The sequence below is a fragment of the Cornus florida genome, unplaced genomic scaffold, assembly GCF_030987335.1.
Source record: "Cornus florida cultivar Cherokee Brave unplaced genomic scaffold, ASM3098733v1 CherokeeBrave_3.0.0_Hap2_Chr02, whole genome shotgun sequence".
Taxonomy (NCBI): Eukaryota; Viridiplantae; Streptophyta; class Magnoliopsida; order Cornales; family Cornaceae; genus Cornus; species Cornus florida.
In genome coordinates, this window is record NW_026775572.1 from 5547011 (window position 1) to 5618379 (window position 71369).

The 71369-nt window shown below is 33.5% G+C and overlaps 8 protein-coding genes and 1 pseudogene across 18 annotated transcripts in view; 3 read left to right on the forward strand and 6 right to left on the reverse strand.

Moving 5' to 3' along the window:
- The window catches only part of LOC132293282 (alpha carbonic anhydrase 1, chloroplastic), a 5473-nt gene extending 3603 nt beyond the window's left edge, over window positions 1-1870 (reverse strand). Inside the window, exons 1-2 of the mRNA XM_059790699.1 lie at window positions 1707-1870; window positions 1192-1400 (exon numbers count right to left, since the gene is read on the reverse strand). Coding sequence (XP_059646682.1) covers window positions 1192-1400; window positions 1707-1788 — 291 coding nt within the window. The 5' untranslated portion in view covers window positions 1789-1870. The remainder of the gene's footprint in view (window positions 1-1191; window positions 1401-1706) is intronic.
- Window positions 1871-15137: 13267 nt separating this feature from the next.
- LOC132285092 (uncharacterized) lies at window positions 15138-15807 on the forward strand. The gene has a single exon (XM_059787261.1). The coding sequence runs from the start codon at window positions 15191-15193 to the stop codon at window positions 15689-15691; it is 501 nt and encodes a 166-aa protein (XP_059643244.1). The 5' UTR covers window positions 15138-15190; the 3' UTR covers window positions 15692-15807.
- A 3620-nt stretch (window positions 15808-19427) lies between these two features.
- LOC132293283 (1-(5-phosphoribosyl)-5-[(5-phosphoribosylamino)methylideneamino] imidazole-4-carboxamide isomerase, chloroplastic) lies at window positions 19428-26941 on the reverse strand. 7 transcript variants are annotated; one of them, XM_059790703.1, is made up of 10 exons: window positions 26854-26937; window positions 26601-26681; window positions 26186-26427; window positions 26024-26085; window positions 25132-25339; window positions 24136-24221; window positions 23000-23101; window positions 22489-22622; window positions 20274-20322; window positions 19428-19795 (listed from the first exon to the last, which is right to left on the reverse strand). In XM_059790703.1, the coding sequence occupies exons 3-10, from the start codon at window positions 26313-26315 to the stop codon at window positions 19619-19621; spliced, it is 948 nt and encodes a 315-aa protein (XP_059646686.1). In that variant the 5' UTR covers window positions 26316-26427; window positions 26601-26681; window positions 26854-26937; the 3' UTR covers window positions 19428-19618. The 7 variants fall into 7 exon arrangements, with proteins under 7 accessions (XP_059646686.1, XP_059646685.1, XP_059646683.1 ...); XM_059790702.1 differs by having other exon boundaries at window positions 26546-26681; XM_059790700.1 differs by having other exon boundaries at window positions 26543-26681.
- Window positions 26942-27975: 1034 nt separating this feature from the next.
- Window positions 27976-32285, reverse strand: LOC132293284 (glucosamine 6-phosphate N-acetyltransferase-like). Of its 3 annotated transcripts, none has more exons than XM_059790709.1 (4): window positions 31875-32285; window positions 31655-31727; window positions 30436-30526; window positions 27976-28641 (listed from the first exon to the last, which is right to left on the reverse strand). In XM_059790709.1, the coding sequence occupies exon 4, from the start codon at window positions 28614-28616 to the stop codon at window positions 28146-28148; it is 471 nt and encodes a 156-aa protein (XP_059646692.1). In that variant the 5' UTR covers window positions 28617-28641; window positions 30436-30526; window positions 31655-31727; window positions 31875-32285; the 3' UTR covers window positions 27976-28145. The 3 variants fall into 3 exon arrangements, with proteins under 3 accessions (XP_059646692.1, XP_059646690.1, XP_059646691.1); XM_059790707.1 differs by having other exon boundaries at window positions 31655-31735; XM_059790708.1 differs by having other exon boundaries at window positions 31655-31772.
- Window positions 32286-33173: 888 nt separating this feature from the next.
- On the forward strand, window positions 33174-41855 carry LOC132293286 (iron-sulfur assembly protein IscA-like 2, mitochondrial). Its single transcript, XM_059790710.1, has 4 exons — window positions 33174-33535; window positions 34591-34721; window positions 34856-34964; window positions 41565-41855. The coding sequence occupies exons 1-4, from the start codon at window positions 33359-33361 to the stop codon at window positions 41625-41627; spliced, it is 480 nt and encodes a 159-aa protein (XP_059646693.1). The 5' UTR covers window positions 33174-33358; the 3' UTR covers window positions 41628-41855.
- Window positions 41856-42638: 783 nt separating this feature from the next.
- On the reverse strand, window positions 42639-47127 carry LOC132293287 (large ribosomal subunit protein uL1-like). Its single transcript, XM_059790711.1, has 6 exons — window positions 47039-47127; window positions 46833-46886; window positions 45728-45947; window positions 45158-45323; window positions 44083-44288; window positions 42639-43001 (listed from the first exon to the last, which is right to left on the reverse strand). The coding sequence occupies exons 2-6, from the start codon at window positions 46835-46837 to the stop codon at window positions 42948-42950; spliced, it is 651 nt and encodes a 216-aa protein (XP_059646694.1). The 5' UTR covers window positions 46838-46886; window positions 47039-47127; the 3' UTR covers window positions 42639-42947.
- Window positions 47128-48215: 1088 nt separating this feature from the next.
- Window positions 48216-52873, reverse strand: LOC132293288 (cytochrome b-c1 complex subunit 9-like). Its single transcript, XM_059790713.1, has 3 exons — window positions 52662-52873; window positions 51615-51662; window positions 48216-48532 (listed from the first exon to the last, which is right to left on the reverse strand). Exons 1-3 carry the CDS (start codon window positions 52803-52805, stop codon window positions 48482-48484), a joined length of 243 nt encoding a protein of 80 aa, XP_059646696.1. The 5' UTR covers window positions 52806-52873; the 3' UTR covers window positions 48216-48481.
- An 8431-nt stretch (window positions 52874-61304) lies between these two features.
- LOC132285102 (uncharacterized) lies at window positions 61305-62787 on the reverse strand (annotated as a pseudogene).
- A 5965-nt stretch (window positions 62788-68752) lies between these two features.
- The window catches only part of LOC132293289 (protein CIA1), a 10425-nt gene continuing 7808 nt past the window's right edge, over window positions 68753-71369 (forward strand). Inside the window, exons 1-3 of one of the 3 annotated variants that reach the window (XM_059790714.1) lie at window positions 68753-69259; window positions 70783-70929; window positions 71219-71369. The exon at window positions 71219-71369 is cut by the window's right edge and continues 68 nt beyond it. In XM_059790714.1, coding sequence (XP_059646697.1) covers window positions 69065-69259; window positions 70783-70929; window positions 71219-71369 — 493 coding nt within the window. In that variant the 5' untranslated portion in view covers window positions 68753-69064. The remainder of the gene's footprint in view (window positions 69260-70782; window positions 70930-71218) is intronic. The other 2 variants (XM_059790716.1, XM_059790715.1) reach the window with 2 other exon arrangements.

Below are 71369 nucleotides of genomic sequence, written 5' to 3' on the forward strand. Positions count from 1 at the left end.
ATATATATATATATATATATATATATAGATTATGTTATAAATTTTTTTTTTTATATAGATTATGTTATAAAAAATAAAAAAATTGCCTAAGAAATTGTGTTATTAAATTTATGTTTAATTTTAACTCACCCCATTCTCAATTCCTAGATCCGCCCTTGTGCTGACCCGCTCTTGATTGCCAATTTACACTGACCTTTATGTATATACACAGGTCTTACAAGAGTACAATTGGAATTTGAAAATTTCTAAATTGCTCACAGTATTTTTCATTCGTTAAAGAAGGTAGGGCTACAATTTGAGCGGATTTGAGGTTCAACTTTAGCCCAATCTGACAAATAAAATATTCAACTCTAACCTAACCTTCAATCCTAACCATTTAACTTGAGCACAACTCATCATTTTCTTTATAATCTTAACTCAAATTTAGATTTTGCATTAGAAAGTCGGGTTAGTTTAATATGACCAATCTCCACATTGAAAGCTTAATGTGATTTTTAAGTTAGTTTAAAATTATATTACTGCAAAAATACAAAAATAATAAATAAATAAATTATTGCAAAATTTTAATAAATTAGAGACAAATTCTTAGAAAATTAATCTCCCAAAGCATACAATAAATTAAAATTTAAACAAAGGGAATTGAAAAGAAAAGAAAAAAAAGTGATCATAATTTAAATATTATATATAATGTATTTAAAATAAATATATATATGAAAATAATATTAAAATTCAAGTTTAGGTTACTAACATCTCAATCCAACCTTAACTCTAATTAAATTTGAGTTGAGATTTTTTAATTCAAATGCAACATTAATTGTAAAAATGATTAGTCAAACTTGCAAAAAATCGGCATTGGATTCGGGTTGGGTTCGGATTGTCCAACCTAGTTGCATCCCTAACGAAAGTGAAGGTATGTGTTGCATACATAAAAGTTTCAAGGGAGGGAAGTGTAAGTTGGTAACAAGTTAAAGGCCCTCCCTAGAAACAATGCTGGCTCTGTGGATGATTTAAGCATGCCTTAACAATCAAGAAATAAATAAATAAAAAAAGAAGTTGACATCCAATTGAGAAAAACAGAGATGATAATGAAAAAGAATTAGTTAAAACAAAATATAAAAATGTAAATGAAGATATAATAAATGGGAAGTAAAAGCAAATAACGGTAAGGTAGGGAAAGAGAGGAGGACAAACCCCAATGCTCAAGCCACTGTTGTGCATGGTAGCGTTAGTAGAACCATACTGTCTTAATAATGGCTTCAATGTCTGGTTAAGCACCACTTTTTCAGTAACAATGTCAATTGGTGACTGGTGTTTTCCACTTGAGCATGCATCGTATTCTGGGGATAATTTCCCCCAATTTCCTGGTCCTTGGGGCCCCGAGTAAGTAAATTGAACAAATCCTGAACCCGGAAACCACGGTGTTTAACCATTTTTTTAACCCAAGAAATAAAAAAATGAATATATATATATATATATATATATATATATATATATATATATATATATATATATATTGTGTGCCAAAACAAAGGAGCTTAAATCGATGACCTTTTTTTCAAAATGATGGATAATGGGACATATAATTGAAAAACAGAGTATGTACATCAAATATGAAAACAGTGTGTGTGTGTGGGGTGGGGGTGGTGTGGGGGCGGGTGAGAGATAGAGAGAGATCTAGAGGAAGGGAGACATATATATATATATACCTCCGCTATCGTGATCGGCATTGGTGTTGATGAGCAGTAATGCAATTGAGACAACATAGAACAGGACTGGAGGAGGAGACATTGTGTTCTGAAGTTGAATGAATTCTCTTCTCTCTCTCTCTCTCGCTTAATAAGAATGAACAACTACACATATATATATATATTGCCCAAACAAAGTCAATATATATGTGTGTGTGTGTGTTAGAAAACTGTACAATACCGGGAAATTGTATAAATAATATTACTTGGCTATGATGGTTTCCTTAAACGGCACCGCTTTTTGATGCTAAAATAATGGGTATCAGACTTTTGGAGCACCTTAATATAGTCCTGTATCTCTCCGTATTACCCTCTCTCACACACACAGGCTGTGTGTATTGTGTCATTTTCTATGTAATAAAAACAGCTTAATTCCTCCAAATTTGAGAGTCATGGCCTGTTATCAGTTGTAACTATGCATTTGTGGATCAAGTGGCAGAGTGGTCCAGTCCGTATTTGTTATTTTTTGCTTTCCCAAATATATATAGTTTATACTAACCAACTCTTAACTTTTAACAACAAAAATAACAAAAAAAAAATTCGTATCTTATACCAACATTATCCTTAAATAAAATTAAAAAAACACATTACATTATATGACATGACGTTTATTCCAGACAGGGTAAGTATTTGCAACTATATACCGTATAAGGTCATCGATTCCCAACGTATTTTCAGTTTTGGAGGTCACCAATGAATAGGATTAATTATTTGTGGACCAACGATCGATTTTAGTACTGGAGGCTTATTTGAGAGTGCATATTAAATCAATTCTTGAAATAAGGTGCTGACTATTTATCAAAATAAATTGTTGAAAACTGAACAGAGATTCCCAACTCCTCTATGATGACGATGAGAACCTATGAAAATATAGAAAAATGATATACTGCCATATTAGATGTTGATGTTTAAAAATTAGAGTTGATGTTTAAAAATTAGAGTTTTTAAGAAAGTATGTAATTAATGTATTATTCCTTTTTAAAATTATTAACTTGTTCTTTTTAATTTAAATATGTATACTTATCAAATTTAAATTTTTTTGAAAATATATAGAACAAGATGTAAAAATAAGGCTTAATTGCTCTAACTTTTTAAAGAGGACAACTAATTTGGAACTTCTAAAAATGAGATAGTGGATTAATAATATGGGACAAAAGTAGTAGCTAAATACAGTATAGAAGCCTAAATTACATTTAAGTAAAGTTATGAATCCTAAATAACACATTGGTCTATTTTAAGAGTTTGTTTTATTTATTTATTTATTTTTCCTTTGGTTGATGAATTAAGCAAAAGAATTACATGTGAATTAAAAATCATGGACGGATTTATTATTTAGAACTCCTAATTCTACCTAAATATAATTTTCTCAATAATTTATTATATGAACATCCAAAATTGAGTGAATAATTATTATTATTATAGTAACAATGACAATAACAATAGAGTAAATGTGGAAGGATTTAGTATTTTTATTTTATTTTAAATTTTAGTGGTGATAGACAAGTATGAATGTTTTTACTATACATTTTCCCCTTTTATGTATTTATATTTGGGAGACGATATTCATACTACATTTTTTTTACTTTTACACTCCACTTTTCTTTTTTTCTTTAATGTGAATGACAAAAAAGTCCATAAGTAAATTAATGCATCACTTCTTATTTTATTATACCATAACTACCCTTTACACTATAAACTCTCTTTTTTTACCTTCTTTACTTACTCTAAAATTATAGTTTAATGTGGCAATAAACCAATTATGCTCCTTAATATTATATGAAATATTAAATGCACTACCTAATTTTAGATAAAACTATCATTTTCTTCACCCTTTTTTCTTTCTATATCAGTTATTCCTTTTATTGAAAATTCCTCTTTCTATAAAATACTTTTCTTGAAAACTCTGTTGCAGTGAATGATTATTATTATTATTATTTTTTTAATCTTTTTCTGCTTTTTTCAATTAATTAACATTATATCTTGTTAATCTTTCAAAAAAAAAAAAAAATTATAACCCAAGGAATAAAAAATAAAAATAAAAAAAAAGGAAATTTTTTTTTGAAGGTGAATACTATGGATGTAGGTTTTGACATAATATGCATCTCTTTTTCTTTTCTTTTCTTTTTTTTTTTTTCATAAAATCCTTGTTTTTGAAATTTTATTGTCAAAATAGTTAGGGCATATTATGTCAATAAAATTTAAATACATTTCAAATTAATTCTTAAAAATCATGTGAAGAAAAAAATTGAAGTTAAACTCAAAACACACAATAAAAAAGGAAAAATAAAAGAAATAATTACCATCACCATTCACATCAATGGTGTTGAATGAGTTATGAAGTTTTAATAATTCTTACATTCTTTTAGTGCTAATCTTCCATTGTTATACACAAAGATTAATATTAAACCATAACTTAAAGAGATGGAGAGAGTGAGACAAATATATATTTCTATAATTGAAAGGGTAATTGTGGTATTTAAAAAAAATATTTATTTATAAAATTAAGAATAGAAGTGCCATTTCTTTTTAAAATGTAATCCAATTGTAAAAAAATAGAGTGCGTTTTCCCTTATATTTTAATAAGATAATATTTGAAATGAGAATTTTAAATTATGAAGAATTTTCGCTTCATTGTAGTTTTTCAAGTTCTAAAAAATAACCAAATAAATAAAAATTGATGGCGACAGAAGAAAAAGTGGGTCCATCGGTTTTGTGGAAGCCACAAAATGGTAATGGAGAATTCCATTATTGAAAAGCAGTGGGGACAAAAGGGTCAGATACCTTCTTATCATTTTTCTCAGAAACTCATGCACCATTTTCTGTTTGTCGTTATAAAGACAAATAGAACCTCCAATTAATTGCTATACTTCTATTATTAGTTTCATGCACCATATCTCATCAATCGGTCACCATTAATGGGCCGACTCGCTCCACGTGGCAGTCACCATTAACGATCACTGTGTTTTTTGCAGAGTCAGTTCCTTTTCCAGTATCTAATACCCCATAAGAAAAAGAATTGGTTCGCACTTTACATACTTTTTTGGAATGACTTTGGTTGTATGACCGACCCATCCACTAGCCTTGGATTACACAAATATAACAATAGCATGATACACCAAAATCATTATTCAATCCATAAAATAACATGGATTGTTGGTTTTTTATTTTTATTTTTATTTTTGCTAGAATTTTTCTCATTGTCTAATTTTTAGACGTTCAATCTCAAGTATAAGAGGAAGAGTGTTAATTATAAAACCTTTGTTATATTATTATGAATATGAATCATGAGATTACAGTGAAAACACGATTCATACAATCAGTTCTATTTTTATTTATTTATTTGCTACAATCAGTCCTAAATAGTTGTGGAGTTTAAAGAAAAATTAGTTCAAATTTTTGCAAACTTCACTTTGATAAAAAAATAATTGTTTCGTAGATGGTGTGGTCAACCCTTGATAGGTCACTGTAACCTCCCTCATAAACAAAACTCAGCAGCCACAAACTTAGCATGAAGTAATTGTAGCCTCGTGAATCTTCTCCAACATTCATGCATCGGATTATTGATGTGTTTGTGCAGTCCATCGCCTAAACTCTAGTGTAGAGTCATATCTGTGCACCAAAAAGTAGATCGTCATTAACCCTAGCTATAATACTAATAATAATATAAGTAATTGCAACCTTTTTGTATTAGTTTTATTATTTTTAGATAAGTTGGTTTTTTTAATATAATTTCTCACAAATAAAGTTCTAAAACTTGAATATCTTATCGAGGTTGTAGAACTTGAATCACAAATTTAATTTATATTATCAGTTCGTGAATTCTGATTGAAACTCTACTTCATTTATAATTCGTATAACTTTAAAATAAGGGGCATGTAGTTTGCCACAAGTTACGAAAATGGATTGGTACGGGACTCGTCCAATGCATGTGCCCCCACTTGCGTTAATTCTTCTCCTATATTTTCTTTTCTCTCTTTCAAATTGGTGAATCCTAATATAAAAAAAATTAATTAGAGAGTCAAATCTTAACTTTGAATTGGGCTGGTCACATAATCACATTTATGGAGAAACAAATATGAGACGCTATATCCTTTCATCTTAAGATGTCATTTAGTATATTTATGTCTTTTTAGTTTTTGACCAATCACAACTACCAATTGGGAGGCTTCATAATTGAGGCGATGGAAAGAAGAAAACGGAGCTTGTGAAAAGCTTCACGAATTGTTTCAACAATTTGTAAAACAAAATATTTTCTTCCAATTGTGTTGTTTCTTGTTTTAACTTTGGTTGTTTTTCTATTCCCAACGTATCAGAGTATTATCCTAATAATTACAATTGTCCATACACTTATTAATTTAACACACTCGTGGTGTATGAGGGATATTTCATAAGACTTGTTAAGGAGCGACAATTTGTATTTGCAGATTATAATCATGTCATATTAATTTAAGGATATTAAACTATACAGTTCAGACTCGTTTAATAATCATGTCAAGAACTCTCAACACTAACTGATCTATTTATTAAACAGATTTACACGTGTAACTTGTTTAATGACTTATTTACAAAAACAAAACATTATATTATTTAACTTATAAATAATCCTCAATGAAACAATAAATACTAAAAAATTATAAGTTTCAATGCAACCAAATTACTAAATATTCTCTGACTTACAAAAAAATTAAATTATAAGACATAAGTTTAGGTAGTAATTTTGGAACTCAAATAAATATTTATTTATGATATGTATAATTAAACGTGTATAAACGAGTTACACGGGTTGAACTCCTCAACCTAAACATAAAACGATTAACTAAATAGATTAATCGTGTCAACTTATTTATAATTCGAACCCGTTTAAGATTAATTCAAACTCGCTTAACTCGTATTGTGCTTGAATCATATTAGAGTCGTGGTGACGAATCATGTCAAATTTTACCATCTCTAAAGTCATCCGGATGAAAAATCATATTCGGAAAATCCCCTTTTTAGGTGATGGGAATCAGATGCCTTATCCCTATGTTCCAAAAGGAAACTTACCACTAACTTTGCAAAAGGTGAGAATGCAAAATGTGGTTGGAAACGAACGTACTTGATGAACACTAGGAACATCCAACACTCTGCCTTCCACAAAATATGGGAAAGAGCAGAAAGATACTATATATGTTGACATCTCTTTTCTTCTGAGCTCAGAGATATAAAGTTATATTCCTCATAAAAGGTAGGTCAACTTCATTGTTGGAGATATATCTTTATACAAAAAAAAAAAAAAAAAAAAATTAGAAAAATAAGACTTATTTGGATAATGGTCCAATGGATACACTTCAGTCACCACAATGTAAGGTGCACATACCATACTCTGCTAGTGCTAGAGGCTTCTTTCACAAGATAGGATCAACCAGATTTTTTTTTTTAAATAAATAAAAAATAATAATTATACAAGTTGAGGACTGAGGCAAAAATTCCAGTAGTTTTTTTTTTTTTTTTGGTGGGGGGATTTTACAATTTTTTCATTATGGGTTCGAATTCCTCACTATCCATTTTGAAAGAGAAGAGATCATGCCATTAGACTAATGGTTGATCGGTCCGTTATTCCTATAGTCGGTAATTTATAACAACACGAGTAAAGAGAGCTTCAACGGACCTCGAACAAATTGGCCACTCGGAACACGTTTTAATTATTTAAGTTGCCGTGATAGCTTCTTTTAGCAGAATAATAGTGACATTGAATTGTGCATGTAAAGATGGCCTTAATTAATTGCATTTGGATCAAGTTTTGACATTTCTCTTTATGAGCATGGCTTATTGGGCTTCGTCTGTTAAAGTGCCTAGTTATGTTGGATCGGATCCATACCTCCCACTAACTTGCAGTTCAAGTGGGCATTAGGCTATCAACCCAGGTCTCTCACTGCCCTGATTTGGTCCGATTTGAAAACGCTCCTTTTCTTTTTAAAATGAGTTAGAGAAATCGGGCTATTGATGGGCCCTCATGAGCACTTCTTTCAGTTTAGTTTAGGCTTCATTATTAGGACTGCACCAACCCAATCTCAATCCAAAATCGGGTTGAATTGGGCCAGCCCGAATTCTACCCAAAATGGATTAGGTCCATTATTCAATCAAATATTTTGAACGACGAGTTTCACGAATCCTTTTTTTTTTTTTGGGGGGGGGGGGGGGGGTTAAAGTAGTTGTTTGTTTGTTTGTCTAGAGAGAGAGAGAGAGAGTGTGTGAGCATATCTCACTTCAAAATTCATATCTACACCATTATCTCAGTCTGTCACTCCTGCATTAATACTCTCTCTCTCTCTCTCACACACACACACTCACAAATATGCATGCATACAAGTTATATAACTGTATCTCTCAAGCATATATCATGACTACTACTCACACCACATGGACCATTTGTTGTGACACTACCATATGTATATACTGGAATAGTGCATCTGAGTTGGGCAGAGTAGAAACACCTACATCTCGTACATGTCTCACACAGACATTTTATCATTTCATGGATGGATGGATGAGATCAATGCCAAACAAATTCGGAAGAACCAATCTGGACCACCCGATCAAGAAAAATCAGTGTATCATATGAAATAAGTATTAGTCAATGGATATAGCAATATTATTTCTTGAACGTACGTCTAGCTACTTAGGCTAGCTATTTCATACATAAACAATCCTCTCTGGTTTCGCTTTCTCCCTCCTTCACCTGTAAGAAGAAAAAAATGAAGGGAAAAAGAAAAGAAGAGAGAGAAAGAGAAAGAAGAGAGAGGAAAAAAATAAAAATAAATAAATAAATAAATTCTTAAGTTTTTTATTTTATTTTCGGTTTAGGGTTGGGTTCGGGTTGAGCCCTAGCCCAATCCAAATATGTCTGGATTTTGAAAAATTCAACCTAATTTGAGCCCGATTTGTGAATTTAAAAGTCCAAAATTTAAAATTTCTGGGCTGAGGTAGCCCGCCCAAGTTACACCCCTAGATAAAGTAAGACCACCCAAACAATATTTGGATACGGCCTGGACGTGTTGAATTATTGGGCCTTGAGCCTTTTATGTAAACCCACTCTACTTGCAAGATATGTAAATTAAAGTTGGGCTCGGACTGGACCTGTTGTAACATGATTATTTTGGACCATAGAAGCTCAAACTGGCTTGAAACCGATGCATTTGCTTGCCTATTAAGTTACGATTGGCCAGAAACACAGTCTTAGAGAAGAAATCATCAATCATCAATCATCAATTTTTCCGAATGAAGAGACAAGAAATCATCAATCATCACGAGGACTATTAAAAAAACCCTAGTCAAAAAAATTGGGCAGCCAAAGGAATTATGCTTGGCTGTACATTCCAACAACATGATGACAAGTGTCGCGGTGTGGTGAGCCATGTAGGCCGACCATGGTCCCCCTGATTGGCCCAATCTAGAAGCCACAAAGTTACAAAATTAAAGGGTGGGAGTGTTTGAGGAAAATCAAAATGCCTTTTACAAAGTGTGGGTGGCAAAAGGAGATTGAGACATTGAGAGAATGAGAAAGAAATAACTTGCCTGACTTCAGAGTATATAATAACATGGTTTGCTTTCCCATTTCGACTTCTTCAAATCCAAATGCTCTGCACTTGGACAACATCACTGCTTTATACAAAAGGGGATCTTACCTCTTTCAGACATTGATATTATATATATATATATATATATATGCGCGCATGGGAAACTTGGTGTTGGACCAAAGAGGAAAAAAAAAAAAAAAAAAAACCAAAAACAAAGAGTTTATAGAAAATTATGAAGCACTAACTAGGGACCATGAAGAGATCAGATAGTGCAATTAACTTCAGACTTTTGAGACACATCTATTAGTAGTTTTATTGACCCAATAGGCTATAGTCACTTCAGCGTTATTTCAAAAAGGCTAATCCAATGCATACGACACTCGTCACTCCAGGACCTAAGGAGAATTAGATCTAATGCATACGACACTCGTCACTTCATGACCTAAGGAGAATTAGATGCATGCAATCTTTCCTAAAAGAAACTGTTTCCTTTTTCGAACCGTAATCTATAGATAAAAGCATATATATATATATATAGTTAAAACCATATAGTTAATACCAAATTTCATAACTTTTACGAGTTATTTTTTTGTATCTATCACCATAGAAGACATATTACTGTATCCATATGTATAAAGCAGTGTCACAAACAAACCAAAGATTTGCCTCTCTGTATATTGAAATGAATTGGACATTCTTAATATTTTTACTAGTCTCTTTTTTTCAAGACTAGCAATAATAAAAAAGAATAAGATTGGAGATCAATGAACAATTTCAAAAAGACTTGATGATTAATTATGACAATGATATATGTTGTATGGCACTTCATGATCATGATTTCCCGGGAAAATGTACATGAAGCACGCCTCTCCCCAGCGTCAAGCCTCTCAAGTCTTGCAAGTATTCTCTTCCAAGACGTTGCCAAAAAAGCATGGATTTTGCTTTTGCTTGGAGAAATATTATATCAAATTTGCCAAAAGGCTTACAACATTTTCTTGCTATGATTACCCCACTATGCCATAAAGGTTAATATTAATAATGGATTTTTTTATTTTTTAATAGAGATATTCACAAACGCATTAAAATGAGCTGACATGAATACAGTATTCTAATGCCTAATGGATTGAGCATTTTTAGATTTACCATTCACAAATATCTTCAAAAAGTGCATCAAAGTTGCAAAAGAGAAGATATGAATCTCTTTATTTTAGCAGAAGTATCTTTATCCAAGAAAGTGCTTCAAGTAAAGACGCAGCAAGCTCATAAATTTTTTGCCATATGTATAGGTTTGAGTCCATTTAATTTCGATCTCAATTAGAACAAATCACGAAACCAAGCCTCTGTGACTGTCACTTTTCAAAACAAAACAAAACAAAATAAATAAATAAAAAAAGGCTATGTCACTATCTATATATTGCATTGGCATTTGCACCTTCCTTTGATTTGCTGGAAATTGTTATATGATGAATGATATAATGTCAGTTGGGTGATCATCCACATATACAAAAAGTGCAGCCAAAGAGAAAATCTACCTACCATCACTAAATTAGAGAGAGAAAGAGACTCCATTATGGGATGGCTGAAATTGTCCATAGTGATTCATATACGATGAATGCAAGTGGTGAAATATATGACGCATGGAGTCACTCTCTTCTTTTTTTTATTATTATTTTGGATGGTAAAATAAACAAACAACTTTTTGTCCATGTCCGAGCTTAAATTCTTTTTTTTTCTTTTCGAGTTTAAATATAGTATACCATTAGGTTAGAGACTTTTTGATCAAATTAATTTCATAATTAAAAGGAAGATCATTTTCTACCCCCACCGATACAAACTTATCAACATCCTCTGTATATCAAAATTTCGAAAAAAAAAATATCCTGTGTATATCAGACATGCGTGTTGATAACATCACATAGCACTAAACCAACCCTTTTCTGCAACCTCCATGATTCATGCCCTCTTATCTCTAGTGGGGTTCAGTCATATTCATGGCATCCTACAAATGTTTTCTCTATTGTCAAAAAAAAAATTAATGTTACTGCACTTCCATTGATCATCACATTCCATTAATTATATTCTTCCTTAAAACATCATATAGGATTTGTCTGTAAACCTATAAAGAGCTAACTAAATCCGCACTAATTACATAGCTGGACCATGCCATGCATGTCATGGACCACATGCAGTAACTAAATCACATTAGTTATGTCATTATTTTTGTTTAATGGAACATATTATGCCCTGATAGGGATCACCAAGGGCTGGTCTTGGCATAATGATAAGATTGCTTCACTGTGATCTCTAGAAATCGGGTTTGAAACAGAAAACAAGTCTTGTTCAAAATAGAAAAAAGTCTTATTGAAACTTTCAAAAGTTAGGTTCGAAATAGAAAACAGCCTCGATCTCAGCATGCCACAACAATATTTTGAATAGCATAATTAGCATTAGATTATATATATCCATAAGTTATGGAAGATACACTTTAATTTGGCAACTAAACAAATCCTGCAACACGAAGTCGGGTAAAACTCGAACCCTCACTCCCGAGCGTTGCCCTAATAAATTATTTGTACTCAATAAATATCGAATCTTAAACTTGATACTTTACAAATACCTTTAAAATAAACTACTTCCTTATTCAAACTATGTGATGTTCATATTTTATTATTCATAGAGATCTATTTCTTTGTTTCAACCACTATATCTTATTGTTGCGCCAAAACTCGTCCATTTAATTTGGCAACCAAGCACAATCAGAGAACGATAAGTTGGGACATGTTTTCCAAACCCTAATGGGCACGTTACGTTAGAGGAATCTGAACAAGCCATTGATGTTAACACTCCAAGGAACCCTGGAAATAGTCAATGATGCACACATGTACTAGTCAAACTATAAAACCCAATCTATTGTTCACACTGGTCAACCACTAACACTATGTGTGTGTGTATATATATATATATATATATAAATGGCTTTAGTAGTACTACTGGCCCTACGGATCTTAACTGATCTTTCACTGTATCCATGAAGTCTCGTTGGTGTCTGGTGACCACCCACCATATTTAAGCTAGCTATGGCATAGGTGTATCATGGTTGTGATCATCACACCTATATAATATTATTTGTCATAAAATTAATTTATTAATATATTGAAGGGGGTAACTATAAATGCTTTAAAGTTTTTATCTAATAAACGTGAAAATTATGTTTTATGCAAGCTAAAATATTGTGAAAACGTGTTTATTTATGTTTTTTATTATTTTGATTGCATCTTATTAACCATCTATCAAAGGCCATTTAGTTCAATAATATAACATTCATTTTTTAATAGGAGGACATTTAGCCCAATAATATTACGTTTATTGGAGGAGAGGAATTTGAGGTCAAGTGTTGAAAAAAATATATAGTGGTCGAACAAGTATTCTCTCCTTTTTTTTTTTTTTTTTTTTTTTTGAAAAGTAATGCATGATTATTCAATTAACTAAAATTGCATATATATAACCTCCGCGTCATCTATGGTGTTAATTTATGTATGCATACTACACAATATATACATACTACACAATATATACATACTACAATTGACTTAGAAGTTAGAACTTATCTTCATCTTATTTTATATATCATACATAGCGACATACGTTAGAAGACAATATTGGGTTCAATATTTGTGATTCTGTAACAGAATAAAATACATAGCAACATAATCACCGAAATTAACAAACAAGGGAATATACACATAAATGGAAGATATATATATATATATATTCAATTGAAATATAAGTCAAAAGAGTAAGGCTGTCAAAAATTCTCCTATGACAAAATCAATGCGTTTTAGTAAAAGGTTAATTTGAAATTTTATATATTTTAAAATTATTTCAATTTAGTGGTTAATAAAGAGACCATGTGACTGTTCCCATTTTATTGAAATTACAAATTAGGATAACTTCAAAAGTTTAGATTGAATTAGGATTCAAAGAAGAAAAAAAATCAAATAATCACTCTACTATGAAAATATAATAATAGTATGTTTTGTGATGTGTGTGTGGCAGGTATATAGTACTATTCAATCAAATATAAAAATTGGGGTGTTTTATGAATTTAGAATAAATCTATGATGTTTTATCATTTTTAAATAATGAGGGTTAAACACAGTAGGAACATCGCTGTGCAAACTTTTTCATTGTATTCCAAATTTATAGATTTATAAGACAATGAAATGAACATATAGAATGACATAACAAGAAAACAACTGACACTTGACGATATAAATAAGTTGCATAATTAATTTTAACAACTTAATCTCCGTCACACACATAATTAATTTATTATATGTGTTGGACCAAAATAAATTTTAAAATAATTGCTGATCACTAGTATGTGTAACATTTTATTCGACTACCTATCTATCACCTACATTTTTTTTTTGGGTAAGTATCTATCACCTACATTATTAAATAATTATAATTGATTCACCTATTGAATCAACATTTAGTCACAAACTTCTAAATAGATGGTGATTAGTATATGTTAGAATTGTGTTTGAATAGTTCTCCAAGATACACACTCACACGCAAAGTTACATAATTCGTTCAAACCATTGATGCTTCATGGCTCTGCGCACGAATTGGCGTTTTAAGAGTGAATTCGTCAAAAATTCTCTCATGTTTTTTAATTCGCGAATTCAACTTAAAAATTCGTCGATTTTTAATATTTAATTCGACAAATTGTGTAAGGAAAAATCGCATTTTTTGTTCAAGAATTCGATAACTTTGGAAAATAAATTCACGGTTTTAATGTAAATCTTGAGAAATTTCAGTTTTAACCCCAACTTAAACGAACCAAATAAGATTAATTATGTCAAAAAGTAACCAATTTAATTTAATTAAGTAAACTATATCCTTTATAAGTCAAATAATATAATAATAGAGTTTAAATTTAATAATACTTACCTTCAATATTTATTAGTAAAGAAATAAAAGAAGAAATAACTTTTCATATTCTAAATCTCTGATTTCTCTTTACTATTAAGTGTAGGGTTCTTTTCCTTCCTTACATTCTGCTTTTTGGATATTTCATATGTATTTTAAAGTTTAGTAGTAGAATTTGCAAACTGAAATATTGTTGTCTTTTCCTTTTGCTTTTGAACATTTCTATTTCAAAAACAATGATTGTCATCTTGACGGCTTAAAGCAAGTTAAATGTATAAAAAGGAATGAAATTCATTATTATTATTATTATTATTTACTTTATGCAGTTATATATGCTTGGAAGTAAATTTTTATTTTTATTTTTTTCTATTATGCCCTATTCACTGTTATATTTTTAATTTTATAAAGTAACTTGTTTGATTGTCAAGTTTAATTAATTTATACATTTTTATAAAGCAGGTTATATTTATTGTAATGAACTCATATTTGATTCATTATTTTGTATTTTTATTTACATAAAATTTATTTAAAACATATATTTACTATTATAAATTAATATTTTATAAATTTATAATGCGACGCTCCCATTCTAAATTTTTTTAAGATATGCTGCTCTCGCTTCCACTCTGTGACTCAATTCACACGCCTATATTTGTTTGACTAAGTATTACTAGCCAGTTTCAAAAGGTCATGCGAGTAGAGTAGATCAATGAGGAGATCATGACTCATGTCTTGCATTAACTTGTAAGCCCGCATTAACCACAAACAAAAAAAATCAAACAGTGTGGGGTCTAAAGTTCCATGAGGTCCTTTTGTAATATTGAAACATTCTAAGGGTACTATCCTGGCCATTTCATAATAAATACACCACATTTGTAAACCTCGCTAAGAATTAAAAAACCAGCACATCTTCTCTTCATACACTTGACATCTTTCTTCAGTCTTCACTAAGCTATGGGGAACTGCTTAGTTGTGGAAGAAAATATGATAAAGGTCATGAAAGCAGATGGGGAAGTGCTCGAATACGAAGCACCCATCAAAGTCCACCAAGTGTTGTCAGAATTCTCCGGCCATACCATATCTGACACACTTCCGGTTGTCCGGCGTCTCCGGCTAGACTCCGAACTTGTTGGTGGTCACTTGTACTACCTTCTGCCTGCACCACTGGAAGTTGACAATAAGAAGGTGTTGAGATTTTCAAATCCGGTGGTGGAAGCCGCCGGACAAGCAGGGACGGGAGGAGTTGTGAGGATAAAGATGGTGATCAGTAAGCAAGAGCTGGAGGCGATGTTGAGAAAAGGAGGAGCTTTGAGCAGTAATGACATGGTTTCTCAGCTTTTGAAGAAACAGAGTAGTACTAATGACATGGTTGATCATGATTTTGATGGTGATGATGGAAATGAAAACTGTAGAGGATGGAAGCCTGCTTTAGAAAGCATACCTGAAGTAAACTAGCTAGTAGTTCTTGTTTCTCTCTCTTTTTTTGTAGTTTGATATACAAATTAATATAGATATATATATATATATAGCATGCAAATCAATGATCAAAAGGGATACTTGTTTCAATCAAACAGTAAGGTTTTGCTTAATCACCCACCACTACCAGGCCTCTTGGCCGGCTTAGATTGTAAGACTTCCACCTCTCTAAAGGAGGCAGATAATTCAAGCTTAAGTGAGATTGCATGATTGTGTTAATTACTTAACAAATCAATATTATAGACACACATATATATGCATCTAATAGCTTTGAATAGTAGTATAATAATCGCATGGAAACTCGACGCTTGCTAGGTAAATAAAAAAAATTGTAAAAAATAAAAATAAAATAATGATAATAATAACCTGCTTGGTTAAGAATTATTGTATGAAAACTTAGTTAATTTTTTTAATTTTTAGAGTTCTATCTTTTAAAATATATATATATTTTTTAAATTTTTAATAATTATTTTCTAAATTATAAACCAACAAGTCCTTAACCTCTTATATTCAATTTATGTGACTTATAATGTATATATCTGAATGGTTGAATTAGTCCAGCCCATTCCTTTTAAGAACAAGGACACCTCTGTTATTCTTTTGGTGAAGAAAAGATTTATTGTTATAATATATATATATATATATATATATATATATATATATATATTACCTTCGTAATCATCAAAGTGATGGTAGTGGACATAGTGCTTTTACTGCTCGTACCGGCATTCTGACAATATTAAATGCCATCTCCCACCCACAGTGCAGAAAACACATTATCTCATAAACGTTTTGGGATTGATGATTATTTAACCAAAAAAAAAAGATTTACCCAAAAATAAAAAATAAAAATGACAAATTAAGTGAAATATTTAAAACTTTTGTGTGCTTGAGTTATGTTGTGATAATGGATTATTATTAATTTTTTTTTATCATAGGATTAAAATGAAACGGAGAACCAAACAATTTCTCATATGTTAGAATCATAATCGGCCTCTCAAATTTTTGTTTGGAAGAGGGAAATATTAAAATTCCGCCTTTGGCTTTTATCAATTTTTACTTTCGAACTGTATTTCTGACTTGAATGGTGCGTGTGTGTTACGAAGCCGATACAAATATTTTTAAAAAAAAAAAGAAAAAAAAAAATTAAGAACCCACACTTTTGTGTAACTATTGAAAAATTAGGCATGTTTCCAGTTGATCTCAAAGCACTTACTATCAATTATAACCAAACAGTAGGACTAATACTATAAATTACTCTAACGATAGAGATAAGATGAAAAATTTGTACACCTGGAGAAGAAGAAGGTAAAAAACAGAGAAAATATAAAAAGTAAAGAAATTTAAAATAATTTGACTCATTGGTGTGATTCGCTATAAATTTGATTCGGAATTTTAAGTATGTAATTTATATATAATCTTCTTTTAAATAATTAAATTTGTACATTATTATAACAAAAAGACATAAAATTCGTTCTCCTCTTTTCTCCAATTACACTACACTTATTTTTTTCTTTTAAAAAAAATAACAAGAAGGTCCTTCAATTCATTTATGCACTATACCTTATTCTATAATGCCATAACTATCTTTTATTCAAATTAAATTTTTTTTTTTACCTACTTTCTTTTCGGTGGTCCTCTCAAAAAGATAATTTATTCCACACTGATAATTTTATTTGTGATTGTCAAAAGAGATAATTTATTGGTGACTTTTTTTTTTTGGTGCAATCATAACAAATAATTTATTCAACAAAGTTGACATTTTTTTTTTCAGTCCTGTCAAAAGAGGTAACTTTTTTTTTTTGTGTGATTTTTTATGGTCCCATCAAAAGTAATAATTCATTCAATAAAATATATATATATTTATGGTATTATCAAAAAAGATAATTTATTCAATATATATATATATTGTTTTTAATCCGATTTTTTTGGTACTTTTTTTTTCTGTTGACAAAAGAGATAATTTCTTCAATAAATATATATTTTTTTGAGTCAAAAGAGATAATTATTTTAATTGTTACTTTTTTATTGGTCAGGTCAAAAGAAACAATTATTCAACATAATTTTTTTTTTTTTGGTTAAACATAAAAAAGTTTCTTTGTTCCTGGAAACAAAATATTATTTAATTTATTTTTTTTTTTATCTTGCCAAAAGAGACCTAAAATATTAAAAATTAAAGATAAGGAGAGAAAATCTGAAAAGATATTTGTGCCATTTAAAGTAATAATTTTTATCTGTAAAATTAAGATTATAATTATTATTTCGTTTAAGGTTATAGTGCAAACAAAGAAAAGTAAAATTCCCAAAATGTCTAGAGACTACGAGGTGTGACCCATCCAAAATTTAGAATTAAAAATTTGTAATAAGGTATGTTAATCTGTGGCCTAATCTATTTGCTTAAGTGGAGACTTTTCGCTTCTACCAAGTGTGATGTGGTCAGAGCTAATAAACAAGTCAAGACGTCAACAACCCTTGCTAGTCAGTCCGGTGGTTTACGTACAAGTTCTATTTCTATATATAGGACAAATAAATTTCATAATAAGTTGCCTTTTTTGAAGGAAGAAAAATTAGAAAGAAGGATAAAGGAGGAAGAAATTTTTTTTTCTTTATTTGAAAGAAGGAGAAAGAGAAAATGAAAACGACTTGGAGCCACTAAATTCCATCTTCCCAGAAGTGAGGTTAAAAAAAAAAAAAAAAAAAAAAAAAAAAGAAATTAAATGTCTTAATTTTTCCCAATGAAATTGTTAGCATGACGACAAAAAAAAACTCTAGAGATTCATTGTAGAAGGGAAGAGGATCCCCTCCGGTTGGAAGGATACTGTGATGCATTCGGTGTACCAAACGTTACGGCACCATTTTGGTGAGTCAACGTGCAGCCCCAACACAGTTTCATGCTGGTGTGTTGGTGAACGTACCGAATGCACCACATGATTAGAGGGGATCCAAGTCCCTTTAGAAGAAGCCCATAGTTGTTTCATTTGAAGCTATAAGGGTGATCACTTCCAATAATAGTCACTTTTCTAGTACTAAAAATAGATGTCTAAAGCTGTACGGTATCAGGAGTGACTCGAATTTCAAGATTGCATCCTAAATTTGTATGTATGCCCAAGCTTATGACGACATTCCCCAACGGAGAAAAATAAAAAAAAATTATAGCCCCTTTTTTGGATGTTGAGTGGGAGATGTATAGTTCCATTTTGTAATTCCACTAAGCAAGCATAACTAAGTAAATAAGTTGCCCACTTTGAGAGACCTCATTGACTTATCATGATTTTGTTGAATCTTGAATCTTGATGCTATTTTAGTCACCAGTTCACACTCTTCCCCATCCTTGCTTTCCTATCTTAGCCAACGCCAATCGTGCAAGCAATACAAACTGGCCACTTAATAAGCCACTCTCACCCATAATTTCTTTTTTTCTTTTTTCTTTTTTCTTTTTTCTATTTACCTTGACAATAAAATATTTTTAAGTTTGCAAAAATTATACCCCATAATTTATTGATTAATTGATTGGAAAGACATCACTATTGTAGCACGTCCGTACTCCACTACTAATAGTGCTAAAATGTCTATATTACCCCCGATATAATATAATAATTCGTTTCAAAGTGGGGACAAAAAAGTAGTTACAACCCCATCCGACCTCCTTCCGATTGACGCTCTCCGTGATATTCATTCACACACACACACATATATACATACACGCATACATACATATAGACTTTCTGTTGAAATTATTTTATCCACAAAAATAGAAAAAAAAAATTATGACACTGAGAGGAGTACTCAATTAAAAATAATTGGGGGGGGGGGGGCAAAAATAATAGTCAAGTACAATATCCATCTTAATCCTTTTTTATTTTTTTTTGGGTCCACGAAGTTACACAAAAGGGAAGTTTGTAGATGCTAAATTGCTAAGGCCTCCTGCCGGAAATGCCAAGCTACAACATCTTCATAAGCCAAGTTGCCCCCAAAAATATCTAGGGCGCTGCCTACAGTAACATCAACACGTCCCATCCCTGCAACTTTTATCTTCTCCAAATCAGCCATTACTGTGACACCACCAGCATATGTCACCGGAATCTGACAGCCAAATCACAATGAATTTACAATTTGATCAAATTAGTGTGTATGCATATATGGCCATATATCAATGCCTAGTGACGTTATTGATTCCGTCACATCACAATATACAATGATCTTCACAGATAGCTGCAAACAATTGGATTCCATCTCTAATGGACGCCAAATAAAACATAGTTTGCAGCCATATGCAGGATCACAACTTTCATTTAAACCAACAAAATCATCATATAAGAATCGGCATTTATTGTCAAAATAAACATAATCCATGGCAGTGGAAGTATTTCCAACTCCAAGGTGCCGATTCGGTGCTCCCAAACGCGAAATTAGTGTATTTAGTGCATAAACCAAATGAAGAATGGTTTGGTTGAACGCATGTAACAACCTGTGCAATCTTATTTGGAGAAAAAAGAAATGAAATATAAGAGGGAGTAACAAGATCATCAAAAGGAACATCAACAATAATATGTTTACGTACCGGTGAGTGCCTGCCAAGCAATGCCACAAGCTCTTCGTCAATTCCAAGCCTGAATAAACAGATAGATAGTAGAAAACCAGGTCAACTTGATGATTTAAATGGAACCATTGAACTTTGTATAAATACAAATACAGTACACATAATATTACTTTCATTGGCAACTGAACTTCAGGAAGTGGGGGAAGCAAATCACATTTTGCTAATACAGGACACTAGAGTGCACTTCTAACATCCGAAAAAAGGTCCAATAAGTTGTACATGCAAGCTTCCAGATCAGATTTTAATCGCATAGCCTACACTTTAAAAGTTGCTCAAAAATTAATTGATATGTGTTGATGATGGTTAGTGAGTAGGATGAGGAGATCGCTCTACGTAAGCCAAGAAGTCTGAGATCAGTATCTAAGTGGAGATCCAAGCAACACAAGGGATTCCCTAGGTATGTGGATTAAGAAAGGAAAGGCTGACTTCAGTACCATGTGAGCTCGAGCTTATCAGAGAATAGCCATTAATGTGGTGGTTCTGTCTTAAAGGCTGATTAACACCCCTATTTATAGTGTTTACCTCCTCGGTCAATGTCTTTTGGTTCTTTAGCTGAGCCCGCTCTTACCCAAAGGTTTGATGGTCTCTTCTTCTGACGGATGAGACGTTGATGGATGGGCTGCGGCGCTTTGCCCCCCGGTCAAAGGAGGTAACGGCGCTTCCTAATTAATACGGGTCTTATCAAACGTCTTTCGCAATTAATGCGTTTCTTATCCTTCATTGCTCGAGCTTAGGTACCAAATATCCTTTCCCCTTTGTGTTGGCCTCGGGCTGAGGCGAGCCCTTGGATCTCAGCCACCTATCCACATGTCCTCAGATTCCCGTGCTTCGGTGGGGATAGGTCCCTTTCAAGGTCCTGCCTTCATGACCTCGCAGGGTCCTATCCCAATTTTATCCCGAGGTCATCTTTGCCGAGACGGGAAATATGTAAACAGGTTAGTCGAGGTCGCTCTTTCAGAGAGCGTCCTCGAACAAGCCAGGGGGGGGAGGAGCCCATCCGACTGGAGCGGGGAGCGTCCACAGTATAGGAAGGGTAGCGACCCCTTCCTCGGCCAGTGAGTTCAGTTATCGGATAGGTAGCTCGAGAATACCTAATCCATTATGGATACGCCAGCACTGGCCAATTGTGCCTATGTTGCAGAGGTGGCGCCACTTAATCAGCTATCGTGACGCGGTCATCAACAATATGGTTAGTATTTGGTATCAACTAGTTTGACTTCAAACAAGGTACTAATATTTTCTGCAATGATAAGCAATTGGGAAGCAGGGATGTCAGAACAACTGACAACAGTATGGCTGGCCCGGTATGTCTCATTGTGGCTGGAAGATTGTTGCAGATTTCTTAGATCAGGAGGCTTGTACGGCAACTCTCTCTAACTACTTAAATTTTCCTAAAATTATTTTAACAATCCATGTAACATTCAATGTAGCTAAAATCCAACTACGTGCAGAATCTTCCTCGAACTCCGAATCAATGTCCTTGTCTTCGTAATCTATTGCAATCTGTTTTCTAGTCGAAGGACCATTCTTTTATAATCACACGTGAAAAACCACATTTTTTTAGCGCTGAAGTGCTGAATTTTATTCCTGACCAAGATTGGTTCTCAGCCATTTCATCCTGTGCTTGCTAATAATTCTTCATTTACTTTTAAATAATTATGACACTTGTAAGTATATTAAACCTTCATTATTGTTCTTTTAACTGGTAAACAGCAAGAACTAACAAAACAACATAAAGAAGATCAATACAGAGAAAACTCAGAGAAGGGAAATGATCTCTTCCAAAGTCAAGGCACCCCCTCTTGGGAAAGACAATCTGCCACATTTGAATAAGCTATTGACTCTCAGAAAATTTCAAATAAAGATACTGTGGATGGAACCTTCAAAAGGTTGCCAGGAAAAAAAGAAAAAGAAAGAAAGAAAAAGACGGAACCTTAAAAGGTTGGATTCCGCAGAACAGAAAGAAGTGAAATGGTGAGCAAGGAGCATATTCTGACTGTTAATGTTTATGAGATAAAATATCCCAGTTATCAAAGATCATTGATGTCCAAGCTATCATAAATTATAAATGCTGAAAGCTACTAGACAATAAAACCTGAGAACAAAACCAACAAAATTCTAAAAACTCTGTGGGTAATAAGAAAAGAAATAAACTAAAGATTATTGTAGAACTTACTTTTTCCCTTCAACATCAACTCCATGGACCAGAAATTCATTGGCATAAATGGCAAGAAAATCCAATATTTTCTCATCAAGATATACATCACTGAACTTCTGCCATCTATCAGTGACAATGGCATATTTACCATCCTGCACATCGTTACTTGTGTCACCAACATACAAAATTTGGGCTAGTATATATTTTGTGTAAAATGGCATGTCAGATAATCATGAATCAACTCAGATTACAACAAAAACCTCACCTCAAAACCTTGCTAACCCATGCATAATGGAGTTCAACTAAGTTTTTTTTTTTTTTTTCTATATATATATTTTTTTTAAGAATGCAGATAAGATATGTAAATTGATTGAGTGCTTTTGCAATATACTAAAAAATTTCATTCAACTCTCAAATTGAATTGCCTTAAAATGTAGAAGTTTCAAGAAAGAGCAGCCGAATTTAACCTTTCCATATTATACCTTGCAAGAAAACCTATAATTCATATTGCTAGAGCAAATGTCCATACCTTCTTCCTGCAACTAAGATCCAAAATAAGCCTCTGTTTCCCAACAACACCAACAAGTTTTTTAAGCCTCCCAAGGTCCATTTGTCCATTATTGAATACATACTGCAGGTGAAATCAAGAAGAAATTTTACGATAATGAAAGTTTTCATAATAATCATTAGTTCATGAGGGTTATTCATTTAGAGTAAATCCAAATTCAAAGAAAATACGTTCTCATGCAACCTTATCTACAAAACAGATATATAAACTAAAATGTAGTCATGCCCAGAAATTTCTTTTAGAATTAAGTCTATCGTGGATTAGGAAATTCATTAAGTCCAATCCCCAAAAATCGAAAAAGAAAAACAAGAACATGCACAAACACACACAAAATAATAATAATACTAAAAAATTGGTATGTTATAAATGCAAGCACTGTTCGTGGATTGTAAAGTATATCACTAAGAAGAATCTACAGGGAAAAAGTGATGTCCAGACGTAAGACGCCTTCCCTCCCCTCTCAAAGGTCATTTTAATTTTCCTCCATCTATTTGTCCACACCAATAAGGCAAAAGCCGAGCATGCAAAAACTAATCAAGCTTCTAGTTTAGGGTAGCTCTCGCTCTCCAATTATAGCTTTCACACATATTTAATAGAGCAATTACAGATTTACAGGTTTTACACTCTGAAGCTACTCTACTGTCAATTTGATCTGTGAGATGGAATACAACTAATCTGAGGACAGCAAGTTATATACCACCATGCACACAAATGGATTCCATAAAGAAACTATAGAGGATGCTTACTATACCATATTCTGGGAGCACAGGGTATCCCTGGTACAGTCAACAAGCCATAGATCAGTTGGCATAAAACCTCTATCCTGATTTGATTTATAAAAGTAGTTCCATCACTAAATAGTCAGCCCACCTGGCTGTCTCATCACTTGAGAATAATATTGCATATTCGTGATGTAAAAACACATAAAACTAGGCAATGATGACTTAGTAGCTCTTTGTATCCCAATTTTATGGTTGTATATTGAACATAAAATACAAGTGAGAGAAAGAAAGAAAATTTTAAATGGTAATAAAAAAATATTGCATTACATTGCATAAAAAATGTATCTCTCCAACAAATGATTATTAGAAACATACTGATGTGATAATGACGTGGCTGGCTCCTTCCTCTATGTAACTCAAAGCATTTTCCGAATTGACGCCACCTCCAACTTGCAAACCACCTAGATGTTGCCAGACCTCACAGTAAGTTCAGCAGAGGAAAAATCTGTAAGTTCAGACATATTATCAACCAAAGAGTTTAAACTTTAAAGTGATAGCCACACTCTGAATGCACCAACTCTTTCTGTTAGCAATATAGGTTGCAGAATATAACTTGAAATTCATATCCATTCAAAATTAATTTTAAGCACGAATAACATAAAAGAAACCCAAGAAAGAGCTTCATTCCCCGAGAATATAAGTAGGGTCTTCTGCATAATACCAGAGACTATGCAAGCACAATTACAATAAAAAATGCAAACTTAAGTGTGAAGTACTTGATTTATTAGCCTAAAAATATATTCCTCAAAGAATCAATAACTAATTAAATTTACAAATAAGTAAATTTACCGCTACTTCCAAATTATAATAAAAGGTATTTTTCCAATTCCATGGGCATTATCATATAGAGATAAAACAATCCCAAGCCACTTCAAAAATTAGTTGCCATCACATAAATAATTATATAGAATTCCTATCAAAATCCCACAAGTTTCAAGTTCAAACCAATAAAATATTCAAATATATATTTATATATTGACAAATGGCCTGTAAGAAAGTGACAAATGGCCAACAAAATATGAAAATATACTTCTCTACTAACTTAAAACCATATACTTCTAATTGTCAACTCATTGCAGATCACATTGCATTTTATGAATAACAAGAATAACCAAATGAAAATACTTTAATTTTTTGTTATTACAGTTTGTTCCCTATTTGTAGCAGCTGGCATCTAAGCCAATCTATTATATCAGTATATATATAAACCTATGGGCAAATACTTATCAAAAATATATACATAAACCTAAAGGGAAAATGTTTCAGAAGTAAACAGATTTTGCCAGCAAAAAACAGCAACGACTGGCATACCAGGATAAGCACGTAATGCCTCAATGGCTGCAGATTTGCTCAAAGGATCAGCACCAATCATGATTACATGACCACCTGTAAGTCCATCTTCTTTGTACAGATTTGCATACTCCGCCGCTGATTTATCTGATTCAAAATTGGTCACTGCAGTTGACCCACCGTCCTTCAAATCCCAAAGGGTAGACCCAACAATTTGCTTCACTTTCCCCTGAAAAATCAATTATACATTTCAAACAAGAAAATCAAAGCAATAATTGTAGTGGCTACCAGAAGTAAAAGATTAAAAGTTTGCCACCAAACAGCTTACATCACTTCCCAAGCAATGCAATACTTAACTACTAAATAGAATTAATGTAACCATGAAAACAAACATCCTTAAGTTTGTAAACAAAAACTTTAATTCAATTGGCCGCAATGAGTTTCTTTCACCCACAATTGAGATCAAGTTTCAAAAATAATTACAACCACCCAACAAATGAAGAGTTTAAGGGCATATAGCCAAAATGAAATTTATTATCAACTTTATGAAAACCCATATTTCAGGCACAACCCAAAAGTCTCATGTTCGGCATAGCTGTCCACAAACTGGACAGAATATCAAGAGTACTGTATTTGCATGCCTGCCCCTACCTTCGATCAAAATAATAAATAAATAATTGAAAGGTGCAAACCCGACGCCTTAAACCTCAAGTGTCAAGACCTAAGATTTAAGTTAAGCAACTATTCAAGTAGATTTCTTTGAACTGACCATATATCAGTTTCAAAAATTTGAATCATCAAACAAGCAAGTACTTCACATTAAACTGAACCAGATATTCCAAAGAAATAAATGAATAACCCACACTCTCATACATAAATTGACACATTAAATTTAAAACTTGTGAAGACCAACCTTGTGTATGTCAATGCAAGGACGAAATCTAACTCCACATCGGATAGACAGCCCTTGAGGTCCTGCGCTCCAAGTTTCAAGATTTCAATCACACGACACACACACACACACACATATATATAAACAAAGAAACAGATGAGATGGAGGTATAAACAAACATACTGTAGATCGGCATAATGGTGGTAATGAATTTGAGTCGCTTGTTGGTAGCATTGGATGCAAAGTCTAGGGTTTTGAAGAGTGAATTGAGGTCTGAAGAAGTTGAAGTAATTCGTAGGTTGTGAATTCTCATTTTCTCGAGGTGGAATCACCAGTAGGAGTTGAAGGACTTGTTAGGGCTGTTTACTAACAGGAAGTGATTCTTGCTTCTGCCTTCTCCCAAATGTGATTTTAATTTATTGGAACTGAATCAAAAAGTAAAATCATGTTTAGTAATGCCTACTGCTTTCAACATTTTGAAAGTAAAATAACATAAGCAAATTCAATAATTTTGTTTTCTGAATTGGTGATTTTCTTAACCACATTTGGGAAGCTGCAGAGGTCAATCGCTCATTCATGGACCCGGAATTCAATCTACCTCATGTTGGTTCCGAACTTCCAGTGAATCAAACATCTGAGGTTAGCAATTATCAAATTTGCAAATTTTCTCGACAAAGTTCTGACAAATTCCAAGCAAAGAGGATTTGGGTTTGTTATCAATACAGGACCATGCATACAGGTAAATCTTCAATCAATAAGCAAAACCATAAATGATTCATCATGAATAAGGTCGAGAAATTGTTGAACAAACAACTTTCAAATCTGACAAGAGAGAGGATGAGAAAACTTACAGATTTATAGGATTTTGCCGCCGAGAGATACTGTTGGTGAGAGAGGAAGGAGAGAATGTTACTCGGCTAAAGAGAAAGGAAAGCATAAAGAGTTGTCGGAAGTGCTCTAAATGGATTGGCCCAAATCAAATTTCAAACCAAATATGAAGATCGGCCCTATGACCGAGGCCCAAATTTTGGCTGGATTCTAAACCTCAAAGGAAGAGAAATCAACCGACCTTTGTATTACTTTAATGCAACCATTGAATACCGTCCCTCGAGAAATAAATAATTATTCATTTTTGAAATAAACAAATTTTAAATTTAGATATAAACATAACAATTATTTCATGATAATTTATAACTTGTTGACTTCACAAATTATAACTATTTAGTTTTCAGTATTATTTATACTATATTAGTACATTAATAACACTTACTAGTAACACATTTAAGTTATTAACAATATGGAAGAGTGAGAAAAAAAAAAAAAAAAAAAAACACCGGTCAATTTTAAGCAATTTTTTTTTTTTATAAAAACCCTAAAATATCCTTAATATACAATTAAAAACTTAAATCAGTGTTTTTTATTTTTATTTTTATTTTTTTGTTTTAAAGGTATTTTAAGTATTTCAGTATTCAAATTGACAAAAATGTCCTTATTTATTCAATTTAGAAAATGTGGAGGGGGCCCGTATTATTGTTTAAGTTGAGGAAACAACTGTGTAATGATCATTGATGAAAGATTGTTCTTTTTTAATGTACTTGTGTAAGCATTTTTCTTCTTTTATGATGATATTGTAATGTTGTACCATGGACCTGCAAGCTAAAAAAAATCCACATTTAATTAAAAGAGGCAAATTACTTGGACTGCCAAGCTTTTACCCAAATGAATGGTACATTTGATAAATATATTCATTTTGAAAATTTTGAGGAAAATAATCCACAAGGCAGCTTATAGATTGAATGTCAATTAACCTCTTGGAACGAAAATAGTGTTGGACAATATCTGTAAGTAGGGTTAGTTTATGTAAAATCCTAGAAGATCCTATGAAAACACACTTGGTCATCATAGTACAAATCCACAGATAATACCTGAAGGAGGAAAAAAATAAATACTGAATGAAGCATTCTACAGGTTCCTTTGCCAATCTGAAATTGATGGATCATATTAAAAGCTGGGGTTTGTGCCTACAAAAACAACTCTGATTCATTTATGTGTTATGAAATTAGCAGACCTCTACAAATAAGAAAAAAAAAACCAACAACATTAAACCAATTTTGCATTGTAAATCTCCAGAAAAGTTCACTCATCATATGAAATATTTCACCATCTTAACTTCTTTCTCCTTGAAACCACATTTCTCGTAAAAAGCTCGGTTCTCAACACTGCAATCAAGGATCACCTTGTAACAACCCATTGAACAAGCATGATCCATGAGGAACCCAACAATTTTTTTCCCTAATTGCTTCCCCCGAGCACTGGAATCAACCACAACATCTTCAATGTGCCCAACTTTGCCACAATTCCTTATGAACTTTTTTTCAATAAACACACTCCCAGTCGCAATAATCTTTCTAGAACTATCATCTTCAATTACACATATAACATGGTTGTCACCATATGCACTGAGCTCTTGAAATCTTTCTTGGAAGTCATTGTCAGAAACAGAATCGCATATAGTTAATTGTTGCAGTAGTTCTATAAAACCCTTGCTCTTATCTGTAATCTCTAATTTTCGAACTCGCAATGTCTCTTCTTCATTGGAGTTGATGCTCTGCATCTTCTCTTTTCTGATTTCCTGATAACTGAAAATAAACAATTAAATAGATAAATAACATGGCCTTGCAGAGCATTAAATTGTTAAAAGAAATAGAGGAATATAATTTTTTGTCCACGTTACAAAATAGAGTGCGATGTTGTAAACAATATTGATAGTCTGGTCACAAATTTTAAATCATAATTTCAAAGAAATAAAAATAGGTTGGAGTATAATATAAATGAAAATTTGTTTTATGTATCACTATTCTCCCCAATCATCACTTGATGTGATCACATCATTAAGACATAAAGTCCTTGCTTAAAAGCAAAATAATAAAAGAAGTAGGACAACAAACATAAGAGCTATAAATTGTTCAGTTATAAAAAATAAAAATTAAAAATTAAAAAAAGAAAAAGGGAAGAAACAAGTTGTAAGAAAGAGGCGGGATTCACATAAGTCCTCTTTCATTTACTTGCAAATTGTCATGAAATAATGTACTTATGTAAGAATCTTTTCATATCATTACATCTTTCGGTTGATAGTTTTTGCAGCCTGATGGATATATGATTTTTTTCATAATCATTTCATTTCTTGTTTTTCTATTCTCTGTTTATCCTTGTTAGACAAACCAAACTGTGAAGAATGTAGGATTTTTATATCTTTCTGTTCAGATATTCGTTCTTTTGCCTGACTAAATGGTTTGTTATAGTTCAAATTATATAATTATTTTAAGTGTGTTTGATAATATGTTCGGAACTCTCCGAGCATAATATGAATGTATATATATTAATAAAAAGTAAATATATGCATTACGATGTATTAAACTCAAATCTATTAAAATTATATATTTCTCTTTTGGCATATGACACGGTTTGGAGCCATGCTATGTACTCTCTGGCGATGAGTGATGACAACTCTAGCATTAAGCTAAGACAGTGTGATTTTATGTCTCTTAAATTTATTAATATAAACTATTTGCTATGAATTATCACATTCTTCTCATTTTAATAAATCAATTTTATTTGTTTTGTCTTTCTTTATCCCATCAATCCAGATTTATTGTTAGATTCAAGATCATCATGGCCGGTCTTTACCATAAGCTTAGGCACTTAGATGGATACGTTATATTTGTGAAGCTTCAAGTTTATGTCATTCATTCTCCTAAAATCGATTTCACAAGAGAAATAGGATTCAACCAATCACCATCACAAAAGGGTAATTTCAAAAAGATAGAATCTACGACACCAACCAAGCCTTTGAAAAGAAAGAATCTACAACGGCAACCAAACCTTTTTCCCTACAACCAAGCCTTCAAAAAGAAATAATCTAATTTTCTTTTTTGATTCAGTAAAACATAAATGAAAATCAAAAGTATAGATGGGGTGAGGAGAAAGTTATTCTTAGAGGAAAATCGTAAATATAATTGTCTTTGGCAATTAGCAAGAGCTTCAGTATTGGAGGAGTGGATTTTGAAGAAATTTTCTTCAAACACCCAGAGGAGGAACTGCGGTCCGATCAATTTGAATGTTTCTTGGTGGTAGGTAATATATATAGGAGTATATATATATATATATATATATATATATGAGATTTCTGAAAAACAATTTCAAACAAAACATATAAAAGTAATTTGTTTAATAAGATGAAAAGTGAAAAAAAATATCAAATTATGGATGAACGAAAGAAAATTATTTCAGAAAAATCATACTTAAATCGGAAGATCCAAAAATTAAGGGAAGGAACATAAAGTCAGACTTCCCAGATGCTCAGGAAAAAGAACATGAATCATAGATCATATATTTGTAATTTCTAATTAAAATGAACAAGTTCTGGAGATTACCTTCCAACAAGAGACCGATTTATAAGGTGAACGTTATCCGTCCGGTGAAATTGTTTGGAGAGTCTCAAGGATCCGCAATGCGCTGTGAAGCCTGCAAAACGTTCAAACTGGGGTTAACCTTAGCTATAATCTCTTAGTATGAAAGAAAAGAAAAATTGCTTTGGTAACCCTATAATTTGTTGGAAGTAAATCCAATTTCCTTAGGTTTGAAAAATTATATATTTCCCATTTAGATTTGGGTAAATACAACCTTATCACCATTAATCAGTGAAACAGTTAAGAAAGGCTTTGTTGAGTTGATTATGCATACGTTTAATCAGCAAATTTTCAAAAATAGAACATATATATAAATTGAGCTATCAAAAGTTACCCAAAATGGTGAGCAAATGCAACAACAAAAAACCCAATACCAGTTTCACATTCCATACACACATTCATATAAATGAATAGATTCGGAAGAAATTCTCTGAAACTGTTCATGAATAGTTTGATTATTGTTGAGACTCTTGAGAGACTGAGAATTCAGAAGAAAGAGAGAGAAAGACGTGACCTAAGCTTGGGAACTTAAAACGGATATGTTATTTTTGTGAAGCTTCAAGTTTGTCATTCATTCTCCTAAAATTGATTTCACCAACCCCCATCAAATACAGGATAACTTCGAAAGGAAAGAATCTAATTTTCTTTTTTGATTGAGAACAAGAAAGAAAATATCAGTGTTCATTAAACATAAAGGAAAATCAAAAGTATATGTGGAGTGAGGAGAAATTTATTCTCATAGGAAAATCAAGAGGATAATTGTCTTAGGCAATTGGCAGAAGGTTCAGTATTGGAGGAGTGGATTTTGAAGAAAATTTCTTCAAACACCCAGAGGAGGAACTGAAACCACTTTTGATTCGATCAATCTGAATGTTTTTTTAGTGGTAGCTAATATGTATATAGGACCTTATCCAAAAAAAAAAATGTCATAAGGAACACATAAAAATTTGTTTAATAAGAGGAGAATTGAGAGAAATATCAATTATGGAAGAAATAAAGAAAAATATTTCAATTTAGGAAAAATAAAAAAAAGTATTTCAGAACATTCATACTTAAATTGGAAGATCCAAAAATTAAGAGAAAGAACATCAATCATAGATTTCTCACTTGCTTAGGGAAAAAATTATTAATAGATCACATATTTGCAATTTCAAATTAAAACGGACAAGTTCTGGGAGATTACCTTTCAAGTAGAGATCGATTTATGAGGTGAACGTGACCCCTCCGGAGAAATTGCTGAGAGTGTCTCAAGGATCCTATACAACTGCCATTATCAAACATCTTTATAACACCTCTGTAATCTATACACACATACATATATTTTTATATGGATAATCTGAAACAAATCTCTGAAATTGTTCATTAATCGTTTCATTCTGGTTATAAAGACGGGCCTAACTTACCATATGAGCCCTAAAGTCGTCCCCCATCACCACGCTGAAACAGAGGCGAAGTGGAAAAGACTGCTACCCAAAATGTAAGAACTTCTCATCACAAGATCCCCGATGCTCTCTGTAGTCTGCTAAGCATTCAAACTGGTGATATGAAAACAAAATATATATATATAGAGTATATAAATTGCCCGGATAGCCCCATAATTATTGTTTTTTTAGGTAGGTAGATAGCCCCATAATTTGTTGGAAGTAAATCCAGGTTGGATAAATAACGTACTTTAGGAGAGATTCTGAGTATGTAATTATTTTTATATAAGATAATAGGTTTTAAATTGTTAATCAGTTTAAACTTAAAGTGAACTTTTGGTGTGGTGGAGCAGTATAAAAAATTAATGTTTTGGTTGGAGGGACGAAAAAATAGATGAAAGAGAGAGTGGGAGGAATAGATGGAACATAAGGAAGGGAAGGGAAGGGAAGGGAAGGTGTTAGATGAATAAGGTGATATTTTTATTTTGTTTGGATAAAATAGAAAGAATGAAAATTTTTATATTTTTTCTATCAATATACTCTCATTAAATAAAATTATAAAAAAATAGATATTCATTAGAAATTTTTTAAAAAGATTAAAATTGTAAATTATATATTCAAAGGTAGTTATATTTCCTCTCTCCTCTCTTCCCCCAAAAGTGGGCAGATAGAAAAATATAAAGGAAGAGGGATGAAACATCCTTTCTTATTTTCTCTCTTTGTTCCCTTTCCTCCGATTAAATACGAAAATAATTATCCATATCTATTGTCATCCGTTCTCCCTCAATCATTTCCTCCCACCAAACATAGCATAATTCTTCATCCGAAATTATTTCAATATTACAATTAATATCTAAATTCATAACTAGATGGGTGCATTATAATTTTTTTTAAAAATACATTTAACACTCCACTTATTGGATATAATTATGTCATTGACTTTGTTAAATTAAAAATTCATATTGGTTCTAAGAATAATAAGTCTGTAACGCACAGTCATTCAAAAAATACAGTAAAAATTATGATTAAATAATATGAGAATTATATATAGATAATTGAAATTTCATTTATGTTCATTTAGTAATGTCCTGAATAATTGTGTGTGTTTTTTATTTTTATTTATTTATTTGTTAATGGAGTATGAGACATATAAATACATATTTATAACACCTACTTATAATTCTTTTATTTAAGTAATGCTCATTCATTGAATAAAAGAGAAAGAGGGCGATAAAAAATTAAAAATAACTTGGGAGGAAAGCTATACTTGGAGGCGAGGCAAGAGGCACAGGGGTAGCACGTGACGTGGGTGAGGACGAATCGTGTGCTTGGCAGAAGCTTCATTGGACCTGGAAGAGCGAATTTTCAAGAAACTCTTTTGTTTTCTTCAAACGCATTCGAGCAGAGAAAGAAAAACCATATTCGCTTCTTCGATCTAATAGTTAGACGATGATCTAAGAAAAGCTATGTCATCGGCGTTGTCAAGATCGTTGTTGTTGCACAGACTCACCCCATTCTTCGCATCTCGAATTCGTCAGAACCACAGACTTCTCAGCTCTTCTTCTTCTGCCCTTCCCGAATTTCCATCTCCATCTCCATCTCCATCTGTTGATGCCATTCAAATGACAGACAATTGCGTCCGGGTATCCTCTCTCTCTATATATACATATATGTATATGTATATTTCGATGGATCTTGATTTTTTTAATTCTACCGATTATATTTATATTTTTTTCTATGTGATTCAATTTCTGAAATGTTTTATTTCTAGTTTCGGTACTGTTTCCTTTTCTTTCTTTCTTTTTTTTTTCTTTTCTTTTTTTTTTTTTGTTATTTTCATTGATATTATCATTTCGCGGCGTTCGAATTCTGGATTAATTCATATAATAGAGTAGCAACAGTGATAACAACGCCTCATTGATTTATATAATCGATTGTCATGGAATTATAATAGTATTGTAATATATACGCTAAAGAATGTACTTATCAAAAATATATATATATACGCTAAAGAATGTAAAAACCCTATGTAAGAAATTGCCTACGTTTTGTGGCATGTGTGAATATTGGAATAAAGATTTTTCCATGTTTGTGCAGAAATTTGAGTAAAATTTGTGGTATTTGGAGAGAAGATTAGAGAGCAGATTAGAAGTCCAGAAAACAGTATCCATGATTTTTTGTTTTTCCTCCCTTTCCTTGTGACCTCCATCATGGACAATTGTTGAGTTTGGCCCATTTTAGTCTCTTTGTTTCTCTTTCTTTGTAATGGTATTTTAATTTGATGAAACATCTTTGTCTAGCTATATTACCTGGTACGTGTGTCGGGTACGGGTAGGATTTTAATTTTTAGATTAAAATTATTTCTTTATATAACATAATGTCTAATACAACCACTTCATTCGTTTTTGAGCAATAATATAATAAATTTGAATCATTAAATGTTTTTTTTAGGTGTATGTCCAATCAAAAGTGTTGGACACATATTCCACCATATCTAAGTATTGTGTGGCTATCACTGGTACTTCACCTACTTTTGAAGAGTCCATGTAATATAATTGTCTAATCCCTTCTTTTAATTTGATACAGAAATACATATCATTGAATTTGGTGATGAAGTTGTATTTGAATTCCTCGAGCTTGTGTTTTTAGATAATATTGTTGCTATTGTATTTCATTAACTTTTAGGAATATGTTGCAGAGAATGAAAGAACTGCAAGCCACTGACACATCATCAGAAGGAAAATTGCTTCGCTTGAGCATAGAAGCTGGAGGATGTTCTGGGTTCCAATATAATTTCTTGCTTGATGACAAAACCAACTCAGATGACAGGTTTTCCTTCAATTTCTACTCTTGAGAGTGTATATTTTTATCTTGTGATTCTACTGCAAAAGAATGCATTGAACTATATTCCATTCTATATAATCTTTTATAAAATATTACCTATTATTTTTTGATATTTGTAGAATTTTTGAGAGGGATGGAGTTAAGTTGGTGGTCGATAAAATTTCATTTGACTTTGTAAAAGGTGCAACGGTTGATTATGTCGAGGAGCTGATTCGTTCTGCTTTTCAGGTATTTGACTTTAACTTGTCATTTGTCTGCAGTTTATAGTTAATGCATCTCATTGCTGCATGTTTGCATTGCCTATTATATCGGGATCTTAAATTGGCTGCTCATTGTTCTAGAGAGATCTTATCATTTATTTGTTTTGAGAACCAGCCTTATATCCCATTAATTTTCCAAAACCATAATTGAGTTTTATAGTTTCATCTCTCTGGCATGGTCCACTAGTGCAGATGATTAGAATCTATGATATTACAACCTAGGCATGAGCATATTTTTTTAGAAGACGTTGCACCCTACTTTCCTGGAGCAACCGCTGCAGCAGCTCCATTGCCTGCATGGATAATGTTACCCACAAGAAACCAGTCTAGTGTTACAATGTTTTATATGTTAAATCTTATAATTATGCTGGATATTGCCTTACCGGGGAAAAAAACTACGCTGGATATTGATTTTTGATTTTATAGGAAATGGTACCTCTTGTTTAAATTTTGCTTAATGAGCACTTAAAAATAATTTATAATCTTATATGGTGAATTAATTGAAAGTTGATGATTGATTTGTGCATATCTTGTGAGTGGTTATGTTAAAAGATTATCAGAAAGGGTTTGGGGAGTTCTATTTGCGCATTATTTGTTGTTGGGGGAATGGTCAGGATACAGTTTTTCGCATGATCATTGGTGTAGAATTAGCCTTGTAAAGTTGTTATTCTAAAAAATTCTACAATCCACACACTAAATTCTTAATTCTTGGATTTCCTCAGGGTTGTAGTTGACAAGTAGGCTGTCGTTTCAGGATTAGAAGTTAGAAACCCTGAAAAGGGGGTTCCTCTTTTTCTTTTTTCTTTTTTCTTTTTTCTTTTTTTCTTTTTTTCCTCTGTTTTTTCCCTCCTAGGTTGGGTTGGGAGATAGAGCTTCACCTGAAATGGCAGCCTGGAAAGAAAGGAAAAAGGGTAGTTTAGTTTGTAGGTTGCTAAGAGGAGAGGGACCTAAGTTACACAGATCGAGAACAAGAGCTGGAGAGTGATAAACTTTAAAATTTGTTCATAGCGGGAACATTTATAGATTGCATATTGTGTTTATACCAATATGTATATATCTATGTGATAATATTTTTAATATTTATATGCATGTGTAATGTTTTTTAAATATATGACACTCCAACTAGTTGTAAAATTGCTACAACACCCTTGGTAACCCAGATGTGTCTATATATATCTCTTTTCCCGAAATGGGAACATTTGGGGGTTAGTATCATAATGCATGACTACTTAAACACACACCCCGCGAGGGAAGAGGGGGTGGAGTCTCCTAAATGAATCCTTGGAAATTTATCCATGCAATCTAATCAATATTTTTAGGAGATACTGTTCTGTCGTTTATATATTAAGAAAGCCAAAAGATAAGCGCTATATATTATGCTAAATGATGGTCTGGTTTGATAGCTCTTATAGTTATAATAAGAGCAAAAATAACCAACAAGAAGATGGGTAAAGTGGCAGCGAGCTGTAGACCCTCCTTTAAAGGTCACAAGTTCAGGGTTACTTTTCAAGCCTCACTGTTATGTAGTTCTATTACACTGTTGTCCAGCATAATCTTAACTGGTGTCTGCCACAATTTAACAAAAGGTAATTTAACAAAAGGTTAAACTATCAAGATTCCGCTGACTGCAATTTCAGAATCTACAAATTTTCAAATTTTAAATGCGAATTGACTCACTTATCAGCGACTTGAGAGCGAATTCGAAGTTGGGGTATATTCCCTATTGGTATGGGTATTTGTATCTTATGTACAAGGGAGATGCAGATATAGTGAACTACTCGTTGAGGTAGTGTACTAGTGCCTGATACCAAGGGAGTTGTGGACTCTTCTTTCTATCCCTTATTGGGATCTCGTGTCAGCTCTTAAGGTTTTAACTAGCTGGAGCGAGTCTCACATAGTTTGTGTTTTTAGAATACGAGTATTTATAAGTGAACACTAAGCAGGAGAGTTAGGGAGGGATGGTGGTCTTTCCTTTATAAGGGGCTAGCCCAGTGCATGAGACTCCCGCCATGTCGGGTCTGGAGAGGGTAAGATGTATGCAACATTACCTTCTTGATGGTCTTTCCTTTATAACCATATGGTAAAATACTTGGAGGGGTAGCATTACCCATCTTAAAAGTAAAATATGATCCTCAGTTTGGATTGGGGTGGGGGGGGGGGGGGGGGGGGGGGGTGTTGAGTATACTTTTTTTTAATGTTTTTCTTTTGTTGTTAATGTGCCTTGCATGTAAAGTAGTTGCAACCCCTTTGCTTTCTTTTAGTGATTTATTGCGGAAAATTCATTAATTTTGTATATATATATTACCTTTGTTGATGTTAGTTTTATTCCGTCCCTTTTGTTTTCATTTGAATTAATTTTCCTTTTCTTATTGGTGCATCTAATGGTCTTGATTGATTGTTATTTGCATACAACTTAAGCATGCTCTCTCTTAAAATATTAGGTATTATTGGTTACTTCTTCGTTGGATATTGATTGTAATGTCGCTAGTGAATTCACCTAGTGCTAATGGTAATCCAGTGAAACAAAGAAACAGATCAGGTATAGCACATGTTACATATGCATCTAAATTAATTTTTAGGATAAAGTGTAAAAAGACCCCTCAACTATCCCACAACGTGCAATAAACCCCCTAAACTATAGATTTTACAGAAAACCCCTTGAACAATTACTTTTTGTTGCAAAACCCCTTTGCCGTCATAGTGCCATTAATAATTTAATGTCAAAAGTGCACATGCAAGTCATATGACCTTTTAAAATCTATTAAATACCAAAAATACCCCTTTCAACATACGAATTACCCAATACAACCGGGTCCAAAATCTGGAATCCCAACATCGATCCATTTTCATCGTCTCTATGGAGGAAATTATTAGGCGTCATCTCTAAAGCTACAACCGCTTTTATTGAGCGTCAGAGAAGTCGGCAAGGCTGAGGCTATTCTTATTCCTAAGTAAATACATCCCATTCCAGTTTTGGATTGAATGAGGTAAAATTGTTTTGGATTAAATGAGGCAAAATCGAATCTGGAGCAATTCGTGCATACTTTGAATTTTGAACCGATCAAATCATCTCAATCGTTGTCTATGGCATCGCCACCGTTGAAACATCTGGATTTCTTGTTCGGTTTGGTATAGGGGTTCATTCAACTCTGTCTAGGTGCATAAATGGAGGCCATTAATTGTGAAGATGAGACCAACTATTTTTTCTGATCGAAAGGTTTTGATGTCTTGTGTTAATCGCTTCAAAGTCATCATCTCCACACTTTCATTGCTCCCCCAACTCTTCTTCTAGCCCCACTTATCTCTCTTTAAACAACTATTCTCCATATCTCAATTGATCTCTCTCTCTCTCTCTCTCTCTCTCTAGAAAGTACAGATCCACTGCCTAAGACCCATGTCTCTCTTTAAACAACTATTCTTCATGGACAATGGGGTTTGTTGTGGGCTAAGCAATAGAGTAACGAAATGTTGATGTGGTGCTGTTTGGGGCAAATTAGTCTTTTCATTTTTCTGTTAATGGCCATCTGACAGTTTGGCCTTATTTGAATATTTACATTCAGTTTTTTTTTTTTTTTTTTTTTTCTCTCTCTCTCTCTCTGTGTGTGTAGTTCGAGGAGGTTATTTGCAATTGAGTGATAGTTCAGTTTTTTTTTTTTTTTTGCAAGTGGAAGCGAATTTAGATAGCTTGCAATCATGCAATTTGGAAGTTGGTTTTAATGTGATAGACACCATTGTACACTCCAAAATGTGGAAATGATAAAGAAACAAGAAGAAGTTACTTTTACTAATGGAATATTATTTGGAAGTCTGAGATTCTTCATGAATTTCTTTTTTATTAACTTATTTTTTATTTTTATGTTGCGGGAGCAGAGTTTTTTCTATAAGTAAATACGAGGAAAAGTAAAATAATGGAGGTTTTGGGGTTTAAATATCTTCAATAGTTGATATATTCGTGTGGCAGAGTCCCAACTTTGTTTCGTTTTTCTTGGCTAAACTCTTTTAAGTGCTAGTTGGGTTCAGCTTGTTGTGCTAGTTTGAGGTGAATTCATATGAAATCCTGTAAAAAAAGGGCTCAAGTGAGGTGCATGCTCCAAGAAGAATGAATTTTGTAAAGGAGGGGGTTTAAAAAATGAGGTTCGTAGAGAGGAAGGAGATCTACTGTTACTAAAGTTCATGTTTGAATCTCTCTGTTTCTTCTGTCCAATTTAGTGTGGTGGTGGCAAATAAATTAGAGATCCAAAATTATGACTATTTAGAGTAGCGTGGTCAATATGTTTATGTTTAATCATGTTTTGCACGGAAGAAGAAATGAGCAAGTGTGGACAAATTGGAGTTTTCCTCAATATAATAAAATTCGTGTTTCTGCAGTTTTTCTGATGCATATGACAATTTGGGGAGGTCAGGGAGGAGAAAAAATGGACTGTTGAAAGTGTTAACAGCTTCAAATGCATTATCCAGAATGTTGGGTGAGAGTTGTACTCAAATAAATTCACCGCATCATATGGCCTAGTATGAAAGCCTATAATGTTACCGTTAAAAAGTTGCCAAAAATAAAATAATGGTACCATTAAAAGGGTTTACACCTTACAGCAATGCTATTTCTAGAATGCAACAGGTTAGATGTGAGATTTTGGGTTAGGATGCTTGGTATGGAGAGGTTTTTCGTTGCTCATACAATTTCATTATGAAATGCCAAAAATAGAAGGTTAAAATTATGTGAAATTTAATTCAATATTTCCTTGCAATTTTGAAAAACAGGTTTATACTGAATCTATGTCGTCTTATTGAAATCTTGGGATTCACCAATTCATTATTTTCATTCTTTGGAAGTGTTACCATCTTCTTGTTGTCTAGGCCATGAGTGGCTGCAAATTATGCAGGTGTTGTGAAGATGCTTTACTGCACACCCTAAGCAGTTAGATGAGGAACCCCGCCCTTCTCCCCCCCCTTCCTCTTGTCCTTCCCCCCTCTCTCTCTGGGTCTATGCATTTGTGCATTTCATTGATCCTTGTCATAGACTAGTTGGCATACAAGAGGATTGTGCAAGAAATTGTTCAGTTTAAACTGACATTACAGGGCAGTGATTTGGAAAACAATTTTCGACAAATATGAAAATGGGACACATCCTGATAACTATAAGAGGCTGTTCCTTGAAATATGCCTCTTTTTCTAACTCAGCTTTCACTTTTCAGAATAACTGCCAATCAAATAAACTTTATTTTATATATTAGTGAAAATACAAAGCAGATACCGAACAGGGCCTAAATAAAACAAGCTCATAGTATCTGTTTCGTTCTGGCTGTAACTGGCCAGAATATATTGTTTCTGTCAAAATAAAGCAAGATTAGGTCCTATTTCATTTCCCTTAAACCCAGTTTTTTTTTTTTTTCATCCATTCTAGCTTGTTTTGGCCTGTTTAAGCTATTTTGGATCGAAAAGCTTGGTTTTTCTACCACAGTTTAGACAAGGTATAGAGCAGGCCTTCTTTGAGCAAATTAAAATGCCTCTATATAAAGAATATGACAACTTATTTAAATCTTGTATAATTTTTGTAGTGATGAATATGTAACAATACACAGAAACACTCTGGTACTTGTTGTACTGTTTTAATGGGAGAGAAACCATCACATTTCATAAATTTTCCTCAAGTATATATCCACATCCTGTAAAATTAGAAATTTCAGATCTCTGTGCATTGGAAGTTTCTGGTACTACACATTCAAGATTAAAGGCTCAAAATCAGCTACATCCAATTAACTTTTGGAGTTTCTTTTGTCAACTTGAAAATGTGGGATCTTGTGTAGTCTTGATCTGAGTGTATCAAAGGTGCAGAATCAAGATTAATTACGTGAATCCCAATAATGTGATACCTATACGTGCATGATGGCCCGCCCAATCAGGATTTAGAGGAACCTTCCAGCAGACCTCTTAACATAATGTTACAGCCAATGAGAACTGAAAATAAATGTTCAGTTGACAAATCAATAAAGGAATGTATTTGTTACCTAGTCATTAGTTATTTTTCTTGATTATGTGTTCCATATTGTTTTGATTGAATAAAATAATTGCACCTCTATAAAATGTAAATTAGTTATATATTCTGGTTTTTCTATGCTTAATTATCAAGCAATTGCTTTATTTCATGCTTTGGAAAATACTTTACTTCTAATGACCCGATCTTAGAGTTTTTTTCCATAAACCTTGCTATTGTGAAACGTAAAAGTATCCTTTTTGGCAAAATAATGATGTTCTTTTTATTTGTCAACAATCTACCATCATTCATGTTATAAAAACTGTTCTTCCTTCTTCTGAACAAATATAATAGTAAAGTCTCAGCTCAAATAAATTTTAATTAAATAAAATAAGTAGCTTTTTATTGCAATAATAACTAAAACATGAGAAGGTAATTAGAAAAGATTTTGTTAATTCGATTTTCATGTTGAGTCCTGTTTTGCAATTATTCACAATGTTACAGTTATGAGCAAACCTTGCCCGACCTGGTAAGGGGGGACACCACCTCATTCTTGTGTAATTTTGCAACTGAACTTGTCTCTTTTTTCATGTGCAGGTGGCTACAAATCCAAGTGCAGTGGGTGGGTGCAGCTGTAAAAGCTCCTTCATGGCAAAGTAGAGTTAGTAGTTATTGTAGGACGAGAACCAGATATCTTATCTATACACCTTGCAGAGAGTTAGGAGATCATCACGCATTTTTTCTTACTATTATAACAACTTTGCACCAATTCATTGTATAATTCTGTGTAGCAAGTAGAGCATCTCCTGCCTATTTATGTTGAAAGAAACTTGTTCACCTCCTGTTATACATGATCCATCATTAAAGGTGTCTTCGTTTTTGTGTCTACACATACATTACATTGGAGTGCCATATAAGAATTATCCAACAGGAGTTGTCACACAGAAAATAATATTGAATTATTGGTGGATATTGCAAGTTTCTAGGGATTGGTTTGCAGGTTTTCTCTTGTTCTAATCCAAGTTCTGTTTTTGCTTTAATTAATTAATTTATTTATTATTTTTAAACTTAAATCCTTGACCAAATAATATTTACTTGTGTTTAATGTGTTTATATGCAATCTGAATGGATGAAAGCGTTCTAAAATACCTTGCTGGCGTTTGAAGTCCATGCTAAATTACGCAAGCCTGTTGAGCATAGTGAAATGAAAAGCTTTTAGTGGCAAAATCACAATGAGGTTAAAAAATAGACCATGACATATTGTAAGGTTGCATAGGCAGTGACTATAGTTATAGCGGGTAAAAATAGCAAGGTTTGCCAAAAGGAAGCAAGGAGGAAAAAAGAGTGGGTAAAAATAGTTATAGTTTGTAAACAAACTTTTAACCGGCTGTCCCATGTTTAAATGTTGCAATTTGCCTTTTTTTATTTTCGATTTCTTGGAAAAAATAAAAATTAACAAATGACCAGGTAGGTAGGAATATAAATTTACAAGGAATAGAGTTTCATGTATTATTTGTGTGCAAAACCATTCAAATTGAAGAGCAATACCAAAAAGGACCTGCATGGATCAACCATTTAAAGGATGCATGCCGAATGCTGCAAGCACCCGAAATGCGATCAACAGATTTTATCCTGTTGAACATTTTTGTTTCCAAACGACAACCCAGAATCTTGAGATTGAAAGATGAGCATATCATACCACAATTTATCCAAAGAAAACAAATTCAGTAGTTTCAAAATTTGACCAAAAAAGTCGATTCTAATTAAAATATCTAAATCAACGAGCTCAAAACAAAAACATCCAAAGAAACAAACAAAAAGGAGGAGATCCAAAGCAGTCCCAGAAAACCGTATTGATGCATTGAAAAACATCAAAGAAAACACACACAAATTGATATCTAAAGCAGTCCCACAAAACTGTATCGAACAAGTCCTTCCCATGCTAACTTCTCACTTCACAGCTCGTCCATAATAACAGGCTTAGAAGATGCGGACTGGCTTCCCCATGGTGCTCTTCAGGTACAAGCACCTAACCTGATTATCACAGACAAATCAAATACACAAAATGAATTACCATGGACCATATCTTAAAAGAAATGGCACGCACTACACAGCGGAAAATGGAACTGAATTGCAGATTAAGAGATCATGTCAAGAAATATATTTTTGGGGCAACTTTTGTTTCTATGAAAGTAAACCCCTAACACCAAATTCATACTACAGGTGACTCATTTAACTAGACATGTAGTTATCCACTCGAGTTCTAGCTTAAGACTTTCTGATCATCCATTATCATTCACCAAAATACCTCCTCCACAACCCAATTTCTCAAGTATTTACAAGTTCTCCATGTGATTAGAAATGCATTAACACTCGAGCAGCAATTATGCATCAAGAGCAAGTAGCTGACTTCAGCTTCAAGAACTAATAACAACCACTCAGCCACTAACAAGTTTAGCATGACATTAAGGCATCCACATATCTAAAAGATGTCAAGTGACAACAAAAAATAAAATTTTAATTCGACTGTCTTAACTGGATTAAAACGAGATTAACTATCATCTAATTAAATCCCAAAAACGTTACCAGTAACAGGCACAGACCATTCCCAAAACTACAACTAAGAGTACAAAGAGCACATATTTAAAAGAAATACGACCGCTACCAAAACTTTTCTCAGTTAATTGGGGTCGGTTACATGAATCCAAGGTTTAGATACATATTTAAAAGAAATAACAACAAAATATAATTATGACCATCTTAACTGGGTAATGGCCTTCCAAAACGCAGTTTGAGTGGAACCAGTACACGGTAATGACCATTTGATCTTAATTAGTTTTGCAAGACGTTCATGAAAGCCATTTAAACCCCAACTCTTAAACAATAATCATCCAACATCAACTATTCCCAAATCAACCACTTAGCCACAAAGAAACTTATTAGCATTGTTGGGGCAGAATGCAAAGAAATAATAGTACAGAATTACAATTATAAATGACAATTTTAACTGGTTTTAACAGAGATTAATATCAGCTAATTAAATCCCACATCATCGCAAAACAAGAAATTAGATTTATGGTTCTGCTGATAAAGATTGTGGAGGCAGTCAACTTACATTTTGCCAGTTTTTCTTCAATAACGAAACAAGAAAGTTTACACTCATCTGAACATTCTGGAAGATCTGTTTATCCTCCATGCTGCAATTCCCCACAGCAACTCCCATGCAGAGAACCTTCTTAAGTTGAAACTTTACCATTGCTTTTGTTTCGTTAACTTTTGACTCCAGAGTTTCCTGATGAGTCACCAGTGTTGGAAACTTTCCTGCATTGACATATTGGTGGTGTAAATACGATAAAGGAATTGAATAACAATAGCAAAAATTCCAATGACTGACTCATTGTCACCAATTAGATGAGAATTTTATAAAATCAAACCATTAAGGCAAGAGGTCTCAGAGTGAAGCTATATCAGAAAAATCAAATGTAGTGAATATATGCATAATGTGATGTCTCCTGGAAGCTTATAGCAGATTTGGCAATGTTCGTCATTCACCCAACTGAAAATATCTGCATACATAAGATGACCTTCCAAAAATAATAACATCCGCTTGGATTTGCAAATTTATATGGTAAAGTGACTCATCCCAATCTAATATATTACTATGCCTGTATTTAAAAATTTATTAACATACAAGGAGAAAAAGAAAAGGATAAATCAAATACATCAAACATAAACAGAGTGAACCATAAAATTTCTTGATTGTGTCCATAAAATACTCTTTCTGAAAATTCAGAGATTACCAGCTCAATTGACATCTCAACAACTAATTCTGTTGATAGCTTTTTTGTTATTCAGATTTGAATAAAACAAAAAACTACCCTTCAGAACTTCATTTACCTCTACACCATTATAAAGCCTTTGTTCACCGTAAAGCATCAAAATAGGAATGAATGAACAGGTCATAAAAATCTCCAATTCTCACTAATGGAAAATTTGTTTATTAAACATGATATAACAATCACCACATTCTGAATGCAGTTATGGGACATTTTCTCTGCTCCAGGTATGACAAATGACCTCTTTCTAATTGACTAGAGACACAGAAGTCACTAAGAAAAAAATATGAGGTAGAGGTTGATGAAGAACAGCAAGAGCGTGCAAAAGTGTCATAATAAATTAGAAGTACTTGCCTGCCTTATTGAGACCAGGGCCTAAAAGACGAGGGATCTGCTTGATAACAGCTTCAGATGCCAGAAAGGCATGGTACTTTTTGGCAAGCTTCTTGACCAATTTCTTGTTCTTATTGAGCTTCTTCAACCCTTCAACATCCATATACTCCAATCCTATCTTCTCTGCCTGTTGTGAGAATTAGAAGTGACATTAAATAGAGGAGAAAGCCATGCGTTACAAGAATGTCCCCTCCTATAATAATTTATTCAGTTTTATTATTTAGAAATGGATGAGAAAAGTAGAGTACAGTGTATACTAATTGAGTGCTTGTCAATATATTCTAAATAATGGTTAAAAATCAGGTGCAGATATAAAACAGTGTACCTTAAGTAAGATTATAAAACTAGATGCATATCGAGTAAGGTCATAAAACTAGGTGCATATAAAAATATCACGTGCAAATTACGAAGAAAAAAAAAAAGGAAGAACTTTAAAGCAACACAAAAGGTTAGCATGAGAGAGAGAGAGAGGTACAACTGCACAATTAACAAATGACAGTCAAGATAACGTAGCTGTCCTACTAAATTTACCTCTTCTACATGCTGAGCATCACCAAGCATGCAAACCTTCATCTTAGGGCGAGGTATGTGTGGCAATTTCACAGAACCGCTAAAACGCTTGTCCTTTTGGGGATCATAGTTCTTCAAACCAATTTGAAGCTCTATGGTCTCTGTAAAGTTACGTTTTTTCTCCTTTGCCTCTCCAGCAATCTGGGTGATGGCTTCTCTGACAGCATCACTTTGTAGTTTACTGGGATTATAAAAACAATGAATTCACACAAGTAGAGTTAACACGTGTAGACCCAATCTTCATGTTTCCATGAAGCACACACGATATATAAAACAAGCCACCTAATATACTAAACTCGTCTATCAAGTGACCTTACAATGGAAACACCTAAGGGAATAACTTCAAAACGCTGCACCAATGTTCTCAAACAAAAGTTTGAAAACCACTTAAAACAGCCAAAAACAAAATAACAATGGCATTTGCAGAGGGAGTAACAGATGCCTCAAATCATATTAAAAAATATTTCTATATGAAGTAACTAGATTGATGATAACGTGGGTCTAACACAAAAGCTGATGGTGGAGGCACTATTACTAGGTGTGTTTTTTTAATAAGTGAGAAATTTATAATTGATGACATAGCAAAGAGTGTGTTTAATCCTTTAACAACTTTAACAAGACATTTAATCCTTAAAAAACTTTTACCTCTAACCAACCACTCAAGAAGTTTACACCGACTTCAAATAAGTAAACCCTGCCATCGCTGGTCACTGGACAAAAAACTTAATATAGACACACATACATAAAAGAAAGTATACACATATTAAGTATTTGACATGCTTATAAAAATATATATAAAGCTAAAACAACATAATCATGAATTTATAGACGTGTAAGTATGAAATTACACACATCTACCCAAAATAAACGAGTATGATGTACACAAATTATGTTTCAATGTATGTGTGCAAGTCTGTTAAGAAATCAAGTGCCGTGAAAGAATAAAAACAAATCACAGTTTATTGGCTCAATGTTTTCACAGCAACGCCATCAAACCCAAAAAAAAAAAGAAAAAAAGAAAACCTAAAATCAAGGCAAAAGGTTATTAAATGTAAAAGAGAAGTACCTCATGGTGAACGATTTCTCCTATCTACAGTTCCTCTGTAGATACCTCTAGTGTCTGCACAATCGAAGAAATGTACCAACAATATCGAAGGAAAAAAAAATGTATCAGTAAGATCGAAGAAAAAAAGAATCAATATCGGGTCAGAGGTAATCAGACGCACGGACGAAACCCTAAAATTCGCGGTTTGAGTGAGAGAGAGAACAAACCTGGTTGAGACTGGAGACTGCAGACGAGTAAGAGAAAGGGTAGCGAAAACCCTAGATGCTAGTATTATAAATAAAACTTGGCCCTTGGACGTAGACCTGGACTACCCCAATTGGGTTTTTGTCGATTGAGGTCGGGCCTGAAGAAAGCCTGGCCCAGTAAATTAATTACCAATACAGCCTCAAGAGGCAAAATGGTACATTTAAATTCTTCCAATTTTTTCAAAAAGAAAATGGCATGAATTTATTTGAAAAACGTTTCAAATTCTTAATAATTCCCAAAAAAAAAAAAAAAAAAAAAAAAAAAAAAAAAAAACTTTACTTTTGAGGCATAATTGAGTCTTTCAATGTTTGAAAATACCAAAGGAAAAATAAAAACACAACAAATTGAGAGTTTAACTTGTAACAAAAAAAAAAAAGTTTCTTAGATATATATTTGTTACAAAATATATATATCTAAGAAACTTCCAATTTTTAGGTGGCAATTATAAATTGAAAGTTTTTAGATATATATTTGTTTAAATTGTAAGTGTTTAAAATTTTACCTCACACTCAATACATAAAGCAAATTCAGCCATTCAAACCCCAAGACATAGAATATGCCATTTTTCTACCCATCTACCATACAGGCATTTTAAGAATTCAACAGATATTTTATAATTTTCTCAGAATATGCCCTCTTTCTGCACTAATTATATTTCATAAATTTTTCACTCTCTGGACGCTACACATCACCCTCATTCAAAATAAATAATGCATGGAACAACCAACCCTTCAATTTCTTGGTTAGACGTTTAAAAAGGCAATGCTACTAATACATAAAACGGACTTTTAATTGCCATCATAAGTCAAAAACATTCACCGATTTTATATTTTATGAACAATGCTATATGCACCGAATAATTAGGCAGAAACCTGTAGCCAAAGACATCAATTCTTTAGCATTAAAGACATCAATTGAGCACCCACAAGAAATAATACAAAAATACAATAAAATCATCTCATTAACAAAATGGAATATGATGGCTCGTCAATTTAGCCCACAATAGATATATATATTATATATATATATAATAACCACTACCACACCAAAAGATAACCAAAGCATTTCTTCTTGTATCCCTCATCAATCAAATATCAATAGCAGTGCAGACACTTTGCCTGGAGAAGAAACCGCCAATGAACCAAAAAGATAATTAAAGCCTAAATTGATTCCCGGGAAATAACTAAACCACATTATGTTTGTGCATGAATACATAATCCATAACAATTTGACATTTTCAAATATCCAGTTGAAATGAAGCATGATCAAAAAAACATCAGCAGATGCACCAACACAAATATCACTAGTTTCAAACAGTCGAAATTGCTGCCTGAGACAAATGTTTATTCCAAAGTTTCAGAAGTACACAACTATTAAGAGAGTGAAGAAAAGAGGCTAGGTACTCATTCTTCTGATTGCCTTGTACCCAAAACTGAAATATCTTCGTACCGTTTCTGTCATACGGCAAAAATAACAAAATCACAGTCAGAGAGTAGTAACACAAGGGGAAAAAAAACTTAGAAAACATATTATTAGTATGCAGTACACTTGCAGACACTTGTGACTTGACTATAAAAAATTCATTTTATTTGAAACATTTTCAGTAGTTTCTTTTTTCTTTTTTTAAATAAATAAATAGTGTTATAAGCAAAAGTGCAACAAAGTGTGCAATCCACATTCATACACAGGATCCAAAATGTAGGTCATGCCCCATGATTTTATGCAGCTCAACCCTCCAAAGTAAATAAATAAAGTATCACCAGAAATTCAAAAAATGAAATATGTATGGCATGATTTTGTTCCAAACTCTGGAGAAACAAGCATACAACCCCCAGCTTTGAAGGTTTGCATATTTTTCGCATATTTTTCTCCCACCATATACAACACATTGAGAAAAAGAGGTGTAGCTGCCAGGCTCAATGGAAACTGCCAATTTAGCACCCATGAGGTCCCCTACTGTCCTAACCACAATCCTGTATTCCACACGCACAAAACAAGGAAAACAGCATGCCCCATAAGTCCCACATAACCAAACAGAAAAAGAAATTAGCGATCTCCTCCGCCCCTTGCACATACAACACCAATTAAGGGTGTGTTTGCTATTATCATCCTATGGACCAATTAGAGGTTTAAAATAGCTACATCTTTATTTATTTGTTTATTTTTATAAGTAATTAAAATAGCTAAATCTGATCATGGAACATTTTATATACAAAGTTTAGGGGAGAATAATTAGAGCTCTACTATCTTCCGAAAAAATAATAATAATTAGAACTCTAATACCATATCAGCTTGGTAACAACTATCAGTTACATTACCTTGACCTCTAAAGTCTAAATGTAGCATATAAAATTACAACTTGAAGGCAATCAAGTATTTTAGAACTTAGTATGATATTAACTATGAGAAGCCATGATTTTAATTCAAAAAATATAATCATACAACTTACTAAAAAAATTTAAAACATTATACAACTTAACCAAAGAAGAAAATATAATCATATAAGTTAGAACCATTTGAGGTCTATCAAGAGAAAAATTAGAACTAGGCATGCAATTAATGTACTAGCAAGGATTTTGGATAGCAGTCAACATAAATGAAAAAAGTGCAGTTGGGCTAAGAAGGCAACTAAACGGGACAAGTATACAATTACTAATAATCTCTCTCCCTCGCACCACCGTTGTTCTTCTTTTATCTCTATCTATGAAGCACGGACACTCCTTCTATGGATCCCGTACCAGTGTCGGACACTTTTCGGACACGGACACATATCCGACACTTCTGTGAAGTGTCCAGAAATTATTTTTTATTGGACACGGGATGGACACAGCTCGGACACGGCTCAGACACGGGTGGACACGGCTCGGATACGCGGGGGACACGGCTTGGACACGGCGGGGTATATTTTGTAATTTTTTGGAAGTTTAAAAGTAAAATTTTGAAAAAATAAAATAACAACTACAGACAACAGAGTACTACACAGTAAATTTATTTTCTCTCACTTCCTCTCTCAATCTCTCCTCTTCTTTAATTATCTCTGTACATGAACAAAACATTTTTTTTTTTTTTAAAGTTACATGAACTAGACTTTGTGAAAGACTGAAAGTATATATGTTTATTCATGTACATATTTAGCCCATTATAACTATGTCTCTTCTGCACATCTTCGTTTGGAATTTGGATCAACTTTATTTTTCGTTTATTTTCTGTTTTGCCCTTGTCTATGTTTTTCTTATAACAAAGATGAAATTATTGAAATTGGTCATGTTATTTGTTGTTGTTTTATTTGCAATTTTGTATTTATATATACCTGTTTGTTATTAGGAAAATGAATGTGCAAGGTTCTAGTAAGTATATTTTGAATATATATATATATATATATATATATTATTTTATAGGCGTATCCCCGCCGTGTCTGTGTCCTATTTTTTTGAAATTTGTCGTGTCGCCGTATCCATGTCGTGTCGTACCCGTGTCCCGTGTCCGTGCTTCATAAATCTCTATTATCCTCTTCTATATTCTCTTTGGTATCATCTCTTACCTCTATGTCTTGAATCTATTTATCCATCTCCATCTAAGATTACTCTTACCTCCACCCTCTTAAAACATCATGTGCTTCTTACCTTCTACATCTCTTTTTCATCCTTCTCTCCTTCCTATCTCCTCTTCTCTTTTATCCATGTACTTACTTAATCCGCTCCTTTATTTCCCCCTCTCTTGAAAATATATTTTCCTTACCCTCTCATTCTCATAATTTATTTGAATAACCATATCGAATCAACTCCGTGGATCTAGTCAAGTCAATTCTAGTCATGTATGTGCTCCAGAAATGTAAGAACATGCCTTCCGTGAAGGTACACGTATAACCAACCAAGCCTAAAAATGACTTTCAATTGAAAAACAAACTTCCTTAAAGCAAAAGTGTGTGTGTGTGTGTGTGTATATATATATATATATATTTATGGCTCAATAGTAAAAAGATATATAGCAGCTTAATTCCTAGTATGAATAGCATATCGTTACAGCCAATTATATTTCAATCTTAAACCATAAATTTGAGAAGGGGGAAAAAAGTGATACATATTTAATAAAACAAAAGGTAAATTAAACATTGTCAAACACGTAGACTGCACTATCCCGCAATCCACCCCGTATCATAAGAATGCACGAGTTGTACATCCTAAAGTTATCTTTTATGCTACTCACAACAATTGTTTTTCTATAAAATATCCAATAAACCAGTATACAGGTATGGACAAGTTGATGAACGCTTTATATGATAAATGATGAAAGGGACAGCCCCTACTGGATAACTATGTAACTATCTAAGGCATGATTTACAAACTGATAAAATATTTTAATTTTACTACTGGCCTCCATAACCAAAATTTTCAACACATTTCAACATATTAATAATAAAGAATTAGCCAAATCAACAGATCTATACTATAACAGTAAAGTAGCAAAACCAGCATAATGATTCCGAAATTAACAAATAAACATTTAGGAAAAGCATATGACAGTATATGTAATTACCCCAACATTGTTGGATTCCCAGAGCTTATGAACTCCGTAGTCCACAGCCTGCACCAATGAAATCAAAATACATCAGGAATTCTCATATGCCAATTTATTTGGAAAGATACTGACAGTAATCAATCCTGACATACACATAATGCATAAATTCAAAACCCCAAATCAAGTAGATAGTAATATATAATTGATTAATTTCAGTCCTCTTAGTCAACAAAGAATATAGATTTATATATACATGTTTATGTATGTTTGTATAATTTATATATAGGGATCTGCTCAACCCTGTCCTCTTGTAGTTTTAATCTTTTCCCTTCAACAATATTATTAAAAAAAAAAAGTACTACTCAAATTATGACTTGAGTTAAGTTGAGCATGTCATTTCCTTGGAACTTAAATGGCAAAAAAAAAGAAGAACATGTAATATATATTCATTTCCCTCATTATCCAAATAATCCAGATAATATATACTCAACAAAGCATGTTTAAAAGTACATGTATATCTGGTAAAACCTAACCTCGTGTAATTTCAATATGGTTGTTCATGTCATCCATTAATGTTCTTTCAGATCCAGAAATCAGACGAAAAATGATAGAAAATCTTATAAACAATAGACACACACAAAGAGATTTAGACTGAGTAACGCAGCACAAACTCTAGCCCCTAACTGTACACATTCAACAAGGGGGCGAAACCCCATCCCTAATTGTAGCCTCAAATACTTTCAACCTTTTTAATCAACATACATTTCATACACAGGAAAATTTAAGGATTGCTTAAAATACGATTAATTGAAATAATTAAGCTGAGCTTGTCATTTCTTAGGAGCTAAACAGCAAGAAAATAAAGGATTCATAAACATTTTCTTTCATTTTCATCGTTTTTCCCACCATCCAGACGGAATCTAAGTATCCAATCCATTAACGTTCCATCAGATCCAGAAAATCAGATGATAAGATTAGAGAATATTTTCAAACATGTACAATCAAAATGATTGATGTCGACAAAAAGAAATAAAAAAAGGAGCAAAACCATAACCCTAATCGTACCCGTTCACCGAGGAAAGCGCCTGCGATGACGAAAGTGGCGTAGACGGCGGTCCGTCGCATTAGGACTTTGTATAGTCCTTCGAGAAGGCCTCCACCGCCACTCCTGCGAACTGTTGATTCCATTCCGATGATTGATTTCACCATCCGCCTCTTTCTCGGTCGTCTGATCTCTTTGCTTTGAGCTTCCTTCTGCTATGTCAACAAAATGGACAGTTTCTTAAACTTCTCTTTTTTTTTTTCGAAAAAAAAAAAAAAAAAAATTGTAAATTCCACTTACACCTGACCTTTGCCAAAAAATAAAAAAATGATAAATTCCACTTACACCTGACCTTTGCCATTATTCCATTCACACTCTTGTACTTTTCATAATTCTACCAACAACCCCTATCAATAACCGCCGACTAATTTACTAATAGAAATATGTGATTTTACTTTTTTATCCATAAATTATAATAAAATTTATAACTTAAATGAAAAGACTTAAACACCTCCTATTTCTCTCTCTCTACGCTGTTCACCCGAAAAAAACCCTACTCTATGTGGCTACCTTTTCTCTCTCTTATTTTCTTTTTCCCTTTTTTTTTTTTTTTCTATCCTTTATTACGTTAACTACACCATTTCTCTATCTTCTTTTCTTTTTCCATTTCTTCTTCATTATTGCCCGCAGAATCTTATGCAAACGCCAGTGACCAAGACTCACAGTGGGTCAGCGACGACGTTGACCCCGATCGGTGATTTTTTGGTTCGTATTGCGACGAGAAGGGTCTTAGCTCGTCGCCAGCTTCTTTGCTTGTTGTTGCGGCTAAAGTGTGTGTATAGACAGTAGCCGAACGGCGGAGATCGTTTCACCTCTATAATTTGTCGGAGATTGCTTTACCTAGTTCAATCTGGCGATCCCAAGTCCTGCGTGGCTGCACCTCGTCGATCGCAATACTGGTGATGGCAAGGCAACACGATAGGAAGCTCTGACGACAGTGATTCATTCTACGATGCTGACTCTTGTTGTAACTCCACCGACCTCTTCGGTGGGAACTAATTTATCGGCTACCGGAGCTCCGTCGCCATCCTTTTTCCGTTCTCCACTACTGAATATGTCGAGCTCAAAGCTAGAACGAACCAAGTTCGACCAAACCCAGTTCAGTCCAGCAAGCAACGATTCAGTTATACCACTAAAATGGAGAAAAAATCCGAAGAAATGTCCTTGCAATTGAACGCGCGGGCAGTAAAAACTGAAGTTTAAGGTGCTCGGTGTGGAGTAAGGACTGAAGCTGGAGGTGCGGGCGTGGACTGAATGGCAATTTTGAAAACCTGTGGAACTTAACGGCGGACAATACTCCAAGAAGTTTAGTTCAGTTCGGCCTAGCTACAAGCTTCCTCAACCCACCTCGGTGAAACCTAATTTAAAACGGCCATAGACACGCCAGAGCTGTAGAAAAATCCGGCCTAACTCTGTAACTTCGTCACCATCGTCAAAACTACAAGCTTCACCGGCCTTGTCACAGTCCGCCTCATGTCGGTCATTTTATTCCACCAAACAGTTCATTGGCATCCCTATTGAAGCATGCCCGCCGTCCTCTTCATCGCCGTTTAGTCATTTCATCACCTGTCAATTTAGTCTCCCCATTTCTCGCCGGTAAAAATAGTTTCACCATCGGTCCTTATTGGTAAATTCCGTGGCTGCAGTTCCCGTTTTGCATCGCCTAGCCATCCTTGCACACCATTCAGACTTGTTTGGTCACCATCTCTAGTGCGTGGATTAATACTACGTGCTCAATTCTAGCAAGTTACAAAGTTGAAGCCATCGATGAATGGGGTGTTACGGGTTCGGTGATACGAGGGCACGGTTATCCTTTTGAGTTTTGCATTGGCTAATGAGGTAAAAAAATGTCATTTCAAGTATTAGAAGAGTAAAATTGATCTTGTACCAATTTTTTCATGCTCAGTTGCTTAACAGCAGGGTAGTTTATTACGTAAACCAAAACCTTAGGTAGGTGAAATATTCAAATATAGGTGGAATTTATTCAAAAAAAAAATTTTAGCGCCCTTAATCTTTTAGAGCAACTCAAATTGCCAAATCACCTTTCAATTTCAAAATATAAGAGGTGGGGTTTAAAATGGGCTCTCCAATAGACGATCAAATAGGCTGCTAAAATTTGAGATTGTCAAATCTTCTACCAAATATAACACAAAATATAATAACCTGTTATTGCTCACTATACCCAGAAGACTGAGAAGAAAAAGGGCGACAGAAAGAGAATGGCATTTCAAATTTGTATTTTCTCTGCCTCTCTTATTCTCATATGTGTGTGTGTATATATATATCTCTCTCTTCTCAGATTGGATCGGTAATTTTGTGGGTAAATTTTCTCTTCTCAGATTTGTATATATATATATATATATATATTTCTCCACTCAACCAAATAAGGTTGGTAATTAATATTCTTTGTGAACATCTTGATGTGAAAATTTCTCAAAATTTCACTATTTTTCGTTACTATTTTTTATTTTTTTTTTCCTTTTCCAGTCTATATATTAATGTTTACTTTTACAGTTTTTATATATCTCATCTTTCTCGAAAAACAATTTAAGATCTTAGAGAAAGGCTTTATGCCAATTGTACTCTAATGGATAAATCGTACTCTGGTGGAGGCTTGGAAGTCTGTGGGTGATTTTTATTTTTTTTTTTTAAGTAAAGTCTGTGGGTGATGACAAAATGCTTTTTGACCAATCAGTAATAAAATTGCAAAGGCTTTAACATAGGGTCATAGTATAATAATTGGTTAGGTAAATCAAGCGAAAAATTATGCATGAAAAAATAGTATTGAAAAATTCTTACTTCTTACCAAGGATTGACCATGAAAAAATAGTACTGAAAAATTCTTACTTCTTGCCAATGATTGACCATGGAACATCTTTTATTTTCCCAGAAATGAATGGAAAGGATTGGAAGAAGAAGAAAACCTCCTTGTGGTGTTTATTGACAGGGCAAAGCATAGGATAAAATTCCCTAGAACATCTTGTTATTTTAATTTTTTATTGTGGTTCATCATGTTGTAAAATTTAATTTATGATCATGTCAATGTATGTGTTTTAGGTGGGTTCAATTATATAATTATTTATGACATTCAATTAAAATGAAATTTCTCTAGCAATCAATAGTCCTTGATCGTAAACTAGATATGAGGCCATCTTGTTACATCATGGAGCAGAATTACATCATTACAGCATAGTAGTTGGGAATGGCAGTTGAAAAAAAAAAATGATGGTTGTATCAAAAAAATGGCATTTTGAATAAAATGCATCATTGGAGTAGAATTGCTAAAATATAGCATTTTGACATTATAAAAGCATCTCCAACCCAATGCTATTTGGGCTGCTATTTGTAAATATAGCAGATGGGCTTCAAATGGGCTCTCCAATGGACTGTCATTTAGCCTGACAAATTTTAACTTTGCCAATTCTTTTGTCAATTCTAACACAAGAAATGGCACTTGCTATTTCTGATATTTCGTTCTTATGTAGGGGCAAGAGAGAGAGAGAGAAGAGAACGGCGGCAACAGACCAGAGAGAGAGAAGAGAACGGCTATTATTTCTCGATCAAACCCCACCACCAGCATCCCAATCAGAGCTCGACCTCAGCCCTACCCTCCTCTTTCCCTCTCTCTCTCTCTTACACCACACACTCTCTCCTCAAACCATAGACAACTCGCCTACATCATAGCCACTCCTCTATCGCTTTGAAACTCTATAAAGAAGCAACAGGTATGAAATCTATATATATATATATATATATATATATATATTTGTATATATATGTTTTTTGATTTAAAAATTTTCAATTTCATTCTAAAATCGGGCATGGGCTTTGTATTTGGGATCCAGATTTCTCTCTCTGTGCATATGCTTTGTGTTGATTTGATTTCCATGTGTGTGTATATGTATTTTGCAGTCTTCAATTCAATTTCAGTATTGATTTCCCAATTGGGTCTTCAATTCAAGCTATCTGAAATCTTTCCTTTAAAATGGTTATTGTCCAAATATAAATACTCCAAGCTAGTTAGGTTCACAGCATCAGGAAGCATCGGACCATCCAAACTATTATTGGATAATGTGAGGAACCCTAAGGAGAAGCAACCAATTGCAAAATGTTGAGGTATTTGTCCTGACAAATTATTGTTAGACAAGTCTTACCTCCACAAAGAATGCAGATCACCTAATGAAGCCAGAATCCTACCTTCCAATTCCTTTCCGGACAAGTTTAAATAATTTAAGGGTAAAGTACATTGACACCCCTCGAGGTTTGGGGAAAGGACAAGCAGAGGAAAGTTAGCATGTTTTTGGACAATGACACCCCTTCAAGTTTGAAAAATGGACAAAGAGACCCTGAAAATGGTGAATTGACCTTATTACCCTTTCAAATAAAATTAATATTTTAATTGACTTAAATACCCTTTGATTAAACCCAAACCCGAAACCAAACCCGAACCCGAACCCGCCTGCGTATATTATACAGTTCACCAGAGGAGAGAGAAGGGAGATCAGATGGATGGTGGTTGTGGCCGCGGTGGTGGGTGTAGAGAGAGGGGGAAGAGAGGGGCGGCCATAGTTGAAGAGATGAGGTGAAGAGAAGAGAGAGGAAGAAGCATCGGCAATGACTGTAACAGTGGCGGTGGCGGCGATGACTGTGACAGTGGCGGCAAAACCCAGAAGCATCGGCGAAACCCTGAAATTGCCGGCGAGGACCAAGCTCCGATGACGATGCGGCCACGGACTGAATAGTGTGGCGAAGTTTAGAAACCGAGCAACAAGAGATCGACGAGCAAAAACAATCCGGCGAGGACCAAGCTCTGATGACGACAAGGTTCAGATAAGCACAGTCCGGCGACCGTCACCTGCAAGGCCGAGGAGGCTGAAGTGGGCATCGCTTCTGCCGTCCGTTTTGAGTCCAATTAGAGTCCTTTTCCGTGCGAAGGTGAGAATTGGGGATGGTGATGTGCACAGATGAGGGGGTGATATATATGTGTGTATGTGTGTGCGTGTGTATGAGAGAGGGGAAGAGGGTGGTGGCGGCGGCGGCACCGATCTCATCCTCAAATCTTCCCTGCAGGCTCAAACATCAACTCTCTACCGCTGTCAAGAATAAAAGACACCGGCATGGGGAACGTCTCTGTCAATCCCGGTCAAACCCGGCTTGTCCAAGGCCGAGTTCGCCGCCCGAACCGAGGCTGAGCTCCGGCGAGGTCGAGGAGGTGGCAGTGGCAGAGCTCCTTTTTGGCGTCTTCTTTAGTGGGTGGTGATTATGGAGGTTGGGGGTTGGTGGAGATTGGGGGCGGTGGTGACTGGTTGTTGGTGTGTGTGTGTGTGTGTGTGTGTGTGTGTATATATATAAGTATATATGAAAAGGGTATTTTGGCCATTTAAGTTTTAAATATTTTATAATTAAAATTAATAAAATAGTGAAGGGTAAAATGGACTTTTCACTTGATTTAAGGCTCTGTTTGGAGGGAAAATTTCACAAGGGGGTGTGTTTGTCCAAAAACAAGCCAACTTTCATCTGTCTGTCCTTTCCTCAAACCTCAGGGGGTCTCTTTGTACTTTACCCATAATTTAAATTGGGAAGAGATGGAACTTATATTTGTTGGTAGTTGATTATGAATATGATTGTTAGAGATATTAATCCACTTTGTGATGTTGTAAGGAGAAGAAGTCAAAAATGGGAAAGGACCTGAGAAGGAGTTATTTCTAGATTAAGAAAACCCAATTGTGTATTGTTTGCTAACAACCAAGAGAGAAAAAATAATGTCCCACCAATATAAGTCAAATTGTTATGTGATAGATCAACCACCACGAGGTCATGTTGATGATAGAGAAAATGGAAAAGCCTTTCACTGAACTGGTTGGCATTGCATTTTGACAAAGTGAAAACCTTCAGTTGAAACCTTGGAATTATTAAAATTGGGTGGTCACTACTACTACTCAATCTGTTGTGATCACCTGAAATGAGCTTTAGCTTTGAATGGTTATAAAATGCAGAAAATGAGATTGGGATCACAAAATGATTATGTGAAAATGAAAGATATTGGGTCTTGATTCTTAATGATCTGTTTTACAAGTATGTTTATTGGGTAATTGCTAATTTAAGCTCTAACATCCTAATATGAAGTGAATTTTGGATTAATTTCCATTATTATGTATATTAATATGAAGTTCTGATAGCGGTTAACAATTTCTGAAACTTCATACATCTTTTTTTTCCCATCAAATAAATGGAACTATTTGGAAATTCATTTTTCTCATCTTTTTTTTACATGAAATAGGTGCTGCTTTGACATATGTTTTATCATTAGAGTAACGTAATTCTTTTGTAAGACTTTTATGTTTCTCACAACTTGTTGCTATTGTTGAAATAATTTCATAATTTGAGATTAAAAATAAATAAAAAATGTGTTTGTCCAGCATATTTCAGAGAGTGTAGGCTATGTAGCATCATATTGCTAATAAAGGTACACAATTTCATATTTTCAGAATACCATTGTCATAAAATGTATCTGGAAACTTCAAGGATTATTTTAGAACCATTCCCCGCAATCAAACTCTCCCGACTTTAATTATTATATGAAAATATGTTCCTGGAACTGTACAAGTTATGGAGTGGTAATGATATAACAATTTATTTAATTTGCAATGTTGTTATTTGCCTCCACGGGCAAAGTCTATCATAAGAATTTTTTTTGGCTATATAGACCGAAAGCACTAACAATAACACCTAATGCCAAACTCGTTTACTAAATCGATATAATTCTACACACAATAAGATACCAAGCAATTTTTACCAATTAAGAATGCATCACAATGGAATTCAGGTGCACTTTGAGTCTTTCACACACTTCTTTCTCCCATTTGTTATAGCTGGCTACAAAGGCCCTTCAGTTCCTTTTGATCTGGTAAAGGAAAAACTTGATATTATATAGAATTTGAAACATAAATAAAAGATTCGCAGGGATAAAATATAAGTTATAGAAAAAGTTGGTTTATATTACAATGTTATATGTTGTTATAGACTATTTTTCTATTATATAAAATATCAGTAGGTTCATAGCCAAATTGAAATAGTTGTCATAGCCAAATTAGGTTTAATTTTAGGTTAATTTTTTTTCACAGACCTCTGCTTTGATTTGGCATATTAATAACTATCAATGGAAGTCTCTCAATCATCAATAAAGTGGGGAAAGACATTCACGCCGGATCAAGATATAGCAATTTGCAATGCTAGGTTGAACATCACCCAAGATCCAATCGTTGGCAACTCGCAAACTTGTGTTCTACCATTTTCGTCGTTGCTGTGATCAATATAATTTTGGAATTGGATATTCCAAAATTATATTGATCACAGCAACGACGAAAATGGTAGAACACAAGTTTCTATCCAATCTTGTTGGGGCATAATCATGAAGTGTTGCGGTAAATATAGTGGGTGCCTCAGACAAATTGAACATAGGCAATAAAGTGGAATAAATGAAACAGATAATGTGAGATTTCTACTTTTCTTGTTAGTTGTAATTTTAATTTTTATACATTTAATTTTATTTCATATCATTTTCTAAGTTTTTCAAGCAAAAAGTTTGTATTTTGCAAATGAGAAAAAATATTTTTCTTTAGATCATTGTTGTGTGATCTTGGAGCATGCCATTAAGTGGGAAGATTAGGGATCCTCCAAAAAGCCAAAGTCTCCTACAATGACCCCATATTCCTCTTCCGCATCCCAAATTCCTGAGACGCCCATTTCTCTCGATTCCAATCAAGATCCAACCAGAAAATCTGTTAACTCCCCAAGAACCAAAAGGCCTAGTGGAAGGAAAGCTGCAAAAGAAACATGTAGAAAAAACAAGATAGTAGATACTTCAGACACTCATTTTTGTGATTTGATGGAAAAATTTAACAAAAATACAACTGAGGGTAGAATGAAGAAGTTCGAAATAGAAGAAATAAAAGTTAAAGTAATGGAACAAATGTATCAAATGGAGCAAGAAGAGAAAGAAGCCAAGGAAAAAGAGAGAGATGATAAGATTATGATGGTAGACCATTCCAACATGGACCCTCAGGCGAAAGTTTATTACCAGCTACGCAAGAATGAGATTCTTGCCAAACTACAAGCACGCTTAACAAACTTTGATTATTATGTTCCTCTTCCCACATCTCCACCATGGAGGACACTTGAAGATGTGATTTCATTTTTATAACTAGTTATCGCCGTTTTGTGTAAATGGGCTGTCGAAAACAAATTTTTGGATTTGGAGGGGATGTGTGGCCCTCTTTAGTGTTCCTTTTGTGTAAATCAGAACTATTTAGTGTTCCTTTTGTATAAATCATAATTGTTTAATGTTCCTTTTGTGTAATTTAGAACGGTTTAGTGTTCCTTTGTTTCGGTCAGGAAAAAAAAATAGTTAAGTCAGTTATTTTTACTTAAAGCATGCCATTTTTTGTTTTTTGTTTTTTATTTTTTTATTTTATTTTATTTTATTTTATTTTAGGATATGCATGATTTCCCGTTCAATGTTCCAGTACATATATGCATAATTTCTTGTTCAATGTTTGTAAAAACCTTTGCTTATACCACCTCAAATTGGTTTTAATCAAGTACATGAAATATGAATAATTCATTGATTTTTAATAAAGTAATCAAGCCAAATATTTTTATTTATTTTTAATAAGGCAAAGAAGTTCAATATTTTTATTTATTTTTAATAAGGCAAACATGCCAAATATTTTTATTTATTTTTAATATGGCAAACAAGCTAAATAAAATTCAAACATTCAAAAATAATAATAATAATAATAATAAAATAATAATAAAATTACTAACTCACTTGTACACTATTTAGTGTACAAAACACACATACTAATAAATCAATGATCCAAACAAAAGATATCTGAAACACACTTCTTCAAGTCTCTCCTTATCGTGACCACAAATGTTCAATAAGATTATTGCGGAGTCTATGATGGATTGTAGAAGATCGAATCCTACCATGACGAGCGAGGAACTCAGAAAACAAGGGTATTGGCTCTCGCGACACTTCAAGTGGATGCACCGTTTTGGGTGCATCATACTCGTCATCTAGAGAGTTATCAAGCTCATCTTCAATGATCATGTTGTGCAAAATTATGCACGCCTTCATGATATAACCAAGATCTTCATGGCTCCAAAATCTTGCCAGCCCCTTACCCACTTAGGATAGATACCATTAGCAAAATAACATCCCATAGTGTATTGGTTGTCATTGATGGTATAGTTGGCAGCAGGGGCACGTCCTTCAACGAGGTCAGCAAAGAGAGGAGACTGATCAAGAACGTTGATATCATTAAGGGATCCAGGCATACCAAAAAAAGCATGCCATATCCACAAATCATACAAGGTCATTGCCTCAAGTATAATTGTTGGTTTATGTACATGCCCAGTGAATTGACCATGCCATACAATAGGACAATTCTTCAATTCCCAATACATACAATCCAAACTCCCTAAACATTCCGGGAAATCCACGTTTCTCCTCCCGTAGCAGTCTGGAAATGTCCGCCTTAGTCGAGGATCTCAGATATTCTTCACCATAAATGTTAATGATTCACACACAAAATCTCTTCAAAGACTCAATTGTTGTGCTTTCACCAATTCTCACATACTCGTCAACAGCATCAGCGGGCATACCGTAGGCAAGCATCCAAATTGCCGCAGTCATCTTCTGCAAATCAGATAATCCGGGAAAACTGGCGGCGTCAATCTTTTGGACTAAGTAGTCATCATATTGTTCAATCACATTTAATATACGAAGGAACAATGGACGATTCATTCGAAAGCGTTTTCGAAAGATGTTAGCTGGGTAGACAGGATTTTTAGCAAAGTAATCTTTGATTAGTAGCTCGTTGCCGGAGACTCTATCACGATGGAGTATCGCCGACCACTTACAGAACCAACATGCATAGTTGGTCGTTGTCTCGTTGCATCTTCCTTCTATGAAATTCTGATGCCATAAGTTCCATGACCTCTGCGCTTTGATCTTCATCAGATGAAGAATCATTGAAATCTTCTCTCAAAATCGCTCTTCTCAAATTGCTTATTGCAATACTAAAGTTATAATGAAGGAAGATAGTTTGTAGGTAGAGGATGATGGTATTTATAGATGGAGAAATGATAGTTGAGAATGGTAGCTGTGAATATTAGTTGAAGCTGGGAATGGTAGTTGAAATGATAGTTGGGAATGGTAGCTGGGAATGCTAGTTGAAAAACAATGGTAGTTGGGAATGGTAACTTAGAATGGTAGTTGAAAAGGAATAGTAGTTGAAATGGTAGTTAGGAATGGTAGCTGGGAATGGTAGTTGAAATGATAGTTGAAAAAAATGGTAATTGAAAAAGCATGGTAGTTAGGAATTGTACTTGGAAATGGTAGTTAAAAAATAATGGTAGTTCAGAGTTGAGAACGAGAATAGAAATGGAGGCGATTGGGGAGGCTGAAATAATTTGCCCTAAAAATATTTTATTTTTTAATAATAATATAATCAAATATATATATATATTTTCCCGAAAAAAAGAAAATTAAAAAATATATATATCATCTTGTTTTATCTTTTTTTTTTTTTTTTTTGTCATTTTTTGACAAGATATTTTAGATTTTTGCTTCTTTTTAATTATGTTTAATTTTAGTTTCATTCTAATGTCTACAACTTGACTATGAATGTGACTAATATTAATATTATTGATGCAAATATGAATGGTAGGAATAGTAGTTGAAAAAAAAATAGTGGTTGTGTCACAAAATAGCATTTTGCATGAAATGTACCATTGGAGCAGAATTGCTATAATGTAGTATTTTAACACTGTAGCACCTGTCAAAATATAGATTTGACATGCGAAAATGGCTTCTACCATTGGAGATGCTCTGAGAGCAACTCCAATGGGCTGCTATTTGGACTGCTATTTTCAAAATATAGTATATGGGTTTAAAATGAGCTCTCTAATGGCATGCCAAAATATAATTTTGGGGTAAAGTGCATTAAACCCTTCTGAACTATTGGAGTATGTGCAAGAAACCCCCCTGAACTATAAAAGTTGCAAAAAACCCCCCTGAATTATTGGGGTATGGGCAAGAAACCTTCCTGAACTATATATTTTTTTGCAGTTTATCCCATCCGCGCGAATTGATTGACTGAAAGGGACGATGAAGCCAAGGAATTTGTTGCTGGGATCGGTGGGTCTCCTATCATAGCTCCATCATAGCCGTTGCACTACCCGCCAGATCCGTCGGCCATATATATCGCACTTCTCTGCACCGTTGCGTCAGCCCATCACTATCATCGCTTTGCCTGCCATTCTGCTCACCTTGCTCGCCGGTCCATTCCATCGTCCATTCCAAGCGAGGCTCGCTGGCCCATTCCGCCATCTCCATAATCGAGCACACCGCCATCCATGTTTCGAGCACACAGCCATCCACAGTTCACCGCCGAGCCCCCTTGAGCTCGCCGCCGCCTCCACAGTTCACGGCCGAGTCAACCGAGCTCTCATCACAACCGAGTCCTCCGCGCATAAGCCGCCATCATTAGAGACCGAGCCATTCCGCCGACCTCGGATTTCTTTGGTCTTTTCCTTTCTCTCTCTCTTTAGCTCTTTGTTTTGGGTTGTGTTGGGTGAAAAACATCTTTTGGCAGAAAAAAAATGTAAGAAGTGTATAAGTTAAAACGACACAGTGTGTTATAAGGGTAAACTGGTCTTTCAAAATTTTCGGTGCCGGAAGCTGATGTCATGGGGGTAAATTGCAACAAAATCATAGTTCAGGGGGGTAAATTGCAACAAAGTCATAGTTTAGAGGGGTTTTTTTTGTAGTTTAGGGGGGTTTCTTGCAAATGACCAATAGTTCAAGGGGGTAAATTGCAACAAAATCATAGTTTAGGAGGGTTTTTTGTAGTTCAGGGGGGTTTCTTGCTAATGACCAATAGTTCAAGGGGGTTTAATGCACTTTACCCTATAATTTTGCCAAATGTTGTGCCCAATATAACACAACATATAGCTATTATCAAATCTGCTATTGCTCTTTTCCTTTTCTCTTCTCTCTCGCATGGGCTGCCAATTTGGTGTTGGGCTGCCAATTTGGTGTTGTGCTTGTATATATATATATATATATATATATATATATATATATATATATATATATATGTCAGTTGTGCTTGTATATATATATATATGTCAGTGTTGTGTGTATATATATGTATATGTTTGTTGTGTGTATATATATATCTGTTGTGCTTGTGTGTATTTATTTTTAATAAGGCAAATAAGATAAATAAAATACAAACACTCAAAAAAAAAAAAAAAAAAAAATGGTTGTTGAAAATTGTAGTTAGAAATGGTAGTTGAAAAATAATGCTTGTTGTGTCAAAAAATAGCATTTTGGATGAAATGCACCATTGGAGCGGAATTGCTATAATATGGCATTTTGACACTGTAACTCCTTTCAAAATATAGATTTGGCATGCAAAAATGACAATTTGCATTGGAGATGGTCTAACACCTCCCCAAATATAACTTTGGCATGCAAAAATAATATTTTGCATTGGAGATGGTCTTACTTGCTATTGGTTATCAAATTATGGATCGGATTAATTTGGATATAATTAAATACTAATTTTATTTTAAAACTTATTTAGCATATTTAATATGATTATAATCAAATAAATTTGATTTTGGTACCGTTGACATATGGTTAAAAGAGGCCAGATTTGCATAACTCCAATTTAGGTACCACTATATTACTTCGTCAGAAAAATGAAAGGCTCTATTTTAAATTTTGATTTGATGGAGCTTAATCCCAATTTAAATTTATTGATGGACTGTTGATTATGTGTGTGTGTATATATATATATATCACTTACACAAAATTTTCATTTCTAGACCATGCTTCTTGTGTTGTTTTATTGTGAATTTTTATCAATTTTATAACATTGCATTCGTGTATAAAATAATGTTACAATACGAAGTATTGCTCAATCTTTTGTTGACCAAAATCTTTTTCACCATATAGTCCGTAGCATTAGCGATTTACAAAATGCGGCATAGGATGTCCCTTTAACCCGTCTCTTTATGACTTCAAAACTATGAATGGTCTGGACCAACTATGAAAGTTTAGGACTAAAAATATGTCAGATTCTATTTGAGTTAAGAAAAAAAATAAAAATAAAAAACTATATTTAAGTAGCCTTAGATACCTAAATAATAAAGTGGTTTATTTTAAATTTTTTTTTTTTTTTACTTTGGTTGAATTAAGTAAAATAATTATATATTTATTGAGAATCATTGTTCAGGTCCAAAATGCCCTTCAAACTTTTTTTTTTAAATATCAATTTTTTTTTTTAAAATCAAATAAATTATTTGCTCAATTTTTTTTGAAAAACATAGTGGAGTATGATACACAAGGATGTTGGGATGGGATGAACTGTGTTTATCTTTATTTTTTCTTTTTTTTGTCCTTTTTTAAAAAACTTTTCTCAATCTATATTTCGGGTGAATTCACTGAACTGTACTATATCTTTCTTCTTCTATATCCTAACACTTATGATTATATATCCGATTATTTAGTTTATAATTATATTCAATTATTTAGTTTAATGATCAGTGTTACACAATTTACACATTTTTTGATACAAAATCTGTTCTTATTAACTTAATAACTGCAGTTACCTTCTAAAGTTTTCACTACAAACATTTAATTTTCGGATCATCGAGGATATCTCATGACGAGCTGAATTGGGCTACTCGTTAAAGATTATCCGTGGAGTTACCTGTTGAAAGGGTTACTATCATGCTGAATTTTAGTCATCTCAGTTGCACAATGAAAATCGAAAGTCTCTAGCAATAATGTTCTTGGCCCAAATTACGAGCCACCACTCAGTTACTATGACTTCCATCCATTAATGAATGATGGAGTATTTGATTATGTGTAATCATTGTTTGTTTATAAATCCACAAAAGCCTACACCACAATTTTATTTTATTTTATTTATTTATTATTATTACTATTTTTTATGTTTATTGAATTGGAATTACCATGTGACATTGAAAGGACGTTGGAGAACAACCTTTCATTGTTTAATTTGGTGAATGAATTATTTGATTTCAGAATGATAATTTGATATTTTAAAAAGAGAATTTGGAGGACATTTTGAAGTTTCTCGATGCATATATAATTATTTTGTTTAATTCAAATAAAGTGAAAAGTGAAAAATAAACTTTTAAAATTGACCACTTTTTTTATTTAATACTTCTAACTCTACCTAAGTGTAATTTTTCTTAAAAATATATATATAATTTTGGATTGTGAATTGAGCTAGAGTTGACCCTTCTACTAATTCAATCCATGCAAATTACATTCATAATTGCAACATCGAACGATTCCTTAACAATTTATTATTGTGTTTGAGAGTATTGAATCGACTTCTTGAATTTGATATTGGAGAAAATTCAGTTTAAAATTCAGAGTGCTGAATCGATGCTTCCAAACATAGCACAATGCAAGTCGAAAAGTCATAATTTAGTGACCAACAGGTATGGATGGCAATGGACAAGTATGACACCAGTTTGTCTAAACCCATATTACCCCATTTAATTAATGAGAATCAATTATCAGTCTCATACACGGGACATGTTGATTTCTTAAAGTCCGTACTTGTTCTGTTGGGAGTTAATTAAACTAGCGTTTGTCCTTCGCAAAATTTTTTATTTTTATTTTATTTTCATTGGCAAAATAAATACTCACATTTCCACTCACGCATACTTTTTGCCCACACTCGGTTCTAACCTCTCCCATCTCATCTTCTTTCTAGATAGAGAGGTTATTATTATTATTATTTTCATTTGTGACTATAACGGTTTACATCCATCAATAGCAGCACTACAAACTCGTGGATATGATAAACTTCTTTCGTGTAACACTCTCTCTGACTCAAATATACATCTACACTATATAAATACTGAATTTGGTGCAATTTGAACCAAATGATTCGGACCAATCTTAATATGGCTCAATGAAATTGGATTAGGATCTAAGTGGCTCAGATCACTTGACCTATGATTTGAACGGGTTGGGTTTAAGTTTAGAGAGGGAAAGAGAAGAAAATGAATTGAACAAATTATAAATGGCAGCCTAATGAGGTATTTATAGAAATATAAGTGCCTTTTTGAATTAGGTGTGCCTCTTCATCATTGGATATAACTATTTATATGTATCTCTTTATATGTGTATTCATCACTAGACCCACTGTAATATGTTGTAATGATTCATTGAATAGGTTATGTCTGTTAGTTTTGAGTTGCATATTTTTCTCCTACGATTAACTAGTAATCACACCTCTTCAATCAAAGGCATTTGTTGATGACTCATGAAACAACTTTCGTTAAAAAATTCTAACAATTTCAATGCACCTTTATCTCCTCAATTTGGTGATTCATTCGTGATAAGTGCAATCTCTATGCCCCAAATCAAAATTGGGATTCTTTAGTTGTTTGGGTCAGTATTCATTACAGCTTCAACTCGCCTCTCAACTTGTATCGAAAAATTTGCCTATATTATGTGGTGGATCACGTATGTGAGGAAGGAAATTATCACATCTTCATAGGGAGGAAGTCATCTCAGCGAGCAACTTTGACTCGGATCAGTTGCAGTATTTCTTCAAGTTTACAATTAGGGTTCCTGAAGGACTGCTCTTCCTCAAGACGCATTCTTCATGATTGGAATCTCCTTCCGTCTTGCTGCAAACCACCGCCCCGGCCACTGGATTGATGAAGCCATCCCTCTGTTCGTTCTCATCTCCTACTAGTTAGGGAAGGTACCGGATTTGTCCTTTGTGAACTGCAATTAAGGGATACAATTAGTCCGTTAATTATGGTTATTAGATTGTTGGGCCGATGGGCCTTTATGTTATGTCTTTGTTCTGGCCTTAATAGGCTTTGTTCGCCCTATTGGACTTGTTCTGGCCTAAGGACCCCATGTATTCTTTTTATTATATATTCAGTTGCTTCATCTTTCGAAGGGGAAAAAAACAAAACAAAAAAGTTTAACTTGAGCCAGATTTGACACCATCAAAATTATAGGGGGTTATTGGACTTTCATTCCCTGCCCTGTTGTGTTGTGTTGTATTGGTAATTAAAAAAGAGGGCAAGACTCTCTTTCCGGTACCGGGCACGAGTTTACCACACTCCTTTCTTCCGCCGTATTGACCCACGTAGGGCGGCGCGTGTGGATTTACTTGGTTTTCTACTCGTCGAACTTGGCTTACAGTCTACTACCAAAACCCTAATCTCAAAAGATTGATTTTGTGTGCTATATCTATTTTTACATCGTCTCTTCGATTTCGTAACTATGAGTTTCTTTGAAGAGAGCTTCGAGTTGAAGGAGATTCAGAGGCTCGAAGGCCACACCGATAGAGTTTGGAGTCTCGCTTGGAACCCTGCCACCGGCATCGGCGGCGTACCGTCGATGCTTGCTTCTTGTAGCGGCGACAAGACTGTTCGAATTTGGCAGCAGAGTGCAGTCACTCGCTCTTTTGAATGCAAGGTTCGGATCTGTCTCTTTCTAATTCCTGAGAAAAGAAAGAATATGAAGTCAATAATTTGAGTATTTTTGTATTATGTTTGCTGGTTTTATCGGAAATATAATGCATCAATTCAACGAATACCAATATTTGCCTATCAGGCTTTAAAAAAACTGAAAAATTTGAGGTTCAAAGGTTTTTTTTTTTTTGTTTTTGGGTGCGTCTTGGTTGATTTTTACATATTGTCACAAGGAAAAATTATAATTTGTATCTTATTTTTTATGCTGTTTTTGTTCCCAAAACAATAGAAGGAGTGGGAGAAAGAGAGTCTTTCATGGACTTGCCTGAATGGCTGTCTTAGACTCAATTGGTTGGGGAGTCTTACTTTTCAGGACCAAAACAAAGAAGAAGTGATGTACAATTTTTTCATTATTTTATTTTATTTTATTTATTTATTTGCGTGTTATTACTTTGCATTCTCCAGGCTTCCCAAATGAAGCCAATATTCTTTAATTGCATCACTTTCTCTCATATGCAAGATTTATTCATTTCAGTTTACCTACCACTTGGTTGCTGAGGAAACATTAACGAAAGAAGAAATGGATTTTGATTCTTCAGCCTTCTGATGTTTTGGTGTATTAGAAGTGATGAAACTATTCTTACAAGCCAAGTAACTGTATTGGCTTAGTAGAGTGCAACTTCCAGTTCTCGAAGAGCTGAAAAGGTGTACTCTCTTCGGTTACTGGAAAGAGAAGAATAGATGTTCAAAATATGAACTTTTCAAACCTTTGTTCAACGGAGCTTAATACAACCAATCTTGTAGTTGAGTTTGCTTTATTTCATTTTCCTTGGGTCACAAAGCAATAGAAAGATAAGGCTCGATTATAGTCACATTTATAAGCCATTTTAATTATTTTAAAAAGATAGCAAACAAAAATGACTCTAAAGGGCATCTAGCGGGGCATTTCTAGAAGATGTTTTAGAAAAAGTTCCTAACAATAGGCCATATTTTGGGAAGCTATTTAAAGTAATTCTTTTCGCATTTTCAGAAATTTGCATTTGAGATTTTAATTGTTTTTGTCTTTTAAATTATTGGTAGTAAAAATATTAGTTTACTTTTGGTCTTTTAAGGGGAGATGTGAAAAAAAAAAAACTCTAAATTGCATCTAGAGCTGGGAAATGTTAAGCATGCCACTTTTCTGGAAGTTATATATTTTGTAGTTCTTTTTGCATTTTTAGAAACTTGTATTCAATTTTTATTTGTTTTCTTAACTTATCAATAATAAAAATAAAAATTCAGAAAGGAGTTCACAGAAATTATAATTTTGTTTTATTGTCTCTTCCTCAATCAACTATGTAACCACATGGATGGTTGAGCTTCAATCGATTTCTCGTTGATTTCTTTAATTTTCAGCAACCAAATGGAGTTAGTGTTCCTTGGAACCTTCTTGTTGTAGCATCTTATTGATAATTTGTTTACTATTTTTGTTGGAAGTAAGATTATTTTGTGTTCGGAGTTTATGATTTTTGAACTGTGATTGTGCAGGCAGTTTTAGAAGAAACACACACCCGGACTGTTAGATCGTGTTCCTGGTCGCCGTCAGGTAAATTATTGGCAACTGCGAGTTTCGATGCCACTACTGCAATTTGGGAGCAAATTGGAGATGATTTTGAATGTGTCTCCACTTTGGAGGTATTATTTAGTTTTTAAAACCATCCCTACACTGTATTAGCATTTTGTCTTTGTTTCAGTTCAACCTTTTGAAGTGAGACAAGTGACTGCCATTTCACCCTCTTCAGTTAGTCGTTACTTGTTACACGACATTTTATCTAATAAGTGCTGTTGCATTTTAAAATTGTAGTAAAATTATGAGAATTTTATAATTCGGCTGAAAATGTTAGCACAAGTGGCAGTTTAACCTCCATATGGTTCATAGTGTTCTTATTTATATTTATTCTTGGAACATTGGTACATTATATAGGGTCATGAAAATGAAGTAAAAAGTGTGTCTTGGAATGCATCTGGGTCGCTGCTTGCAACTTGTGGCCGTGATAAATCTGTCTGGATTTGGGAAGTACAGCCTGGGAATGAGTTTGAATGCGTTTCAGTGTTGCAAGGACATACGCAAGATG

Bases quoted from the DNA above. Each gene is read 5' to 3' on its own strand.
- LOC132285092 (XM_059787261.1), top strand. From the start codon at position 15,191: ATGGGGAACTGCTTAGTTGTGGAAGAAAATATGATAAAGGTCATGAAA.
- LOC132293283 (XM_059790701.1), bottom strand. From the start codon at position 26,315: ATGAGAATTCACAACCTACGAATTACTTCAACTTCTTCAGACCTCAAT. The intron at 24,222-25,131 runs GTATGCCAGTCG...GGCAACATCTAG, and splicing joins GGCATTACGTGCTTATCCTG to GTGGTTTGCAAGTTGGAGGT. The intron at 23,102-24,135 runs GTATGTTTCTAA...TTTCACCTGCAG, and splicing joins GCCACGTCATTATCACATCA to TATGTATTCAATAATGGACA.
- LOC132293284 (XM_059790709.1), bottom strand. From the start codon at position 28,616: ATGCAGAGCATCAACTCCAATGAAGAAGAGACATTGCGAGTTCGAAAA.
- LOC132293286 (XM_059790710.1), top strand. From the start codon at position 33,359: ATGTCATCGGCGTTGTCAAGATCGTTGTTGTTGCACAGACTCACCCCA. The intron at 33,536-34,590 runs GTATCCTCTCTC...AATATGTTGCAG, and splicing joins TGACAGACAATTGCGTCCGG to AGAATGAAAGAACTGCAAGC. The intron at 34,965-41,564 runs GTATTTGACTTT...TTTCATGTGCAG, and splicing joins TGATTCGTTCTGCTTTTCAG to GTGGCTACAAATCCAAGTGC.
- LOC132293287 (XM_059790711.1), bottom strand. The intron at 45,324-45,727 runs GTAAATTTAGTA...TTCTCACAACAG, and splicing joins ATGCTCAGCATGTAGAAGAG to GCAGAGAAGATAGGATTGGA. The intron at 43,002-44,082 runs GTAAGTTGACTG...TGTGATAATCAG, and splicing joins TGAAGAAAAACTGGCAAAAT to GTTAGGTGCTTGTACCTGAA.
- LOC132293288 (XM_059790713.1), bottom strand. From the start codon at position 52,805: ATGGTGAAATCAATCATCGGAATGGAATCAACAGTTCGCAGGAGTGGC. The intron at 51,663-52,661 runs GTACGATTAGGG...TCATTGGTGCAG, and splicing joins GCGCTTTCCTCGGTGAACGG to GCTGTGGACTACGGAGTTCA. The intron at 48,533-51,614 runs GTAATTACATAT...GCCGTATGACAG, and splicing joins GGGAATCCAACAATGTTGGG to AAACGGTACGAAGATATTTC.